This window comes from Dermacentor albipictus, chromosome 2 (genome assembly GCF_038994185.2).
Source record: "Dermacentor albipictus isolate Rhodes 1998 colony chromosome 2, USDA_Dalb.pri_finalv2, whole genome shotgun sequence".
Classification (NCBI taxonomy): Eukaryota; Metazoa; Arthropoda; class Arachnida; order Ixodida; family Ixodidae; genus Dermacentor; species Dermacentor albipictus.
The window spans coordinates 112,774,368-112,846,456 of NC_091822.1; the positions used below are offsets into that span (position 1 = coordinate 112,774,368).

General features: G+C 45.5%; 1 protein-coding gene across 2 annotated transcripts; it reads left to right on the plus strand.

Annotated features, from left to right (window-relative positions):
* Positions 1-5,371: 5,371 nt before the first annotated feature.
* Positions 5,372-22,684, plus strand: LOC135910943 (uncharacterized). Of its 2 annotated transcripts, none has more exons than XR_011511823.1 (8): positions 5,372-5,493; positions 6,217-6,306; positions 7,462-7,602; positions 10,767-10,916; positions 16,417-16,507; positions 17,972-18,457; positions 19,080-19,271; positions 22,244-22,382. XR_011511823.1 is itself a non-coding variant. In XM_065443012.1 (8 exons), the coding sequence occupies exons 2-8, from the start codon at positions 6,261-6,263 to the stop codon at positions 22,448-22,450; spliced, it is 1,308 nt and encodes a 435-aa protein (XP_065299084.1). In that variant the 5' UTR covers positions 5,372-5,493; positions 6,217-6,260; the 3' UTR covers positions 22,451-22,684. The 2 variants fall into 2 exon arrangements, 1 of the variants encoding a protein (XP_065299084.1); XM_065443012.1 differs by having other exon boundaries at positions 17,972-18,452; positions 22,244-22,684.
* The last annotated feature ends 49,405 nt before the right edge of the window (positions 22,685-72,089 follow it).

Below are 72,089 nucleotides of genomic sequence, written 5' to 3' on the forward strand. Positions count from 1 at the left end.
TAGTAGAGACACCTGGGAGACCCTGCTGCGCAGCTCGGACTCAGAGCTCCAGCTCCCGCTCGTCCTCTGGCTGAAGAGGCTGCTGAGACCCAAGACCTCCCAGCCTGCATCTGAGGTGGCGGCACTAGCCCCCTGACCTGCGCGTGGGGGCCGGCTTGATCACCTTATCCGTTGGAACATAAAGTTTATTCTATCTATCTACTATATACCCAGGAACCCCACAGGATGTTAACCGATTGATCAATGCATTGTGCTCCACAGTGTCGTATGCTTTAGCGATATCAATCATCACTGAGACAGCGTATTGCTCATGACGTCGAGCCAGTTGCATTCGGCTTTCTAAGTCGACGTAGGCATGCCAGATGGAGCAGTCGGCATGCCCACAGTCGGATCAATGGCATCAATGTTCCGGCAACATTGATGCCTTCGGGTAGCATATGTGGGTTTATTGACCAGTTGCCTTCACCGTAAAAAGATCACGTTGTCGTGACGCCTGCGGCAAAAAAGACGTTCCACGTCCGCCGCCAAGGTCTGTGAGTGGTGGCGCTGGCTAACACACCCAGGGTTCTACTAGGACACATAAATACCCAAGAAAGTGGATGGGAAAACGATGCCGCGGTAGCTCAATTGGTAGAGCATCGCACGCGAAATGCGAAGGTTGTGGGTTTGGTTCCCATCTGCGGCAAGTTGTTTTTTCATCCACTTTAATTTACATTAATTTATGTCCTTGGTGTCAGTGTTTGTTGGCTTCTTATGATATGACTATATATATATATATATATATATATATATATATATATATATAAACGAGTAGGAAGGGCCTTAACATAGGGGAAATTACTTTCGAAAGTACACCGTTCCGGAAGTACACAAAAAAAATTAGTAGTGCATTCGGTTGAATTCCATGAGAAATTTTTGAACAACCGCGCAAGCATCCCTGTTGCTGAATTCAAAAGTGGAGGCCCCAAATGAATCAATAACAGCTTCTCTTAAGTCCAGGCCCGGTGTTTTAAACCATAAACACAGGACGAAGAACAAGTTTGGCAAGTGAAACGCTTTGTTTTATTTTTTATTATTTTTTACTGATTTCTCACTGCAGACCTAGTTCAGGTCCAAGCAGGGTGGCTATACACAACAATAATACAATGCATTGTTCAATCAAGCAGGGTGTTAAGGCACAACAGCAGTACAATGAATCAATCAATTGAAACAGGCAACAACGAGTTATTCCAATCTGTTATAGGTCGGGGAAAAATATTTGATTACATCCGTCCGTACAAAATAATGTGTTAGTCAATTCGGATGAAGGTGTCAAGTAAGCCTAGACGTTGTACTAGACAGATAGGATGCAGGAATAATTTATAAGTCTCCATTAGAAAGCATGGAAAGAAATCGAATTCCTAAGTGTTGTCTTCACTGTTCAAGGACTTCGGTGTGACTATCACTCATTATTTGTGAGGGGAAATCATGTCGAGGAAGTTTTTGTTATATGAATTGCACGGATTTTTTCAGTACCCTTCCGAGGCATTTAATATTTTGTTCAGTGAATGGGTCCCAAACAACACATGCATATTGAAGTTTCGGCCTAATTAATGAATAAGAAGCAAGCAGTTCTACGTTAGGTGGGGAATTTTGAAGTTTATGTTGCAAAAAACTATAGTTTACGCAAGGCCAAAGAACAGATGTTATCAATGTGGAAAATCCATGATAAATTGTTCACTGTGGTATAAAGCCTGTAAACAGAGATAAGGTGCCTCAGAAAAGCTGGCCACCGTTTCGATGGGAGGAGCTATCTCCGTCAAAGGCGGCCTCGTCATCCTCAGTATGTTAGTTTTAAAAGGTTAGGGCAGTGACGTAACGTGCAGCTGTTGTCGGTGGCATCTGGTTATCAAGGGAGAGACTTCAGAGGTAATGAGCGCTGTCGTCCTACGTCTGTGCGCTTCGTTCCCAAAATGAGGGGACACGAGCGAGAGAGTGGGAAAGCGGGGAGAAAAAAAAAGAAAGAAAAGAAGAAAAAGAACGGCAGCGACACCAAGATGAAAAAAATAAAGAGAGAAAGAACAAGAGCAAGACTGAATAAAAAATAAAGGGGCATGGGAGGGCGTGCGGGAAGCGAGAGGCTAGGTAGCCTTCAGGGGTGTCGTCGGCGGCATGTTTCTGTGGCATTAGAAGAGCCGGTCAGGTGGTCAGTGCGCGAGTAACACAAAAGACAAAAAAAGCATGAGTTGAAATATGGACTTGAGTAGCATAGCAGCAATACATCGAGCAATTTTGAAGTAGTCAAGATGGCGACAAGGAGTCTGCGGTGCAATGTATGGGGTGACTGAAAGGCAGCGGCTTGGTCTTTCAATAGGCATTAGGCCCAGTCCCTCAACGTATGTGTCGTTACGGCGGCATCCAGAAATTGCGATACCGTGGGTTGAGGCGCCGAAAAAGACATATTGACGTCTGGGACTTCGGAATGTGTTGGTGAGGGTGCTTCAAAAAGATATATGAAAAAGAAAACATTGGTGGGGGGAAACCGAAACCGGAATAACAAATCGGAGGGTAACGTGCGCAAAAGCAGGCGGGAGCAAGTGTACATGGGAGGAGGGGGTCGTACAGCAGACTTAAACATAAAATCCTGAAAGAGAATATTAAATTGAGTAGCAGGCAGGAAAAAAAATTTCGAAATGGAAGAGTAGGTGAGGTTAAGAATTAAGGTTAGCTGGTGGTATAATGTGTTTTGCGTCTTGGTTGATGATATGAGAATTTCAGATTTAAGTTACCGCTTCTAAAGATTCTAAGTCGCCACGTGCCAAATTAATTCCCGTCGGGTGTAGGCAATTAAACTTGTGTTGAGGTATAATTCCGTATATTTCTTTTCACGAGAGGAATGGAAATTTGTTTGTAGTATATAGAGCCTTGTTTTAAATGTCAAATATATGACCATTTTCATTAAAGTGGCTGCCTACTGCTTCAGGTAAATTGTGTTTTGTGTCCGCGCTGTGACTGTTGAGTCTTGTACGAAGTTGTTGTCCAGTCTCACCTCTGTATTGTTTGCTACAAGCGGCACATTTCACACTAACAATAAATTGTTAGTAATTGTGACACCCAAATATTCATATTTTGTTTCTTCCTGCAAAGGCAACTAACCTAATGTGTAACTAAAGATTAGTGGAGCTTTCTGACAAGTGAAGCGAAGGAAGGGGGTTAACTTAGGGGCCCGATTTTAGTAGTCATATCATAAGAAGCCAAGAAACACTGAAACCAAGGAGAACATAGGGGAATTTCTGTCTTTTCATTGCTAAGCCGCATTCCCCACATTTTGCACCAATCAATAGAATCAGTTTGATCGTTTGTTGAAGCGATTTCTCTAAAAAGTACACAGTCATCCGCAAACAATGTAATTTGCACACTGGAATGGATTGAAGTAATAATATCATTTATGTAAAGTAAAAAGAGCAATGGTCCTAGGACACTACCTTGAGGAACTCCCGAGTTGACGGGAAGACAGCCACAATGTTCCTTTTTCATTTCCACGAACTGGCGGCCATTTGTTAGATAGTTTGTTATCCATGCGATCAATTTTATTGGGGCTCAAGTTGTCTAAATTTTAGTAATAATTTGTCATGTGTTACTGACTCGAAGGCTTCAAAAATCAAGGACTATAGCATCAATTTTACCATGTTTTTCAAGGCAGGAGACAGCTGAATGAATTACGGTAACGGTGACTAGCTGTGTAACTGTTGAATAGCGTTTCCTAATCCGTGTTGAAAATTAAACAGTATTGAATGTTTATCTAGAGCTTCGTTAATCTGATTGGCAACAATATGTTCAATTACTTTGCAACATCACGATGTCAGTGATATTGGACGGTAATTTTCTAACATTGAACAGTCGCGCTTTTTGAATAAGGGTACAACTCTGGCTACCTTCCAGTCATCCGGTAATTTTCCAGCAAGTAACGAAGCACGAAATATAATAAGAGGGAACCTTGCAATATTTTCAGCATAAGGTTTCAAAAAAATGTTCGGAACGTTGTCAGGACCATTGAAGATTTAGTTTTTATGGTTACTAGCATCGAATCTAAGCCAGTGTATGGAATAAAATTAGCTTCGGATGGGTGATACGTTTTGTCCTTGGATGAATTCATACACGAATTCGAAAATACACTATGGAAATAATAATTGAAATGACTCAAAATATCCCTCTAATCGGTAATGATTGATCCATCGATGCAGATCAGTGCTACTAGCGTCTTTTTTTCGCTTAAGTAATTCCAGAACTTTTCGGGCTGTTCAACAATAAAATTTGGTGGTAATGTGTTGAAGTAGCGTTCCTACGAGATGGCACAGCACGCGCAAGGTTGAAAGCATGGTCCAAGGAGACCAGATCGATGCAAGATCCATGGCTGCAGTAGTGTCACAGATGTGATGTAAAGCAATTTAAATGTACACCTAAGGTTCATACATTATGATAGCTGTCTGTACAAGCTCCAAAGAAAGTAACACGTGGCTTGGTTTGAAGCCCGCATTACTTTTTCTGTCTGCCATCTACCCCCTCTTGTTACATTTATATATCATGATCATATAAAGCCAACAGGCAATGAAGTCAAGGAAAGCATCGGGGAAATTAGCTTTACTTGAAATTGAAATGTAGAAAATTATAAACAAACCGAAATGAAAGTGGACGAAGAGATAACGTGTCGCTGGTGGGAGCCGAACCCCAACCTACGCTTTACGCGCTTATTGCACCACCACTTGTGCTACGGCGAGAGCTATGAAAGCGTCCACCAACTTTGGCATTTATTTTTGTTACTAGATCTTTCCCTAGGAGTGTTAGCCAACGCATATCAGAGCCAACGCGGGCGGATGTGGAACATCCTTGTTTTATCCGATGGCGTCAGATAACATGTGATCGTGGTAGAGCTGGCACGCAGCTAATAAACCCTAGCCTGCTACCTAATGGCATCAAGACTGCCAGATTTGAGACCCTCGCAATGAAAAAAAAAAACGAGAGAAGAAAGGGAAACGACGGGCTCCATGTCATTAACCATGACCATATAAAGCCAAAGGAGAATGAAGCCAAGGAAACCATTAAAAAAGCTGAGCCCGTTGGTTATATATATATATATATATATATATATATATATATATATATATATATATATATATATATATACATATATATATATATATATATATATATATATATATATATATATATATATATATATATATATATATATATATATATATATATATATAATATATATATATATATATATATATATATATATATATATATATATTTGTTTATTTATGAACGTGCGATTTTACTTCATCATAGCACAGCGACATTTTTCATCGGCATTACTGAGAAGTCCCCCGTGAAGCTAGTTGAGAAAGAAGAAGAAGAAGACTCGAGAAGTGGAGGCTGGTCCCCTTGTTTGCGTCCAGGAGGACGGTCTTGTGCAACTTGCAGCTTCAGCGCCGCGTACTGAAAAAAAAGGTAAGCAGTTGGAGATGCACAGTTACATACGCCTGTGTTAACGGGGGCATCACCTCCGGCTCCTTCAAGCAGATTGCGCATATGAACCCCTAGCAACCGCACGCATAGGCGATCTTATGTGGCAGCAGGTAACGTGCAAAAGGAGCACGATGCTTATAATTTCATCTGCGTTTTAATAGCGCCTCACTCGACCTCACGTTTGCAGCGAAATTATAGTGAACTATATTTCCAGCATTTCTGCTCAGCAAGCCATGACTGTCCTCTTAACAAATCGCACTAGAACAAACAAATTCATAACGAAGTCTTCATTTTGCTGAAGGAGCCATCGCCGGTTTATTTGCGAAACGAAAAAAAGGATGTTTAAATACCGTGAATGTGCACCTGAAATGTGCTCTTGTCCTAGTCTAGACCTCAATAAACCTTTTTTTTTATTTATAAATCATGCATGCGTGTTTTCTGGACTTGCAGCCACTGAACTTGTGGCCTAGCACTTCTTGCCTGTTTATTGATTATAGGTATTGCACAAAGAAGGCTTTCTTAACTACATAGGCAACAAACTACAATATACCTACTCTAACAATACTGGCACAAAACATTCTTCTATGGAGGCTGCATATGAACGTTCCATATCCGAATGAACGTGCCTTATCTGTGGAACATGTACCAAAAGAACAGCATAGAATGCCTCACTACATTTACATTATTACAATTTCTTTATCACAGAACCAGCAGCCATCACTCGCTTACCGCCCCTTACGCACTGAACTATGGGCGCCTTCTACATTGCAGCGGCGGGCACTACCGGGGCGAATTGTAAGTAGTGAAAAGTTGAGAAAATATAGCCCACGTTGAATACAATTTGCTCTTTATGCATGGGCACTGCAACGTTTCTAATGTGTGGGTATTTGAATGGAGAACGTTTGACCATTTGGGTGCTGTGACCTTTGGTTGATTCGATAACCCAGTTAAACATATACACTTACTCAGGAACTCTACAAAAACGTCGTAGAGCGCAATAAGACCACGCTCGTCTTGTTAATACGCCAAAGCGGCTTTGTGAAAAGGAATGTTAAAAAAAAAACTGCTGCTACATGTCCAGTTTCATAATTGTTTTGAAAACGTTAAATTCTGCTTAAAACAATGCAGTTTGCTTTACGATAAAAAGTAAATTGTTATGAACTAATCATTGGCGGAAACAACGCATGGAGTTTAAAAAGTGTTTGCTTTACGATCACAAGAATACCGACGTTGCACTTCCGATTGCAGTATAGATCTGCAAAGCATTTCGCTGTAACCTCATCATGAGCAGTCCAGCAAAGCATATGGCGCACTGTGCTTTTAAGCAAAACGTATAGTTGCACCTACTGTTATCACTGCGAGATCTGTGCCAGTGGAAGTCAAACACATTTGAAGACCCCAGCGAGAGAATAACAGAAGCTTGCATTCTCATTGCGACCGGACAGGATGGACAAAGGCTTCGAAATGAATTCCTTGCTCTGAAAAATACGCCCAAATAGGCAAGCGACAGGAGACTGAAGTCCTCGAAACATGGCGCATGCGCCGTAGACTTGTCGCAGACATGTAGCATAAAGCGTTTACAGAGTTAGTCCTTTTTTTTTTTCGAAAACGTCAGAGACTCAGTGGCAATATTTTACGCCTTCTTTTTATGCAATAAGGTTCATGTGTCCATCCGCATTTTTGATCTTATAACTTTCAATAGAGGTTTTTCTGGACTGCTAAAACAAATTGTCAAGAAATCAGTCGCTGCTTCTCTAAATGCAAGTTTCTTTTAAGAAAGTTCCAGGAAACAAATATGAAACATTGACACTTTAATTCCCTTCCATGCTTTCAGTAGCACTTTTTACCCACTAGGATAAAATGTTTAGCCGCTGTTACACTGTTTACCTACTGGATACACTGTTATAATGATTACCTACAGAAAATGCTCTTTTTTTCCCAACCATGTAGCGTTCGCGCACGCCGTTTGCAACACGACGGACGAGTGCGCGGCCATCGACCCAAACATGGCTTGCTCCAACAACCTGTGCATCTGCCCATCCGCATCCCCGGGGCCAATGACCGCGCATGGCAGTCTCTGCTACACCACAGGTGAAATTCGCATGCTCAAAAACGACGTTGCTGTCGACACAAGACAGGCTTTCAAGGATGACAGATCACCATATACCAAGTTACTGTCTAGTGAGGAGTGACGAATGCTTGAAGCAATCAAAAGAAGTACAGCTGGCGAAATTCGTGACTTGCTCTCATGCAGAGTGCTCTAAAGGCAACAGATATTAATTTGGCGCGGGTCAAGATTTCAAAGATGTATGGGAGGAGAAGGCTCATAATTGATCATGAATTTCATGATTCACCGGGCTAAATATTTAACGATCTTCTTAAAACTGTCGTATTTACCTGTTAGCAATTGGAAAAGTCTTACAGTATTGTCGACATTGTTTGCGCAGACCTGCTTTTGAAATTGGTAGTTGGTATTTTTCCCTTATAACACATAAAAGTGGGAAATATGAGGGTGTTATCCTTGCGTAATACGCTAAGCGTTACAGCGATAGGTGGCACGCTAGGCCGTCAGTGCATGCGTGTCGTATACCATGAGCTATGTTGGGGCGGCTACTGCAGGTCACCGTGACTGCCAACAAGTGAGAACGCCAAGACGGCCCAGATCACCCTCTTAGTTCATAATACGACCTTGCTTCTTACTCTTCGTCCTGAAAGAAGAAGCAGTCATTAATAATATCTAATGCGGAGGACGAAACATCCGTCATCTGTTGTCCTTATGACTATGATCAGCTGCTTCTTGTGGTACTACCTGGCTTACGCAGATAAAACCAACACGGAAAATTGGTTCGACCTTATAACTATCAGATGACGCCACCTAATTAGGGTTGAGCATAATTCCTACGTATTAGTATCTCGGACTGGTCTCTTCAGAGCGATTCAGACCCCTCTCGTGAGCAACGTTGTCCTCGACTGATCGAAAGACAGTCCCCACTTAGTGTTCGGCCGGCCCTTTTCGATTGCTCTCCTGCCGCGTCAAGCGCTATCAGGCGCTGCAAGCCCTGTCCTCGGAGCAGCCGTCGTGACTGAATGTGTTTTCCAACGTGTCGCCACAACACAGCGTCGCCGCTGATGGCGACGGTCCACTGTAACATTGGCCGCATTATGCTGGAGTCACAAAGAATGTTCGTCCCGCCACCGCGTCCGCCGTTGCTCATGGCAGCGTCGGGAGCTTTTGTTAAACGCAATATGACATTTTATGTTGTCACATGATTACCCGTCTGTCGCTTTGGCCTCGGAAAGCGACTCACACGTTCGGCTTGCGTGCTTGTGCTCTGCCTCTGAGATCGAGGAACGTCGGATGTGCTCGAATCTGATTCTGCGGATACAGGCGACCAGTCAAATCGTTAATTTGATACTACGCTGGCGGTATACGATGGCGGTATACCAAACTGTTGTCTCGCGTGATGTCTACCGTAGTACCACGGAGAGATGGCGCATTCGCTGAACTGACTTAACGTATCACGTATCACGGCAACGTATCGCCTATAACGCGAACTGAGAAAGTTCCAAGAAATAGTTTATGTAAAATAGTTCTATTATTAGTGGCGGCCCGATTGGAGAAATGCTATCGCGTTGCTCTCAAGCCTGCTGCCGGCGAACAAACGTAACTTTGTGCCTGATCAGGTGGCCTTATAATTGCGACAGGCCATTAGTTACGTTGGCTGCCGTGGCATACTTTTAGACTATGTCGCGGTATTGTCCAAATCCAAGCGGCGCTAGCTGGTTCGCCATGCCGATAGGCGAACTTTGACAACACTTCTATCACGCTTTATTACTGGACTCCAACGTGCGCCTTGTAACTTCGTGATGACGCTGAATGGCCGGACGAAGAACCCCGAAAGAATGGTTCTAGTCCATTCATCAGTAGATGAAAAGGGCGTAGCAGCCGCGGCGCGCAATGTAATTGCGGCATTGGTTTGTCTAGTTTTCTGCGGTAGTTATTAAAAGTAGGAATTAGGAGCGCCCATCTCATTTTATGTTGGTGTTGAGGATGTCTTTACCTTAGACATGCCTATAAAGATACGTATAATACAAACAGGATAGACAATCAATTCTAATAAAGTGATTAAGTAGAACAAATATAAAGTGTTTGCTAGGTAATCGAAATTAAAACAATGCATCAATTTCTTATGCATAGGGTGTACTGTTGATGTGATCTGTTACATTGTGGCGTGATTAACCGACTTTGAAAATCACGCCACACCACAAATCGACGCAACACCCGTCTTTGTCAGGTAACTGACGCAAATGCTTCTTTTTTTTTAAACAAGATATCTACGATTCACGTATGTGTCAACTGAAAGGCAATCAGGGACACGCAAGGTGCACGCAAAACTGCCGTGTGACTGGCCGTTCGAGGCACTTTGCGTGTATTCGCGTGCTTCGTTCACGCTCGGAAAAGTACATTTATGCAGCACGTATTGAGCAACAGAAAGCTGTATTGGGAGTTTTTCATATCCCTCTACAATTTCTCATTTACAATTTTCCTCTAACTATTTTCGAGAAGTAATCATATAATTAAAACTAATTACGTAATGAGGCGGAAGGAAAAAATAATTTAAGTATCTGCAAGCGACGGCAAACAATGTTACCTTGCTCCTGTCCAGCCACGTGGCATTTGCATATTTCTAGCTCTGGCTAAAGTTAGCTGGCACACGCTGTATACATAGATGCATGTAGGTTTCCTTGTCAAAATTTGTGTTTCATTAAGTGGGCTTTTTCAAAAACGTACATAGCTCTTCATGTACATGTCCCTCTGGTAGCGTTCTTGCAGATTAGAAAATATTGTCAGTCTTTTCTTTTTCTTTTGATGCGTTGATATTAGGAGTGTCAAAGTAGGAAAAAGCGTGTGCGACTGACGGCGGTCGGTTCCGTACCACCGTCAGATGTTGCGCTTCGCTCTTCGAAGGGTCAGGATGTGTGTCCAGTGATCCCCTGAGTAACGCTTTGCAATCTTCTTTCCATCGCGGATCCGGGACACCCAAGAGATGCCACGTAAGGCCAACGAAATCCTCACATTTACCGCCAAATCACCACTGAATGCTTTGTTCACATGATTGCTGCGCGAAGCCAATTAACATCGCTGACTTGCTATAACCACTAGAAAACTTATAGACTCATTTTGGGGACGAGCAGCATTATTTCATTGAAATTATTCTTCTCATTTATTCTCTGCCTTGCACGGTAACAAGCAGCCGCTTCATTGTTCGCCCATTCTCTGGGTGCGGTTTGCACGGCGGACACCAACTGCTCCTCGTCGGCTCTGTGTCTGGCCGGCCAGTGCAGCTGTCCGCCGGGATTTCAACCCTGGGATGACTACAACTGCACTGTCATCCAAACTGTCGGTATGTTACTCTCCAGACCGTGTTTATGAAGCAATCCTTTGTTGAGGATGGACAGTGCGTTATTTTGAAGCTGCGGTTAGTGTTTAGACTGTGAAGGGGAGGATTGTGGAGAGGTGTAATGCGAAGATGGAAATATGGAAAGGAGGCTTGATGGTGAGGAAGGGGTGTTGTGGGGAGAAGGGTAGTGCCGGCATCCACAGGCGCGTTGGGAGCGACGCTGTTTTCGGACGATCACTTTTAGGGATACTTCTCACTTTGGCGTCATGTCACGCCACTAACACCGGGCGTGACGGCGTCTACGACCAAGTGCGTTCCCGGCGTTGTGCTACAACAGCCTACAAGGCACTGTGCCAAGGATCCCGTCACTGGTATACCTGTGGCGGCAGTTTTGCTATACCTCGCATGAGTGAAAGTATTTCTAAATGTGATCGTTGCAGAAAGGACGCGTCGAGCATAACGTATTGTGTAACAAATACTACTCAAAAGTGTGCACACGTTCCAGCACCCGTTTCCATCTCGCCGTAAAGAGATGGTGCACAAATGCCTTCAGAATTGAAATAGACCGACACGTCGACCTGTGCAGAGAGACGCAGTACGTGAAGCCGGTATAGCCAGAAGACAAGACGCATACCTTTATTATTTTAAAAATAATATTCTGTGGTTTCTGCAGAATGTTTGTATTTCAAAAGGATAGGAATATTCCCTGTGAAGTTCAGCCCTGCAACTATTAAAGAGCAGTTTTATACGGAACTTCTTCTTTCTCAATTCCCTCTCGGTTTTCTTTTCGTAGCGTTTTTATTGGCTGCCAGGAAGACATGATAACGTTATGGTTGACATCGGCCACTGGTTGGGATGGGTGACAAAAAAAATTGAGAGCGATGGAAAATCATCCCTAAGTTCTGCCTTAGGTCAGCAATATCGCATGATCACGTAACTTGATTGAGACTTGTGAATACACTCATTCACTTAATCAACGTTTGGGGCATAACCTTTCTGGTGAAAGCGGTGGGTAGTGCTCGTAGTACAGTGAAATGCGAAGCCTATAGTGGTGCGTTGCAGAGAACTCTAAGTTTGTACGAAGATTGGGTGTGCTGAGGTTCTTACACAGAAGCAGGTTCTAAAAAAATATACTTCATTGGGGACGCTGCCGCCATGGTGAGACTTCAGTAAGCCAAATTACATAATTATCCTCAAGCAGGCCAGCCAGTATTTTACCAGATATAAAGAAAAAAACGCATTTATCGGAATTGTTGCTGTTAAATAACTATTGTAAGCAGCCATGTCGATTATGTAGCCCGTTTTCAATAGATGAAATTTTTGAATGCCCGTGATTGCGCTATACGCCAACGACTCTTTCTAAATAAACAGCTGAATTTACTCTCCAAAGCAAAACTGTGTTCACATCGGCTGGTTGGTTCATGGATTGTTCTCAGAAAAGCAGCACACAATCCAAAGAACATCTTTTGGAGATGGGAGTGGAACTACTTTTCAGCGCAATAAAAGAAAGGTCTAGGCACTCTGTACGCAAAAGTTAATCGTGAAAATGAAAACAATCAACCATCTGAAAAAGAAAATAAAGAAGCCCGAAAACAGACACGTCAAATGCAAGAGTTTGGTAATGTATGAAATTCCGTTGTCGTACGGCCGATGCTGTGTGGGACAGACGGTGAGATGCATTACTTAGTGCCTGTCAGACGCATTTGTATTCACCTTAGGCTTAACATGGAAGTCGCTATGCTGGTCATTCCAGAGATGGCAGTTGCTTACCGAATATATAACTATGCCATATCTTAAGAATTTGCGCTATCGCGGACAAAACGAAAGTGAAATCTGCGAAGCGATGAGTTTGCAAAGAGGAGTAAGGTGTGTGTGCGCGTGCCGTCGCTAAACATGCACGAGGAAGAGCTCGCCCATTGACATGTGTACTTGTTTATCTTGTTCCGGTCACCATTGTTTACCCGCTAACAAATCTTACAATGTTATCGCTCAGCCAAGACGCGCCTCCCTGTACAAGAACTTCCTTGAATCTCATGGCTGATTCGATTTGTTGCCTATGTTGTCGCCGAACTCTGCCTTATCATAATACATGCGTCACGCCAATAGTGTTGTGCATTCTAGAACGTGCGTGAGCGCCATCGATTACACTGGAAGGTACGATGACTTGTGTTAAATAGCCTAGGCACTTGACTTGCAGATCAGATTTTGACGATCGCCGAGTATGCTCAGTGCTATCGTCGTGCTTTGTGAGTGGCCATCCTGTCAGCTCTCACTGGCACAGAGCCGGCCCAAAGGGCTGCTACAGCGTCTCTGATTGGCTCAAAGTGGCACCACTACCCAATTCGGCATAATGGCGCGATTCTACAATGTTCACAAGAAGATTCGTGGTGGCAGTGCTTCGTTGCATACCGGACACATTCTGTTAGCGGCAAACAAAGCCCAAGCCGCTAAAACATTGTCAAGGTCGCCACCGAGCAATGAACAAGCCGCCGATTGCAAGGATTGCTGCCGGAGTACAGACCTCTACATGAGCAGAACAGGATCATGGCAAGACCGCAACCACAGTGACAACCCCGTGTCGCATATCATGCTGCAGCAACCGAGGGTGCCACCGACCTTCAGTGGATTACCGATTGAAGACTCAGAAAGATTGCTAGAAAGGATGGTGACGTACACTACTCGTTGGAAAACGCTGCGAAGACACTGTTCAAGAATAGGGAGTGAACTCTAACAACGTGGGTCATCTTTAAGACCAGCTTCTTGAAAACGATAACAAGCATTGCCTCAGGAGAAGGGGCCGAAACACAACAGAATCTCTAGTTCACCTTTTTAACGAAACGATCAGCTACTTCACACAGGAAGCGACCCCTTCTCTTTCGCCATGCCGACAAAGTCATGAGAGGAAAAGAAAGGTCAGTTGTTTATTAGCGTTGTTAAGCAGCTTTTCTCCGGAATAAAACGGATCCCGCAAGGACAGTAGAAGGGTTTTTTTCTGAGGCCACAAAAATTTAGAAGATACTGGAGATTTTGACCAAGCAATACAACCGCCGTATACGGACGTCAAATTAAGCCAAAGTTCAAGTATTATCCACTGACGATTAGCGCGAGGCCATCAGGACGATCACGTGAGAGGAGCTGGTAAAGTTGTACCCATGGCCGTAGCCACTAGTAGCGTCGGACATTGATATTGTATCAAAGGGCCCAATAACGTAAAACTATTCAAATATGTTTTTATTCCAATCTCCTGACGTCAAATTTGCGTAACCACCGACGCAAGCATTGGGCGGTCAACCGCAGGGTTGTCAGAACATACCAATCAAACGGTCTTCTCGTTTATAGGAGGTCACCTTCGTTTGCTTGAAAAACGAACAACATTGCCTACACTGAGCGGCTTGTCTTATCTAACTGGCTTAGAAGAGGCAAGGAGCACGCTCAAGTGGAGAGGGATTCGATGGGTCCGAGCCACTGCAATGAAAATTGATAACCGGATGATGAGGGTGGTGCCGGCGTGTGCGGTTGGTCCGCCTTCCCTTACTTAGCTTGCGATGGCTGGTCGAAAATCGCGGCGGTATGCAAAGGAAGCTTAAGAATAACGCTAAAAGGGATCCTCAGCGATGAAGAGTTGGCAGAATGAGGTCGTAAACGTACTTAAAGGGCTCGAAAACGTTACACGGCCACGCAAAAAAGTTTTATTACACGCAAATAAATTCATGCTTTCCGGCAGGTGCGAGTAGCCAGTGCCTGGGCGATCGGCGGCAGCCATCTTTTGTTCCTTTCGGAACAGGGAAGCCTGCGGCTATTCAGAAGAAAATTCAGTTTTGTTCGACATATTAATGCATTTGTAACGCATACATGTCACTTTGACGGGGTGAATTCTTGCGGTTTTGTGACGTGGTGTGAGAGGCAGGGGAAGTAGGTACAGCCCGAAAACATTTGACCAATAGCCGAGGACTAATGGCTGAAAGGTGTCGAATCAGAAATAACTATCTTTCTTTTGTTCGGTCAGATCACGCATAATCAGTGTGTACTTGCCATATCACATGGGGAGCTATCGCGGTTTCCGTGACGTCGCGTGACAGACAGCTGAAGTGGGGGTGGTCCAAAAAAGTTTTTGGCCAATTGTGGAGGGCTGATTGCAGAATTGGAATAGAAATGTTTGGGATAGTTTTACGTTATAGCGCCCAAGGTAGAACTTCAGAAGTTACATAGAGTCCCTTAATCACCGCAATCCCAGCCGGAAGAGATGAGGTACACCGCTGCAGCTGCGCATCACTTTCCATGCACCCTAATATTGTTGCTTGACACGTGTTAGATGCAACATTCTGGTCCGTTCTCGTTGCGCGTGCACGTCACTTTGCATAAAAGGAGCATGCAAGCAATAAGGCACTGTTGCTTATTTAAGCGCTTCATTGAGTTGGCTTTTGCCTTGCGTGTCGGGTCCATGAGCTGTCTTTAAAAATCTCTACAGCACACTTGCGACAGTCACCATGGCTACTGAGTTTACCGGAAAATCAACTGCAGTGCAGCGTGTCTGATTTCAAAATATTTGAGCTGGGCGCGAGTGCCTATATCGCAATCCTTGAAAGATCCAAAAGTGAATTCATGTAATTGTCTATCTCTGCGTATTTATCAGTTATGTTATGTCGGCTGTACGGCGGTGTCCGTAGACTGATTTCTTTGAATAATAATTTTCTTGAGTAAAATTTCTCGATGAAAGCTATCTTGCGACACAATAAACAAACCAATACGAAATGTGTGGCACATTAAGACTGTCATTTCTTAACAGTAGGCGCGCCTATAAGGGATGTTTATTATGCGGCATTATTTTAAGAGAGGTGCGTCACGATATTTACCACGTTCTAATGCAAGTTCGTAACCGCCAAGATCTTACCGTCTTGAGTTTAATGTTTCAGCCTGACAAGATATCGAAGCCGTATCAGCTGTGCGAGAATGTCAGTGTTGCCATTCCATCATATCTGGATATATTGGTTGTTGTCATGTTCCTTTGATTACGGTGTTCACCTGTGTGTATTCCGCGCACAATATTTTTGCGACGCCCAGTGCTGCTGAAAAACAGTCGACTGAAGAAAGCTATTTACATTTTCCACACTCTAAAGTATGGGGAAGCTTTAGGTCTCCTTGCTTGTAAACATAAACACCGAAACTTAACACCGAACCCGGCCAAATATAATATGAAAAATCCGTCTTTACCAGTCTTCGTTAAACGCAATATATCGTACTAGATGCCCTGGACCTGATCGATGACTGCTTCGCAAAGGTCTCGTAGCTTTGTTATCGGCTGACACAAATCTGCTGAAAATTGCTGAAATGCCGACGCTCAGCATATTTTTGGCATTTTACTCCTACATAACAACGAAGCGTATCATCGCTAGAAACGACTACCCGTTTCGTGAATAGGCTTTTCGTGAAAGAAAAAAGATTACTCATACAGGAAGACTTACATCCAGGCAGTAAGTGACCTTAACGATGTTCCTTGTTGCAGACCCTTCAAGCTCCTGGATGAGCATCCTGCTGCCACTTTCAGGCTTTGTCCTCATCATCCTGGCAGTTTGCGTCTGCGCCTCCACGCAATGGTTCGTCACTTCGCATACCCTGTTCATTGGTTTCGTGACTGACGAAGTGAACAAAGCTTGCCATTTGCGCTACAAGTCGAGTCACCGCACATTTACAGTTTCAAGAGGCGCTTGTCACAAAGATGGGGGCTCATTCACAGGATACTATGCTTAAAGGTGTATATGCGTGACGCGAACAATTGAAGAAATTGTCGTAGCCTCTGCACCGGATGACAGAAAATTGTCGTAGCAGTTGTCAATACAAACATAATGAGAATTTTGCGTGGTCACGCACACTGTATGGGCGGCCCAAGCGGCATATTTGGTAATGTAGTCATCATTTTGCATTGTGTTTCCATGTTATCACTAATGAGCTGCGAAATTGCAGAAGCATAAATGTAAATAGCAAAGTGTGTGACAAGTGTGAGCTCCTTTTATTTTCATACATCTGTGGTTGGTATTTTATTTATATTGTTTTTTACACTACCGCTCCTCTTTGTAGCGCCTCACGGCCACGAAAGTACCTGAATCAATAAACAAATAATAAATAAATATCGGTCAGAAACTACGCTATGCGCAACCTTCGTCAGGACTTTCGACGGAATTGCTTGTACAGTCATACGTCTCGTCGCCCCGCGTTGTGTAGGCCCCATAGAAAGCTGTTGTTCGTAAGCTGAGAGAGACAGTGCTCCTCGCTGTCGTCAGTTATGGAGGGCTATGATTACTGCAGAGTACTCGAAGAGGCGTCAGGTAACCGATATCGCAACAGCAGGAGTTGTTTCGAAACATTTGACAACTATTATTTCCTTTCCTCATGGACCTCGACACTGGGAAACCGAACACCGTAGCAAAAATTTTGGCGGAATTTGCGCGCACCGTGAGCCGCGGGGTAAACTTATTCGTGCATGTAACACAACAATTACCCTCCACAATAGACAACTATACTTTCTTCAGTTTCGCGCAAACTTTCGACTTCTTGTAGAGTTGCATGCGCTTGCTACTATGGCAATTTTATGGCAATTGCATTGCATTTAACTGTTTCACATATTTGCAAAAGCATAAACTCGGAATGAAAATAAATTGGATGAATGAATTACCTTCCTCAGGAAGCCGAACTCCTCTCGTGCAAGAAAAAGCATCGAAATACTGCTTGCACCCGCTTGTCGTCCTGTATTTACCAACAATTTCAATTTTAAGCGTCCCATCTCTTCAAGAGTGAAGTTGCTTGCAGGAAGATTCTCCTATTGAAACGAAACGTATGTGTCCCACAGACAACAATTCCACGCGAACATATGAGGGTCTGATGTGCGCATGTTTTGATATATATTTTTTGATTATCAGATGTAACATTCATGAAACACGTGGATTTTCTTTTTTGGAAAGGGTCATCCTCCACATACGTTGGTGTATCAAGGGCGACGTCGAAAGTCCCGGTAGGGCTCTGACGTACGGTGGTGAATCACTTTGCTACGTTCTTGACCCCAGGAGCTCAGGTCCGCGCTGGGCCAAGGGCTACATCGGCGACAAGGAGTCCGGACCGACGCTCATCGTATGGTCCCAGGCGAGCTTTGGCGACCAGACAGCCAGCGGTCCGCTCGAGCTTCATCCAGCGTCGCAGAACTCTGACTCGCTGGCGCAGCAGCAGCACATGGACAGCGAGCAGTTTAGCAGTGTTTTCTACAGCCCGCGTGACTCGTGGCTGGCGGCGGTCGCCGAGCGCTCCTCGGAACTGACCAACCAGCTGAACTCGGTGACAGAGCTGCGCGGGCTATGCAGCGCCCCGGAAGAGCCGTTCGTGCGACCCGTGCTGAGTGGCGACGAGATGTACACGAAGTACCCACACTTGCGGCTCCTACTGTCCTCGACGTCTTCGTCGTCGGCTCAAGTGGCTGCGGAACGGCCTCCAGCGTCGTCGATCCCGTTCCACACGGAGATAACGCCGAGCGCCAGTCACCAGAGCACCGAGGCAAGGTTGCGACTGGGCGACAGTTTGACAGGCCTTGAAAACACGTTCTTTAATGTTCGGAAAAGTGCATATGAAACAGTAAGGAAGACAGAAAGACAGGGATAATGTCGTCTTTTCTTCGGCCGGTGTTACTTGCGCTAATTTGAACACCTAAAATTATTCTTAACCAACTCTCACTATTCGCTACCACGCGATTTTCTTACTGCTCCCCAGAAATGGAAATTTAGGAGTTGTCTTTCGCAGCTGGATGCAGCTTGCAGCGTTGATGAATGTAGAAGCAATCACTATAGTGGCCCTTCTTGTAGCAGTGGCTACACTCAAAAGAAGGCTCCATTTCCGGATAGCCCCTAGGTTATCCCATCTCAGCTACACAAAGAAAAAGAAAAACACACAATGTCCAGTATTTCACACACTGTCAACTATATTTAAGTGGTTTTCTGCTAATTCATTGCGTAATTGTTCATTGCGCTTTTTGTTTATATGAGCCTAAATACGTCATTGCGGCAAGGTTTTATGGATAAATGCACTATTCTTTTAAGAACATTTAAAACTTTTAAAGACTTGAAAACTTAAGGACTTTGAAAAACTTTTAAAGACTTAATACCTCACCGCCTGTTATTTGCGCAGTCCGAGCTATCTTCGAGCAAGGGCGGGCTGCGTTCAGCTCTTCAGTCACCTACGAATCGCAAATGTGCGGCGAGATCTGAGTCGCCTTCGAAGCGCGTGGCCTTCCCGGAGGAGCCAGTCGCGCCTTCATCATCGGTAGTGCAACCGGAAAGCGAATCCGAGCAGCTCGGACAGCGTTCAGCAGGCTTGCAGGTGCGCATAGTTCCTGGAAAGTCTTTGTTGACCGGGGTTCTTTGACCCGAAGTACCGATTCAATGAGTAGTTACGGTACTTCGTTTGTGTGTGCGAATGTGTGTGCTTGTGTGTGGGATGTGTACGAATGTGTTTAAGTGGATCTGTTTTATTTCGAACGCATTAGAAGGCTTCTGCGGTACATCGCGCTTTCATACCTCCTTAGGTGGGCGTCCACCTAAATATACGCTTCTATGCCGAGCAAGTCGGGTCAGCCTCTCGCAGCATCATTCCTTTGAAAAGCTCGCAATCCATTACCGCGAGTACGAAACATGCGTCCCCAAAGTGTTCCGTGAAAGGCAACGTTGTTCCAGAAAATCGCTTTATGAAAGTTGACGGAGTTGCTGTAGTATGTTAAACCGCATAATCTACGGTAACTTCAAGCAGTTGTACACAAGTTGTCACTATTTGACCCCTCCGCGTGGCAATGCGTCAATTTTACTTTGCTGCATAATAAGACGAATATTATCTTGATTGGAACGGACATTGGCGCTGCTTCTCTCGTATCATTGATAAAAAGTTTTGCAACACTACATTTCGATGCCTTGTGCGAGTAGTACACCAATACAAATTTTCATGAGCCACCGAGGCCAAGACAGTAAAACTGCAGCCATACGATGTTGAGTTTTTACTCCGCATCAGCAAAGCCTTGACGTGCAACTTGGTGGAAAACTTACATCAGATCATCTCGTCAGAAGTAGAGCGTCAACTGAAGCTTCAATATTTATTCACTTGTCTACATGCCACGCTTCAATATTGTCTCCCCAAAGATAACTGCATTCACTTCTTTCATTCGCTATTCCAACTATCAAAAGTATTTTGTTTGATAAAACAAGCAAGAACAATTAGCCTTTCTTAGTTGATTTTCATTGGGGGAGGTAAGCATTGAATAGAAGGCTATCTCCTATTTAGCAGTATAATTGTTCCACGGCATTGCATCGCTTTGTTAAGATTTTTGGAGCGATGCTATCAAAGTCAAATATTCATGAAGGACATAATTTTTGCCTCAAGTTACACAAAAGGAGAAAACACAGACTACGGCACGGGCGGCACTTTCAACTGATTTCCAGGGATTTATTTTGGGTGCTGACCCACGAACATATAGGCATACACGTATGTGCAGGCTTTCCACAAACCTATGATATCCAGCGGTCAAAGAATCTCGTCTCTGACTCCTTCAATCGCTGGATATCATAGGTTGGTGGATAGCTTACGCATGCATGTATGTCTATATATTCCTGGGTAAGCACCCAACAAAAATCTGTTGGTAGTGCTGCCCGTGCTGTCATCTATGTTTTTTTTATTTGTGTGTAACTCGTAATTTGCGGCAAAAAAAATCCTTCAGAAAACATCAACTAGGCCAACAAACAGTTCTGTTGAATCGAATATTCAAGCTTGCACAAATCCCACCACGGAGGCTCCGTGGTAGTTACGTTCTGCTCCCGAGATTCCGGGTCTACAAACTGCCTCGCAATTCGAATTCGGACCAGGCAGACTTAAAAAAAATGTTCGTATATGCGTATTGAAAAAAAAAAGATGGGAAACCGAGGAACCCGATATTTATTAGCAAGTCAGAATAAGTCAACAGACAATGACACCAAGGAATGTCTAGGGGAACCTATTTGTATATTTAATTAATTTGATGACGAGGGAAATCGTATTCTGGCGTGAAGGGCGAAGCATTGATTACGATAGCACATTAGTGGACAGAAAGCTATACGAAGTAGGGATAGCAGTAATATCGGCCTATAAACTTATAAACATAGGCACACTAACTAAGTTAACAAGCATGCTGTCATGCGCACACGATACTGAACACATCTCACCTGTTCGCTGCAGCAACTCACTGTCACAACGTTCCAATGAGGAAGCACGGCAGCAGCAGCGAGCGAATTCACCTTAGTGCATGACCTTAGTTCTCGCATCAGCGCAAACTAAGCCGCGAAAACAGGGCATGCTGCGGAACATGCCTCACCCAGATCCTTGCGCAGTACGGAAGAAGGCACAGTTCCTCCCTGCTCTCCTCGCTTGGGTTCGCGAAATTTCCTCGAACACTTTCATTGGCACATGCAGCACACGACGCGCGACGACCATTTCATCGCCTTTGAACTTTATGCAGCACCTCACGGTGACACTGGCGGTAAAAATGCACCTCCAGTGCCCACGTAATTGCTATAATAATAAGCGCAAACGAAAGTGGTTGAAACATAAATAGAAACGGCCGCAGGTTCGATACGAACCCGTGTATATACGTGTTCGTATATTTGTAGGTTCAGCTTAAGCAACACACACGGAAACAGTGCAGGAAGAGATCACTGCGCGCCGGTGCGCCATGGTGTGGTCTCCGGAGTTGCTTCAGCATTTTGAGCTTGGCTTCATCGCAGTACAGTATGGAGTATTGCATACGTAAACTCTGGTTCACATTATTATTGGGGCATTGTCGTTAGGCGATGTACCAGCACTAGATGCAGCAGTGACATCTGAGCAGTGAAAATTTGCACCCCCAAGGGTGCTAGTTTGTTCCATGATTAACGCCCAACCTTTATGACAGCGAGCTCAACGTTTACTGGCGGTTTGAGAAGCAACACGGTTGAAAACACTGCGGCAATTATGACCGCGTTGTGCGCCTTGAAATATCTGAAAGAAATGTTTCACAGCGATGTCAATTAAGCTTCTTTCATCGATATTTCTGGGTCATCTGCCGTGAGCAGCTATATTCGTGTTTACTTTGCACAAGAAGCCATGAAAGAGAAAAACTAATTTACAGCAATCTAGCAAGTGGTCTAACGCATTATTAGTAAGGCCCCTAGCTCCTGCGCAAAGCGCTCTCGAGTTATCGAATGTAGTTATTGTCCACTGATTATCGCTGGGAGGTCCCTGTGTTTCCGCAAGAAGCGCGAACTAATGCTGAACTCTGTGTCTCTGCTTCCAAGGCTTTCCGAACCAGCCGCAGCACACCTTGGAGCACGTTCGGCAGCTCCTTGGACTCCCTGCTGTCGACGCCTGTGGTGGCGCGTGTTGTCACTTGCAGCAGTTGCACGGACAGCGCTGTGTCGCACGCCACTACACTGGACAAGAGCAAGGACCACCAGCCGATGTTGTCGACTAGCTCGAAAACGTCTGGGAAAGCACACGGCTAGATTGAGATGGCCGTTTTGAATGAGATGTGCCGTGGACTTAAAAACTAGTGTTCAGCTACAATTTCATCGTGAACTCGAATAGGTTGTACTGATATTTCCCTATCTTCTGCCTGCATGGGGAGCACCCACTGGATTCAACGCAGGAAACGGTTGTCTTGCCGCCTAAGTTTCCATTCTATAACGTGCAGATTATGTAATCCATACGCTACGTGCAGACACACTTTTGGTATTTGGTATTGCCGTGTACATTTATAAGGACATTAAGGAAAGAGAGACTTTGACAGCATGGGACGTAACATTTGATCACTCTGCGCTAAGGAAAATAATTTTGGATAGTCGTATATTGGAAGACGTTTTGTTATCGCAGATGCCATACTGTTGCATAGAGACCGGTCGAAATTCAAACCTCAGTGGTATCAGGAAATAACTAAGGGAGAGCGGAGGAGGTGCCCGTGATTTCATTCGTTTGTATTTCCTTCGGCTGTTTTGCGTTTTATTATGGTTATACTTAAGGGGCTGTTTACTCTACATGACATCTCAAGAGCGGCTCAGGCAGCACGTTTGCGCACAACGCATGTTGACCTTGCCTGCAGTGTGGACCAGGCAAAAGCCCGCCCCCATAATGTAGGAGATGGTCCCCAAGGATAGAGCCTACATGCGTGCCCTACATCAAAATATGCTTCGCGATATGAAAGAAGGCGTTAGTGTCACGCGTAAATTAGTATTCTCAAGTGCTCAAGGTTCTCAAGTGCTCACTTTATCCCGGCAACGATTGGCCATTCAATGCGCCAATTGCAAATTTATGGACGGTATGATGAAGGCGGCATGATGATGGCATGAAGAAGGCGTTAAGCGTTCCCATACGTGGGTCGGTACCGAAGCTAGTGCAATGCCGGGCCGACCTGTGCCGGAGGTGAAGGTCGCCATTAAGGGCCCCACATACACAGCTTCACTGGCGATGCTTCTTCACAGTGTGGAAGCGCACTGACCTTTTTTAGTCATCAGTAATCAATTGTGGTCATTACAAGCCGTCGTTAGACATTTTGGTCATATCGTAGTCATCAGTAGTCATTACAAGTCATTTCAGTCATTACTGGTCATTACTAAGCATTTTTAGTAATTTCTAAGGAGTTGTAGTCGTTACAATTCGCCTTCAGACATAGTTGTCATATTGTAGTCATTAGCAGTCATTACTAGTCATTTCAGTCATTATTAGTTATTACGGGTCATTACTAAGCATCTTTAGACAGTTATAATCAATTGTAGTCGTTACAAGTTGTCGTTAGACATATTGTTCATTTCATAGTCATTACTAATTATTACAAGTTATTTCAGTAATTATTGGTCATTGCTGCTCACTAGTAAGCCTATTTAGTCACATGTAATCAAGTGTGGTCATTACAAGCCTTCGTTTGACATACCGGTCATTTTTGTTTATTTATTTATTTATTTATTTGTTTATTTTGTGATACTGTCAATCCCATCAGGGATTTTTACAGGAGTGGGTTAGAAGGGCCTGTTTCATGGACCTATGTTAACAGCAATAAGTATGGTAAAAACATAACGCACAAAGAGCTTATTTCAATTACATATGATGTTTTGCAAAGAGACAAAAAATAAGAAGGATAAGCATATAGTTATACAATTGATAGCATCATACATCATTTCACATCACACATTTCCAAAAACATTTGGTAATTAATACAATGATAAAGACAATGTTGATAACATCACATAGTAGTGGTTGACAGTGCTGTTGCGCCAACGATTTCGTAGTAATTAGCAGTTGTTACAAGTCATTAGTAGTCATTTTAACGATTATTACTCATTACTAGACATTTCTAGTCATTTACGATCAATTCTCATTACAAGCAGTCGTTACACATATTGGTAATCGGAGCGATTAGTAGCCATTACAAGTAATCATTAGTCATTGCTACTTATAATTACCTATACCCATCTCTAATATAGTGTTATCATTCACTGTCACTACAATCATTTTTCATTCTTCAATCTGTTTTTAATCTGTCCTGTCTCCTATGGCGTGGTGACGCTTTGGCGGACACTACGGCAGTCAGGTCTGCTGACACAAACTTTACCTTGAGCCTACAAGGGCATTCGCCTTAACATAGCATCGTGCAGCATAGCGACGCGGCGTTGCTTAGTGTCTATGGTGTTGGGCTGCTAAGCACGAGGTCTCGGTATCGAATCCCGGCCACGGCGGCCGCATTTCGATGGGGGCGAAATGCGAAAACACCCGCGCGCTTAGATTTAGGTGCACGTTAAAGAACCCCAGGTAGTCAAAATTTCCGGAGTCCTCCACTACGGCGTGCCTCAATCAGTGGTTTTGGCACGTAAAACCCCATAATTTAATTTCAATAGCGACGCGGCAAGGGTGGATAGCGCCTAGCTGGGAGGGAAGAGCTAGGCGCACGCGAGCGAGGAACGCGGCCCGGACGCGTGCCCTCTCCTGTGGCGTGCCAGGTGGGTGGTCAGGAGAGGGAGGAGGGGCGTTCTTCTCCGGCGGCTGCTAGGGTACCTCGATTCATCCTCGGCCGCCGCTCCCTACGGAGTGAAGACAACCACGGCGTCTGCTACGGCGTTGGCCCAGGTTGGCCTCGCGAATCGCGGACGGCGTCGGAGGCGTTTTTGGCGGACGCCGTAGGGACGCGTTACCGGCACTCGTGCGCCTCGTGTGTGGTTTAGCACTATTTTACTGGTCCAGCTCCATTGGTCTCTGGTGTTTGCGATAGGAGAGCCACGCAATTTTTTTTGTAACATCCTTGCTCACATGTGCCCACTTCGTGCCAAATTAACGCTTGTTACTTGCTCTTCACTGCTACGGCAAGAATTAAGAGATGAAATTAACCCTCGCTTTGCCTCACTTCATGCTGATAACAGGGCATTATGTATGATTTGTTGTCGTCAATGAGATCAACTCTTTGTTTTGACGCTGTTAGGTTGATACAGACGATGCCGAGGTATAAAAGGGGCTTGAATTTAACTTGCAGATGGCGCCACAACGTTAGCGCTGATGCCCACATGCAAACTTCAAGTTGGCCCTCACAGAAATTTAGGTTAGCCCAAACACACATTTCAACTTTGCCCATCCCCAATTTTCAAATTGACCCATCCCCAAATTTAGGTTGACCCACGCCGAACGTTCAAGTGGGCCCACCTGCAAATTTCTGTTGGCCCAGTCAGAATTTAAGTTGAGCCACCCTCAAGTGTGAAGTTTGGCCCAAACCCTAACTTACGTTGACGTACTCCCAAATTTTAGTTCGACCAGCCCTAGATTTCAACTTGGTGCCACCCCAAAATTTCAGCTGGGCCACGCTCACACTTCAAATTAGCCCACCCCCAAATTTGGCACACTTAGAAATTTTAAGTTGGCCCATCTCCAAATTTCAATTGGGAAACCTCCAAATATCAAGGTGACCCAACCAGAAATTGCCCAACACAACTAAAGCTTCCCCAGGCGTTTTCTAAAGCGTGCTTTGTATCGGTATGGGTACTCTCTTTTTATTTTGTTGCTTTTGCTTTAAATTGTTCCTTATCGCTTAAAAGCTACCAATCTACATTTACATTATCGTAACGATTGAATCTCTTGACATAGAAAATCACGCATTTTTCTTAAGATACATGGCATTACACTTTTCACATGACATTGCTGGGGAGCCCACCAAAGATTGTTTACGCATTAAAATAACCGTGATCATCGCATTGGAAGGTGTTGTGCAGAAGCTCACGCGACACATGTCCTGCCTCTTCGAGGAGTGCACTGCGAGTGATGGTCGTCCGCAGGGCACCAATTGTGCTTACATACATACATACATACATACATACGTACATACATACATACATACATACATACATACATACATACATACATACATACATACATACATACATACGTACGTACATACGTACATACATACATACATACATACATACATACATACATACATACATACATACATACATACATACATACATACATACATACATACATACATACATACATACATACATACATACATACATACATACATGCATGCATACATACATACATACATACATACATACATACATACATACATACATACATACATACATACATACATACATACATACATACATACATACATACATACATACGTACGTACATACATACACACACTCATACATACATACATACATACATACATACATACATACATACATACATACATACATACATACATACATACATACATAGAAGAGTTAACTGTTGGCCTAGTTGGTCGTCCATATTTGAAGTAGTAACTTAGCGCGAATAAACCCATGGAAACAAGAAAGAGGGGCAAGGACAAGCGCTACTCACAACTGTTTAATGGATTTAATGTTTAACCGCCTTTGATGTGCACGTACCGTCTTCTCTTCTGCTTGGTAGGTGCATGTGGACAAGAGGATATATATATGTGCTATCCTTCCTTCCATTAAACAGTTGTGAGTAGCACTTGTCCTTGTCCGTCTTATTTCCGTGGTTTTATTCGCGCTAAGCTACTACTTCAAATACATACATACAATTTTTATCACGTAGGCATTCCTAAAGCTCAGTTAATAAAAAGGAACGTGGTTCGGACTGCTATCAACCACGTGGGTGGAGCTGCCGGGCTATCTGAGTAGACAAGAAAGCCGTGCTGGCACCCAGGCTCATCGGTCCCGACCACTTCAGATTTCGAAAATTGCAGCAGTTCATTGAAACGTTATTCACAAGGAAATTTACTTTGCTAAACATATAGATAGAAGTTGCATGCTATGGTAGGCGAGTTTCACATATATGTGATCTCAGCTTAGGGATTTTTTTATTCTTTGCTTAAGTATTGTTTGTTTAAACGGGAAATGCTGGTGCCATTTGTACGGATGACAACAATACCATCGGCCCAATACATTTGTGGGGTTGCATCGTGCATGTGCGAAATACATCATACATACTCATCACTCGCACATGCACTAATTTTTGGAAGGCCTTGCCATTCTTGGCGAGGCTTACTGTTTTCAAGCCGATATGGTGGGACGTATCATGCAGTGGGTCTTCATGTACAGCGAATTTACGGTAAATTTGAGGGTTTGCAGGAAGTGTTAAAAAAGAGCATGCCTACAAGATTTATCACGTTCATATCCGTCTTAATTTAGCTCACGCAACAATGTTACTACGATTACGTGCTCATTAAAGCGAATAGCTTTCTTGGGCTATTTTACACATTTTCAGGATCTCCGACTTTGACGAAAAAAACATTATAATGTCTTCTGTATTGTGTAATCCCTGCAGCGTATGTCGTAAGATATGTTCAAAACAACCCACATTATAGTCCACAAGGGAAATTTCACAGGATTGCTCAATTACACAACTTTATATACATAATTATAACTCCAGTAGTCAGACGATTGACCCCAGTGCAATACTTGAGGCCCATCAAACGAGGTCTTTGCAGCTGTTGCAAGAAATACAAATAGGAGCTAGCGATTGCAACGGCGTAATGAATGCCGGGTAATCTCAGCCAGAAAAGTGAAAATAATCGAAACGCGATCCGCTGCGGAGAGGCGTCAGCTGCGCTCGCTTGGTACCTCGCGGCTGCGGTGCCACGTCACCCAAAATATGTTCAAAATATGTTCGACTCAAAATATGTTCGACAGGTACATTGGGCGTTTGGCGCTACCTAATGCACCGCAGGTCATTTCATGCGGGTGCTTTTCTTCCAACAAACCGCGCGGAAGGCGGGCGGACTCAGCGACCTGACAGGAAACTCTATGTGAGTAAACGCCAAGCTACACCGAGCAGCGCGCGGCCCCAATCATCGTCACTGCCGGTATTTTTCAGAAGCCCCATTCAATAAATGTAAGCTTACACGGACTTCAACGGAGAACTGGTGCAAACAATCGCGGATGACCAGTCACTGTGTGTTGCCAACAATCGAGGAGAGTGCGCTGGGGGCTTTCACTTGGTGTGCGGGAGCTGGCCGCACGCGTACTGAGAAGTGCTGCTGTCCGAATGTTTGATGGCTCTGCTGCGGAGCTTAAATTTCCATGAGGAGGGGATATACAGCATTGACAGCGACCAGCACCACCTAACACTATGTTTCTCCTTGTGATCATCGTTCAGGCCAGTGCGAGCAAAAGGAGTACGTGCCTGGAAAGTCATCCGAGTCTCGGCGTTCGAATCAATAACGCAAGTATTTTAAAGCAGTAATCGACGGGAAGGAGCACTCACAAGCTCGAAGCCAACAGTAAGATGTGAAAGGCAGCAAGGCAAGAAGAGAACAAAGCAGTTTTATCGTAATGCTTTATTACCGTGGCACCCCGTCTGCACAATAAAGGCTGTGTACTTATATAGGTAAAACATTGATCTACATGCATCTGCGAATGCTCATTCATATTGATACCGCATGAAACAGGTCATGACTTACTGCGTATATATGCCGGCCAGTATGCTACGCCAGAACAAACATTCATCTGAAGAACTTTCATTGGCTGGTGGAATATAATTCGCAAACAATTCTTTCTTATCAATGTAACAGCACAGCGATAAAGCAACCTAAACGATGCCAGTGTTAAAACAAAAGGATACGTAGGAATTCAAAGAAAAAGATGTATCTTTCCACTTCAAGGCAGAGGATGTCACGTACGTGAAGCAGCAGGTTGACATCCATTGCTTACTTTGTCAATACCACTCGCTTGAACAATCACTTGGCGGAAACCACTGGAAAATATAGACCTATGGCTTTTTACTTGGTGGTTGAACTGTTGAAGTACCTGTGCACCCTTATGTTCTGCAAGGCGTATGTTTCGCACAAAACACCCTTCTAGAAGCCTAAAATAATGAAATGGTAAACTGGAGAGTTCTGCTTGCGACTGCACCGTTATCAAAACTAAGGCTATAAGAAGGGCATTTCGACATACAATGCGCTGTCGAAAGTGTTATTTTCCTTAATGCGTGGTGATTCCTTCATCATGCTTGTGATCCGCATGTTGTAGTGCCCCAAGTTTGCGTTGTGTTTTTTCCTGGTGATAACGTGTCTAGCAAGGTTACTCGCTTTCTACATGTGAGTGGTCGCTGAAGAAACGAACATTTCCTCGCAAGAGCAATGAAACCTCAACCTAAACCGATTACTCTAGCGCATGGAATCCACAAATTTTTTTTTTTATGGTGTGGGATAAGCTGCGTGCTTTTATTCTCACAGCGTGGGTGCTGCATTGTGCAGTGCGTTTTCAGTTGTTGTTTTTATTACGAGTAGTCTTTAATCGGAAGTTTCACTGGCGCATATCTCCAGACCGGCGCCATCTTCAAAATTTATTCTATACGGATATGTATTGCAAGCTCACCGGCAACAATTCGTAAATTCCAACATCCACTATTCAGCAAATAGTGAAGCTTCAGGAAAAATTGCTAAGTATGCACTCATGAGCTCACATTTCTCGTGCAAGTGATGTTCGCCTGCCCAAAGAATCCAGTTCAGTGATCATAATTAAGCTGTTTGCCACCGGCGATTTCTAGGAATAGCTTATATTGCAAACAAAGCACCCGCTTGTCAATTATCAGAGAAATGGCTCGTCGCGATGCACCGATGCCGTAAGCACTTGGCTTACGAAGTACACAAGCAGAATAAGAGTTAGTAAAAGTAATTGAACTAGCTATTATAGTTCTATCGATATGGTCCTAAACGAACATGAGAACGCTCAGCCTGTCGCCAAAGAAATGTTTCCTCTGGGCTCACGTAACGCTTGTTCGGCTACTGCCTCCGACTTCATTTACTAAGCTATCATGTCATACGCCTGGGACGTCATAGCATAGCGTCAATTTAGGCTAGTGGTAAACGTGAATTCACGAGAGGCGACAAGTTATCTTGTTAGCATTTATTTCTGCTGATATTCCGCTAATATGCTGACACGTACTGACCGAGCCCAACGCTGCTTAGCTCTGGTGGTCTTGGAAGTAGCGGTGCACTTAGTATGACAAGGACGGTCGCCACTAGTTCGATAGCACACCGAACTTTCATAGCCGTAATCCACCACTGTTCTTTTTTTTTCATGTCACCACCTCCGAGCTATTCTTGATGTTCTTGCTTCCGGGCGCCGCCATCTTCAATCCACCTCCTGAAAAGCAGCTTCTCGAGCACTCCGGTCGGCGCCTCGCATGCGATGAAGACCACGAATGACAGCAGGAAACACCAGACGAGTACGGCAAAGGAGAGCGTCAACTGCAAAGAATTTTGCGAGGTTTTGCGCCGCTTGTTATGTACACCTAACAGAGAATTGTTGTTTGCCTTACTCAGAAAAGTCTGCCCAAATATTTGGTACAAACATTGAGCACCGCCGTCTAAGATAATATTATAAGAGTACTGCATGGGCCGTACTTCTGTGCTCCGGTACAAAGCTCCTCCATCCTCGTGTCACCACCGCATTAGCTAAGTAGCACCAACCTTTCATGTGCGCCGCTGTTCCTTGATTCGTCGCTCGAACCAGTTCCGCTTCCACAATTTCCGCTTTCGGGGTTTCCGTGTCCGGTTGTTCCAATTCCGATGCTTCCAGTTCCTGAATTTTTGCTTGTTGAACGCTCGCACCTCACTCTTAACACGGTTGCACCATTTAGAGTGCATATTTGTCCCACAGAAATAATCATCGATCTGCCTTGCATGAGTTTCCTTTCTTAAAAAACAACGAACCAGTCCCCTACCGGAAAATGGGTTAAGCGAAGCTTGTAAGCGAACCCACAGGTAATGGCGCCGGATTGCTATTGCCTCCCGCTCCCTCTGTTTGGTATCTTCTTTTCTCGAGTGTCTCTAACGGTTGGATCAGCATGCCGAAGGCGTGCCCTTTCATAGGCGAGTTTTCGCCGCCACTCGTCGAAGGCTGCCGGTTCTTCGGGGAAACGCACAGCGCGTGGCCATCCCATTCGTTTTTCGTGACGTAAGGAAAATTAAGTGGGAGCAGCGCGCCCGAAATAATTTCCTGTTCTTTCCTTTCCCGGCGGAAACGAATCGGCTTTGATTGGTTGAGCGCGTGGCGTGGGCGCACACTTATGAAGCTGAAATCCTTGCTAATGACTCACGCTCCGGCGCCGGCGCAACGGTCAGCTCATAGAACCAACCTTTCCCACAGCTGCTCTGCTCTTGGAGCAACTGGAATTGCGTGTATGTGTGACCGCGACAACGACACAGAAACTTGTGAGCCTTAAAAACTCGGCGCTCGCTACTTTCTTGTCGAGAATGCTGTGTCACGTGAATAACACTCACGCCGTTCGTGACTTGAAAGTACCGGGCTCGCAGCGATAAAGAAAAGAAATGCGAGCAAGGCACGTGATGAATATTGTTGTGGAATAAGCCCCAAAGGCGTATACTATTTAAGTGCTCTATGGTTCATTACCGCCGCTTCAGGCTAAAACCAGAAACTGCGACTACGTAAGTTCCGCTTGACTCTGGAATCTGAGCGCATAAGCATAGGTGGGTGGTACTTAACCTGGTGGACGAAAACGTGTATGGAGCGGCTTTACCGGGGCCAAGCCAGGGCCAGTGGCTTTATGCCCTGGCCCGGCCTGGGCCTGGACTTGAATGATCTCGCGTGGTCGGAACTCGTTGAAAAAACGTTGTCGTACATGCCTTAAAATGTGATTGCTCAGGTGGTATATTGAATAACATTGTAGTACCACTAAAGTGACAAAAAACATTGCAATAACATTACAATGCTACGCGTGCGATTGTGGCCTTTTCCTAAGCGTGTTTTTCAGTGTGGAAGATGCCTACATGCATCTCTCTGTGGCACTAATAGAATGCGTGTTCCCAATTCTTATATACCGTGCCCTTATTTCCCAATGTGATAATCAAGACATCCTAAGAGGCAAAAACCTTTTACTTTAAATTGCATTCCGCAACCCTTGCCGTTAAGCGCGAATGGAGCAAAGAAGTTATCTTGTACCGCTAAAAACAAAATATTGTTTGTGCGCTAAAGGCTGTAACTATTAACCATTCTTGTGTAGATTTCATAGACGCGGTGTTCTTTGGTAACGTCTTTCAAAGCACACTTAGATGTTATACAGGCATTACGTCATATTTTATATGTTTTTTATCATTTAAAGACTCTGGCAATTCTCAGCAGCACCTCCCAGTGTTCACGGTCAGAACACTCATGTAAGGTTCGCAATCAAAGCTCCGCCTGAATAAGTATTAAAATATTGCAAAAAATGAGTGTAGGGTAATTAATTATTCAGTAGAGATAGAAGCAGTCATAGAGGCATTACGTAATCAAGGAGTACAGATCATTTAGGCAAGTATGCTGGAAAATATCTACAGAGACTACAAAGCTACCTTAATTCTCCGCAAGAAAAATAGGAAGATGCCTATAAAGAAAGGGGCCAGACAAGGAGACACAATCTACCCAATGCTATTCGCTGCGCGCTTGGAAGAAATATTCAAGCTATTCAACTGCGAGGCTTAGGAGTGAGGATCAACGGCGAATATCTCAGCAAGCTTCAGTTTGCCGATGACATTCAACAACACTGTGGGAGTTACAACAAATGATTAGGGACCATAACAGGGACAGTGTAAGATTGGGGTTGAATATTTATATGCAGAAGACAAAGATAATGCTAAATAACCACTCAAGGGAACAAGAGTTCAGGATCGCTAGTCAGCCACTAGAGCCTGGAAAGGAATACGTTCAGCTATGTCAGTCACTTACAGGGAACCCTGATCGTGAGAACGAAGCTCACAGAAGAATAAAAATGGGTTGGATCACACATGGCAGGCATTGTCAGCTGCTGACTAGAAGCTTACCATTATCATTGAAAAGGAAGGTATATAATTAGTGCCTTTTACCGGTGCTGATATATGGGGCAGAGACTTGGAGATTGACAAAGAAGCTTGAGAACAAGTGAAGGACCGCACAATGAGCAATTAAATGCAGAATGCTTGGCATAACATAAAAAGAAAGAAAGAGAGCGGTTTCGATCAGAGAGCAAACAGGTGTAGTTGATATTCTATATAACATGGAGAGAAAATAATGGCGCTGGGCAGGTCATCTAATGGGGAGGTTAGATAACCGTTGGACCATTATGGTTACACAACGGGTACCAAGAGAAGGGAAGCGCAGTAGAGGACGGCAGAAGACGAGGTGGTGCGATGAAATTAAGAAAATCGCAGGTGCTCGTTGTAATCGGTTGGCGCAGGACAGGGGTAATTGGAGATCGCAGGGAGATGCCTTCATCCTGCAGTGTACATAAAATCGGCTGTTGATGATGATGAATTACAAAAGTACTTTTGACAACAGCCTCCCGAATCTTTCCATCTCTTCTCGGCTTATCTATTTCCGCCTTTTACAACCGTATAAATTGCATTTTAAACATGGGATATAATTATTATCCAACAGTGTGCACCTTTCCACCATCCCTCACTGCTGCCCTACAGGGCATGGTGAATACCTATATGTGCTATGGTCACGAACGCATTGCGGTTTAAAAACTCGAAAATATACCCGGCCCTCCGCACTAAAAAGGTTTCGATTATGCCACAGCTTCATCCGCGAAATGTCTCACAATTCGCTTAAAAACATTTTTCATTATATTTTTGTGAGTAATTGTTGTGCTTATACCCACATTTTTACTTTGTATTAATACATGACGTTCACCATTATCGTATTCTCTTTATTTTGTGCCAGTATTGCATTGTGCGACATTTTTATGATTGTGTCCTTTTGTAAAAGATATTTCGCTTGTGTCTGCACTAATTCTTTAGTGCGTACCCCAGTAGCGATGTAAACAGTGGGAAAAGTCAGCACCGTGAAGTCCCTACATGTATAATGGCTTTTACACCACCTCCCCTCAGGTATCTATGTTCAATATATCTGCGACTTAGACTCAGACTCACTCGCAATAAGATAGTTATGTGGATAACGGTAAAATAGCACAATAGCAAAAACAGTAAATATCAAACTTCGTAAAGAGCAGCTTCTAGTATCAATTTGTTTTATTTTGGAGGAAATAAATTTGTTTTCGTAGAAACAAAAGAAGTATAGCTTCCTCATCACATACCATCAAGAGATGGGTCCGGCACTGGCGGAAAACGCTTTTACAGGCCCGTCCAGCAATTCGGGACGAGCCTGGGCTTTCAGGTGAGCCTGGGCCTGTGCAGTGGCTTAGGCAGTACATAACAAGCTGTAGAGCTAGACCGCCGGAAATCTCTCAGTGACCGATCTCGGTTGAAACAGATTTGTTCTACCTACTTCATTAATACTGCCGGCATTCATCAGGCACAAGCAGGAAGAGCTGTACACAATGAAATAACGCAGTGTATGCGTGAAAATAAAAGGTTAACTTGTGCTTTCACTTTCTACTAAACACAGACAGAATCACGCCCATTGCGTTCAAGATCAAAATTTAGCTCACCCCCACTGTGAAAGTCAGTGCCACAAATATTCACGCTGGGTTGAACACGGGGAAGCAAAAGTAGAAAGAGAGAATGAAAACGAAAGTTAAGTAACTTGCCAAGATGAGCAGAATGCCGCAACTCTCAGGTTGGAAAAAACCAAGAATGCCCAATTTCTGACTAGTGTCCAGTACCTTCAGTATATTTGCTCCGAAATTTGGCGGAAATTATCATAGTTTTGGCCACCATTAAATGGGGTGAATATATATATATATATATATATGTCCAACTGAAGCATCAAAGACTTTTTTCTATATTTTTCTTTTTGGATAACGTTTCGTGTTCAGATTACCTACGCAGACAGTCTCGAACACTACCGGGAAACTCGCCACCCGAGCTGGCGCTATCATGGCGACGTTCGCCCTGTAAATCCCAGTTGCATTTCTTCCCCAGAATAGCTGTTTCGTTTTCGTGGTTCACCACAGCTCTGCTTAGACCAACTCTCCTGGTGGATGAAATCTATACGAGGTTTAAACTGATGATTTCACTAGTATTTGGCCTCCGGGAAGTAAGCGATTGGACAGCAAGCCACATCTCAGCATCCGGTGTCATGCAATCCTTCATCACGCTGCCGCGATCCGTCATGCCTCCTCGCTCATGATTCCATCTTCGTCGTGACGTTATCTTGTCAGTCATCATCATTTATTTGCCATCACACCGCTGTTGACTTGCCTCTGTCCTGCCGTCGATTAAGAAATATGGAGGACAATGTGTGGCCCCATCCTCAAATACACCTAGCGACTTCAGCAGCACACTTCGAAAGCATTGTTAGTGCGTCCATTTTAGTTCTGCGAAGCTTACATAAGCCATTTGCTTCCATTCGCAATCATCTTAGGTGGTTTCTGCAACTAGTTACTTAATCGTCGGAGCTCCGGGCGCATGTAATGCTTCAAATAAGGTCTACTTCAAATAATTATATGGCAATACACAACGACTTGCCCCGTTTAGGAGGTATCACGTGCCTGAGACGAAAAATACGGGCGGAGCCCGAAGGCACTGCAATCTAACCGAGCATCTCAAAGCTCTAGCTGTCACCAGGAAAGGATGCTAAAAACTGACCCACGATGGTCGCGCAAAGCGTTTCAAGGGGTGACTATGACACGAGGTAAGTGTGCGTCCGATTGTCGCCTAATGGTGAGAGCCTTGTGCTGCTGTGCTGAACAACAGGTTCAAATGCACCTTCGGTTATGCATTTGTTTAAAACATAGCAGACCGACTTCGTACACATTGGAGGCAGCTAACATTAAACTGCAGGTTTCTTGAGCGCACACGCACGACTCACAATGTTGATAAAATCGCCAACTTGTATGAGATACGAAGAGTAACGTCACTTCGTAAATGAGGGTCTGCAAGGTCAGCCGTGGCGCACACGTACAATTACTGAAACGTCACAATTCTCACTTTCTGAGTATGCTTATTGATACTTCGAGAGACAGGGGTACTAAGTCGGGGCATGATTTTTGCGTTTGATTATCAGATGGATTCAGTCATATGTCCCGCGTAGTTAAATCATCGTACGGGGTTCCTTTCCTAGATCGATTCTTTAAAACGTTGCTCTTGTTTATTCGTTGCAATATTGCAAAGCAGAATCTCCTCTCATACAGCCAGATTCATTGCCGAAGCGTTTAGCGAACCAGATATCTAATAAAAATAAGGCAGATTACCTCTCATGCAAAAGATTCCGCAGCTAGAAAAGACATACCGGGGCGCTATAATATAAAACTATTCCAAACGTTTCTATTCCAATTCTGCTATCAGCCCTCCACGATTGGTCAAAAACTTTTTCGACCACGCCCACTTCACCTGTCTGTCACGCGACGTCACGAAAACCACGATACCTCCCCTTCTGATATGATGTGTACACACTGATTATGCATGATTTGACAGAAAAAAGCAAAACAGTTATTACTGATTCGACCCTTTTTCGCCATTAGCCCTCGACTATTGGTAAACAGCTTTCGGGCTGCACCCACTTCACCTGCCTGTCACGCGACGTCACAAAACCGCACAAACTCACCGCGTGAAAGTGACGTGTACGCGATAAAGATGGATTAATATGCCGAACGGCAACCATGCAGTCGCCGCTAAACCCTTTTTGCTTCTTCATGCAGTTCATCGTGCTCCTTGGAGTATGGCTGTATCCCTCGACCTGCGCATGTGCGGTTTCACCAGTGCTCATCTATAATGACTCACCGACACCATTGCCAGTCCTGCTATCTGACGCAAGTCAAGATCTTTGGTGCCAGCAAGTAATCCAGGGCGCCATCTTCATACCTTTGCACACGGATTCACAGCCGCCAGGAGCGACATCTCCCTTCTGGCTCTACTTAAGCAGCTGCCTTCGTCCGGCCACTTTCAGTGGGCACGGGATAGCGGCAACCATGCAGTCGCCGCTAAACCCTTTTTGCTTCTTCATGCAGTTCATCGTGCTCCTTGGAGTATGGCTGTATCCCTCGACCTGCGCATGTGCGGTTTCACCAGTGCTCATCTATAATGACTCACCGACACCATTGCCAGTCCTGCTATCTGACGCAAGTCAAGATCTTTGGTGCCAGCAAGTAATCGAGGGCGCCATCTTCATACCTTTGCACACGGATTCACAGCCGCCAGGAGCGACATCTCCCTTCTGGCTCTACTTAAGCAGCTGCCTTCGTCCGGCCACTTTCAGTGGGCACGGGATAGCGGCAACCATGCAGTCGCCGCTAAACCCTTTTTGCTTCTTCATGCAGGTCTGTGAAGCTCCGTCTCTTTACTCTAAACGTACAAGTAACGTCTGTCTGCTGCTTTTCCCGTGCCCAAGTGTATTTTTTGCCTCACTGTGTGAATGTGCGTTTGTTGCTAGGCTACTCATCCTATCTGGCGATGTTGAACTTAATCCGGGACCCGCAACTGACGCGCAGTACAAAGAACTTCTTGCAGCCATTTCTGCCCTTTCAGCAAAAATAGATTCACGACACACAGAGGTAATGAGTGGTCTCGCCGAATTAAAGGAAAAGCAAGCTCAATTAACTAATCAAGTTTCCGATTTAACCACTAGATTAACGACAGTTGAATCGCTTGTTGAATCACTTGAGCTTAACCCGTCGTCAGCTGACATACCTGCAGTTGTAGCTCAGGCCGTTAAAACTGAAAATGCCTCCCTCCTGACACGTCTCGATGATCTGGAAGATCGCTCCCGCCGGGATAACTTAATATTTTATGGTATTTCTGACTCTCCCTCAGAAACATGGGCACAGTCTGAAAAATTGGTGTGTGAATTTTTGTCTCATCATCTTAAGTTTGAGGTCCCCGAGAATATGGTTTGTAGAGCCCACCGACTTGGCTCGTATACTGCTAATAAAACTCGCCCGATTATAATGAAATTTTCTTGCTCAAAACTAAAGGATAAAATTCTGGCACTAAAATCTAATTTCAAATCCACCGGGGTATCTGTGGGCGAAGATTTCTGCCGAGCAACGCGCCAGTCTAGGAAAAAGCTGCTTGATTTTGCTAAGGCATCAGGACAGACATACTCAATACGGCTAAATAAGTTATTTTTGAACAAGAAGTGCTACGTTTACTGTTCTACCACTGACAATGTATGCGAAGTCAGCATGCCACGTGCAGCACGCTCTTCTGATCGGTCGCGTCAAGCTATCGAAGGAAATGGTTCGACATAGCTAGCACATGCGCAATCTAATAACACCATATCTGTTTTTGTCACTAACGTGCGAAGTCTACTAAATAAACGTGCTGCGGTGTCCTCGCTGATTGATTCATGCGCTGCTGACATAGTATGTCTCACTGAAACATGGCTCTCGGCTCGGATAAAAAATAGCGAAATTTTTGATTGTGAAAAACTGTATTCATGTTATCGCTGCGATCGTGGTGTGCGATCAGGTGGAGGTGTCTTGATTGCGGTTACTGAAACGCTCACATCGAGCTCAGTTTCCATAGAAACGCCACTTGAACTTGTTAGCGTGCGCGTTGTACTCGACAACAGAGATGTTATTTTTTGCACATGCTATCGCCCTCCTACTGCTTCGACGTCATTTTGCGATGACCTTCACGACGCATTGAACAAATTAATTGTCAGATATCCTAACGCTCCCCTTTTTCTTCTTGGTGACTACAACTTTCCCGATATCATTTGGCGTAACGACACGGCAACGTCCCAGTCTTCTCAGAGTACCCAGTTTATAAACACTTGTTTGGATTTCCACTTCACCCAGCTTGTACTGAAACCAACGCGCGTGTCTGCCTCCTCATCTAACATACTAGATCTGATTCTCACTACGAACCCTGACACAGTTTCCCCAATTCTTTACATAAAAGGCGTAAGTGATCACCTTGCACTCACTTTTCATATCAATACACGGGCTCCTGTAAAGAAAACTACGAAGGTGATCCGCGATTACAGCAAAGCCGACTTGGCTTCCATTACCACTGAAATGGAAAATTTCGCAGCTTCTTACATCGCTAATTGCGATCAGCGCTGTGTTCAAGAAAACTGGTGCATTTTCAAAAATAAATTGTTGTCATTAATCGAACGTTTCGTACCGCAAAGAACAGTCTCTTGCAAGCCACGGTCCCCTTGGTTCAACCCCTTTCTGAAGCGACTACGTAACAAAAAAAAGCGGTTGTTTCGTCGCGCAAAAGCTTCATGCAGTGACGTTGCTTGGTCCGCTTACTACCTCACTGAAAGTGACTACAACACAGCCGCCGCTAGTGCGAAACAGCATTTTTATTCTGTTACCCTTCCGTCCATCTTGCAAACTAATCCTCGTAAATTCTGGACCATAGTTAACGGTACTCCAAGCAAAATAATCCAATTAACATACCCAAACGATCAACCTGTTGCTCCTGAAGAATGCTGTAATGTATTTAATGATGTGTTCTCTTCACATGTTACCACGATGCCTAGTGGATTACCGGTTTTATCCAATTCTGGTTTTTCGCCCATGGATCCAATCTCTATTGACTGGGTTGGTGTTAGCTGCCTAATAAACAATCAAAAAACGTCCTCCTCTGCTGGCCCAGACTGCCTGAACTCAAAAATTTTGAAGTGTACTGATGTATTTTCTGCTGTTATCTTGTCACACATTTTCACTCAGTCATTACAGCAGTCTGTTCTTCCAAACGACTGGTGCGTGGGAAAGGTGATTCCAGTTCATAAATCAGGTAACACACACTTACCCAGCAATTACAGGCCTATCTCACTAACTAGCATTTCATGTAAAATTCTTGAGCATATAATATATTCACATTTGGCTGAGTTTTTAGAATCAAACTCCTTTTTCAACCCCTGTCAACATGGTTTCCGTAAGTTCTTTTCCTGTGAAACACAACTCTTAACATTTACTAATGATCTCTTTGCAATTTCTGATCTAGGTACCGACATTGACTGCGTATTTCTTGATTTTGCGAAGGCCTTTGACTCTGTGACCCATGATTTACTTCTGCTTAAGCTGTCTCAACTTAACTTGGACGCAAATGTACTCGAGTGGATAAAAAACTTTCTTTCTAACAGGACGCAGTTTGTAAACGCTAATAACTGTAATTCTCGGTTTTCTAACGTACCAGCAGGTGTTCCTCAAGGGTCAGTCCTGGGTCCACTTCTCTTTCTAATCTATATTAACGATCTTCCGAACTGCGTTCTTTCCTCTTCCATAAAGCTTTTCGCGGATGACTGTGTTCTCTACCGTAAAATTACTAATCCTTCAGATTCCCAAGAGCTGCAGGACGACCTTAACCGCGTAATTGAGTGGTGTTCTAATTGGTGCATGCAACTAAATTCAAATAAATGCAAGGCCATGCGTATATCTCGTAACACTGCCACGCACACCTACTTTATTAATGGTGCACCTGTGACGTCAGTTAGCTCTTACAAGTATCTCGGCCTTCACATATCAAATAACCTTTCTTGGCACTCGCATATTGACTATGTTACTAAAAACGCTAATAGCATGCTTGGTTACTTACGCCGTAATTTTAGCTCTGCCTCTGCACCACAAGCTAAGCAAAGGAAAACCTACCAATCGCAAACGCCGGCACCACCCTCTTCACCGGTTATCGATTTTCAGTGCACAGGCTCTGCCCCAGTGAATCCCTCTCCACTTGACCGTTCTCCTCGCCTCTTGTCAGCCAATTAGATACGACAAGCCACTCAGTGCAGGCAATGTTATTCGTTTTTCAAGCAAACAAAAGTGACCTCTTGTGAACGAGGAGAGCGTTTGATTGGTCTGTTCAGACATCCCTGCGGGTGACCGCCCGATGCTTGCGTCGGTGGTTACGCCAATTTGACGTCAGGAGAGTGGAATAGACACATTTTGAATTTTTTTATGGGGTTTTACGTGCCAAAACCACTTTCTGATTATGAGGCACGCCGTAGTGGTGGACTCCGGAAATTTCGACCACCTGGGGTTCTTTAACGTGCACCTAAATCTAAGTACACGGGTGTTTTCGCATTTCGCCCCGATCGAAATGCGGCCGCCGGAGCCGGGATTCGATCCCGTGACCTCGTGCTCAGCAGCCTAACACCATAGCCACTGAGCATCCACGGCGGGTAACATTTTGGAATAGTTTTACGTTATAGGGCCCCTGTGCAGCGCTGAATGCAAAGTCGAAGAAGGTGAGCACGACCTCGGGGCTGCGGGTGACGACGTTAGTGTCTTTCCTGCTCTAAGATTCTTTAGTATTAACCTGTAAATAGATTTCCCTCTTTTCTTACTTGTGCAAATCTTTGGTGCACGTGTAGAGTACATCTGAGACAAGATGAAGTTTCGAAGTGTACGTAGCCTTGCCGCTACCACCACGCCGACTGACGAAGAGGCTCCAACAATGGCGGCCACGACGGGGACCACAATGCCTACTGTCATATATCCTGAGGCCCCTCGATCCTGGCCCATTTACACGTACCGATGATCTTGAAGTCGAAGACCGGCTACTCATTTACGAGCGCGTCATCGTAAACAACAGGAGGGATCAGACCCTTGTGTTGGCCAATGTGATCTAGTTTGAAGTCTGGTTTCAAACGCATAGAGGTCTGGTCGCGTGAGGGTATGGTTTCAGACGCATCGCGGCGTTGCTCCCACGCGTGTGCTCCTAATAATTGTCGGCCAACGGTTGCCCTCATCCAGGGAATGGTTAGTGAAGTTACCTTGGTATTCACTACGTATCTCCGTCAACCGATCCGACGCCTTTACTATTTTATATGCTCCGTGGAACCAGTGCTCTTCACGGATATTTCATAACCCAGTAAACTGGCGAGCAACACATGACAGGTGCCACACTTTCGTCTACGTTACTAAAAATTCTACGTGAATTCCTCGCCTGAATCTCTAACCATGCAACTCCGCTTTACCACCAAAAATAGCCAACTTGCCAGGGCTACCACCCATCGGCCTTCACTACTGAAACGATGTAGTCTCGCAGCGACTCTTCCCCGACTCCACCACCTCCTTACCACAATTCCCAAGCATGGTCTTTCTTTATCTTTCGCCTTAGCACGGTGACAACTTACGTCAATTTGTCGCCTCTCTATGCAGCATTTTTGACCTGAATGGTCATCCTTTAGGCAAGACCGCCATTGCGAAACAAATATTTGGTAATGGCTACAACCATCCTATCGGCCAACCAACCGTCCTTTCTGCTATACCTCGATTATTACATAACGAGGGCCTCGGATCAGGCAACGGATCCCTTCAGGGAGCCCGTATGGGTTTATCGACGAGTAGGCTTCACTCAAAAAGATCTCGCACTCGTGATGCCTGCGGCAGAAATGATGTTCCACATCTGCAAGCAAGGTTTGTGAGTGGTGGTTCAATTGGGAGAGCATCGCCCACGTAATGCAAAGACGTGGGATCATTCCCCACGTGCGGCAAGCTTCTTTTTCATCCAGTTTCAATTCCATTAATTTATAATTTCTTTATTTCAATCAGTCACTACAAGTAATTTCCCCGATGTTGTCCTTGGTGTCTTTGTTTGTTGGCTTTTTATCGCAAAAGCAACGTGTGGCACCGGAAGAGTAATGTAACTCTTACACTTCATCGAAACTTTTTGACAGACTAGGCTGACAAGCGCAATCTGCATTACAGCTTGAAATTTCGCACTTTCCGCGTGATCAGCAGGGTTAAAAACAGCGGCTTCTTCATCAGTAGGTTTTTCTAATTCCTTTCCAGCAGTACCAGGTCGGGCTGCCATGACAAAAGTTCATAGAAAAAGTACAAATGTTTTACGATAGTCCGTTTATAGAGACCCTGTGTGCTCATGGCGATATATCTCTTGTCGACTAAAATTTCCCGTCGGCCATCCACTAGTTGCTTGGTGTGTCTGGCATGTGCAATAAAGTAAACCAATGAAGAAAACCTTTACAGCTAAAACGTGGTTCTTCAATTACATAGCATCACTTATATCCATTTCAGTATTGTTCCTGACAGACAGAGCATTTTTAAAGGAGCCACAGCCGAACAGGAAGTCGTATTTCTTGAAAAACGCTTGCAATAATCGCTCACATTGTGAGGAACTACATATATGAAGAGTTTGTTCATTTTTGAAGTAAAACTGAGATGAAAGCTTCACTACGATCGATGTAGCGCAGCATTGTTCTATAATGAAGCAGATTATTAAAAGAAAAATGAGACATCCACATAATCGTGGATGTCACAGTTTCCTTTTTATTAATTACTTCCCTCAACCTTGCTGGTTTCCGCAGAACTATTACATAATGAATCAGAATACGAAATTTACAAAGCGCAACCTACCTGAGTGAATGCCGACCAGTAGACTCGTTCTCTGGATGAATGCAGCATGAGGTCGAGAAACAGCCAGTGGATGAGGTACACGCCATACGAAAGCCTGCTCAATGGGACAAATGCTTTCCAGGACAAGAACTTGTTCAGAGTTCCTAAAGAGAAGCAGGGTTTGTTTCAGTTTTGGACATGTGTGCAAAATGCGAACCAAGAAATGTAGCTGGCTTTGAAAACAGATGACATCTACGCAGCACTTGCCACCACCATCCCGTTTCCGGCTGGCGCTAGTTTCTTCTAATAAATAACAAATAGACTTTAGGGCAACCTTACCTCCTCGGCCCGTAGCACACATTAGCATGGTCCAGGCGAGAAAGAAAGACCACAGTATCCTGTCGAAGAATGCCAGAAACAGATCCATGCCTTCCAACGTGGGACTGTGGCTCGAGTACCAGATAAACTTTACATAAACGCAGAAGAGCCCACAACAAACCGATGCACACCAGCCAGCCAGCTGAAGAGTCTGAAATGCATTAAATGGGTTGGCAAACTCAGGCGCAGTTAATAGCCGCGCAATAAGCAGCACGCAAATCGTTGTAGGACGAAAGACCGACAAGCCATCGACGCGCTTCGAGCTGGTCGTCCTTACCGCCGGCAACTTGTGAACGCACTAACCTCCTGCGCGATATTAACGCGACAGCGTGTAGGACCCCACGTCGCCCTTCCGTGTCGAGAGTGGACCATCTTTGAGCTAAAAAATTGTTCCGAACCACGCATACCCAACCACGCAAGCCCCCTGTGTAGCGCAAAGACGTTACTGAACTAATTGTATTTCTACAAATAAAATGCCTAGAAAAATCGTTAAGTATGACTTACGTACAACCAACGGAAACGATGGGGTCGGATTGTAATTTATATACACGAGGAAACATAATTTTGTTACACATAAACTCAAGCATACACCCCTTTTCCGGCGTTTTTCCCATTCATATAGAGCGGAGCGCCCATCTTGGTTCCTTGTAACAACACATCCAGATGGCGCCCTTCTCCGCGCATTCGCGAAAGACCACAGTATCCTGCAAAATAACCTCGTGATCGTGAATACAGGGCTTAAGTGTGAAGGACAGAACGCGTGGAAAGTGGGAAACCGGCAATCGACCATTGATTACTGTCTGATGACAGAAGGAATTCTTGATAAGTTGAGAGAAATGGTCATCGATGAGGAAGGGTTTAACAGCATAGGGAGTGACCATAAACGCATCATATTGAAAATGGGATATGTAGTTGGGAAAGAGAGCAAGGAGAGCAAAATGGCCAGTCCAAATTTGAACGCTGAACAAATAGCAAATACAGTCACAAGAGTTGAGGAAGAAATTGGCAAATGGCCAAGTAAAGAGTGGGAATATGGTGAGCTTATAAGTGTAATAAAGACAGAAATACGGAAAGAGAACCAACATGTTCATTGGAAAGGAAAAAAGAAACCGAAAAGCTGGTGGAACAAGGAGATACGAGAAGCGATCACCGAACGACAGAAAGCATCTCGAGAGCACAGGCATGCAAAGAAGGCGCAGTTGCGACAGGATGAAGTAACTAGTAAATGGGAAATATACCGGGAGAAAAAGTATATGGTTCAAATACTGGTGCAAGCAAAATTAAAAGGTGAAAGTGAACGTTGGTTGTCAGAAATACGTGAGAAACAGAAGGCCGCACCTAGAATATTTTGGAACCACATAAAATTATTAGTCAGGAACTCAACAACAATACAACAACATATCCTAGACGAAGATGAAAACAGACTCGAAGGAGAAGCGGCAATAAATTGCATCCGTATAGCAACGGCCGAATCTTTCCAAGGCAATGACGAGGTTATACTTGTTGAAAAAAAGAGCATGAAAGAGACCCAAGGGGAAAAACAGCTGGTGCTAACAAATTTAAACTGGAAGAAAGCGGAAGAGAAAATTCCTAAGCGTACAGCCACAGGGCTAGACGAGGTTCCCATTAGGCTGATAAATGAACTAGGACCAAAAAGTAAGGAAGCTCTGGTGAAAGCAGCGGAAAGAACTTTAAAAGATAGACGAATACCAGACAGCTGGCGACAAAGTAGACTGAATTTGATTTATAAAGGAAAGGGGGAGAAAGACAGAATTCACTCGTATAGACCGTTGACCATTACATCGGTAATATACAGGCTAGCAATGCAGGCAATCAAATTAAAGCTTCAAGCATGGACAGAGAATAATGGCATTTTGGGAGAGCTTCAGAATGGTTTCAGAATAGGTAGGCGTTTGGATGACAACTTGTTTGTTCTTACTCAGTTTATTGAAATATCAAAAGCAGAAAGCATACCATTGTATGTGGCCTTTTTAGACATTACAGGAGCCTACGACAACGTGGACCGCAACATTTTGTGGGATATCCTGGAAGGGGAAGGTTTAGGTAACGATTGTATACAGCTTTTGAGAGAGATTTACCTAGAAAATACTGTTTGCGTTGAATGGGAAGGGATGAGGAGCGAGGAGAAAGTTCATATCAACAAGGGACTGAGGCAGGGGTGCCCTTTATCCCCGCTGTTGTTTATGATGTACAGGCGCCCAAATCTTTAACTGGCGTGCCCGAGCGGCGACTTTTCGGTGTGTCAGCGCCGTGTGACGGGGTGAGGCTGGAAACAGTCTGAAGCTAAGCGCATGCGGACAAAGCCCGCTCAGCTGGGACAATCGTCTGCTAGGCTGTTTCCATCCTCGCCCCGTCATACGGCGCTGACGCCCGGAAAAGTCCCCGCTCGCGCACGCCAGTTAAAGATTTGGGCGCCTGTACATGGTAAGGATGGAGAGGGCGCTAGAAGGAGGTAATATCGGGTTTAATCTCTCATACAAACAGGCGGGTACAGTAATAGAGCAGCAGCTCCCAGGTTTATTTTATGCGGATGACATTGTGTTGCTAGCTAACAAGCAAAGTGATTTGCAACGTCTGGCTAATATCTGTGGACAGGAAGGCAACGATTTAGGTCTGAATTTAGTGTTAGAAAATCAGGTGTTATGGTATTCAATGAAAACAGTGAACAGACAGTGGAGACACAGGGCCAAGAAATACCTTGGGTAACAGAATATAAATACATTGGTATATGGATAAACGAAGGCAATGGATATATGGAAACACAGGAAAAAACCATAACAGTAATGGGGAAGAGAAATGCAGCCATAATGAAGCACAGAGCGCTATGGGGATACAATAGGTACGAGGTCCTCCGAGGTATGTGGAAAGGTGTAATGGTTCCAGGACTTACTTTTGGAAATGCGGTTGTTTGCTATAAATCAGGGGTACAATCAGGACTCGACGGGAACCAAAGGTCAGTGGGTCACCTCGCATTGGGCGCTCACGGGAAGACTACAAATGAAGCTGTGCAGGGTGATATGGGCTGGCCTAGTTTTGAAGTGAGGGAAGCTTGCAGTAACATTGAGTATGAAGAACGGCTGAGGAATATGGAAGAAAGTAAATGGGCTGGGAGAGTGTTCAGGTATCTGTACAGGAAAAACATTGATTCACAGTGGAGGAAAAGAACTAGGAAGCTTACCAGCAAGTATGCGGCCTGTAGCGTGGACAACACCACAACAAAGGTCAAAGGGAAAGTCAGAAAAGCTGAATTAATCTCATGGGTGGCGGCAATGGAAAAGAAACCTGCCATGAGTAACTACTTAAGAGGAAAAAACGAAATCAGGAAAGAAACCATTTATGATAACTCAAAGGGAAGCTCATTACTTTTCGAAGCGAAATCAGGATGCCTTCGAACACGCACCTATAAAGCGAGATATAAGAAGGAAGAAGAAGCATGTGCTTGCTGTGGTAAAGCTAGGGAAACTACGGAGCATGTTTTATTAGAATGTGAAGACGTCTGCCCAGCGATCGAGTTAGGCACCACTGGCCTCCTTGAAGCCCTTGGGTTCAGAGGGAGCAGTGGTAAAGCAAACATGTCCGCAATAGACATTAGTAAGAGGCGACTGGAGGATTGGTGGAAGAAAAGTAGGGAAACGACAAAAGACGGAGACGTACAAAAGCACAGTTCGCAATAGGGGATCAGAAAATTTGGGCGTGGTAGTTCATAGTGTTTTTTTTTCTTTTATCATTGTTTAACCTAGGTAGAATATTAGGCAGTATAGTAGCAAGAGCTTGGTGGCGCAACCCACCGCCCCGTTCCAAAGGGGACGCTCATAACATCCATCCATCCGTCCATCCATCCATCGCGGCCGGTACAACAGGCCGTGCTTGTACCAAAAAGCTTGCCTTCCTGCACAGCATTCGCCGACAGCGTTTCCCGGTAAACATTAGGGTTACATAAGCTGCAGTTGCCGGGAAGTGGTAGAAGCAGTCACGGCTCATTGAATGCTATCATGTTCGACTCCTAAAGGCGAAGCTTAGGCGTACTCCAATTTTTTTTTTTTTGCCAGTCAGCATGAAAGGGGTGGTTGTAGTTGCTGTTTCCTATCAGGAATTGCCTGCACTTATATTTGCGTAGCTTGGTCTTTGTGGCTTTAAACGGCTTCGTGAACTCATCATTTTTGTCAAAGTAATGTATTATAAACATTTGAAAAAACACCACTAAAACGGACACGCGGCAAGATTCGAACACATAATCTCTAGTACAGAATAAGCTTGGTATAGGAACTATTACGCCACAGATGCTTTATTTTCTTCTTTATTGACGGTTTTTTCGTCGAAAGGAAACACACGGCGCATGCACACAGAGAGAAAGCAAAACATGGTATTGGTTTTAAAGCACGCCAACAATTTTTAGCTGGCATTTTGAAGTTAAAAGTGCGTCAGTGGCACCAAATCATCCAACATATCAATCCATACTAAAAGTTCGTTTTTGTTCCTGTAGATGTCTCTTACGTACGTGGCATTTTCCATAAAATACTCTCTGGCAGGTCGCCCATGCATATCTGCATTACGAACAGCCCTCTATTTTTGTTTCACATAGGCTGCGAAGGCACACCAATATAGCAATCTTATAGCACAAGTCTCCTGTTTCATCCGTCGGCAAGAAGTGAATTTCATATACGGTGACCAGCGATTCTTTGTTCAGTGTTCGCTTGAGGAAGTCATATAAGAGTACTATATCGCAACAACTCTGGAGCATGGTGGATAGTTTGTCGTTTGTTACAAACTGTGCAGTGACCCACCGTGGTGCCTTAGCGGCTAAGGCATTGCGCCGCTAAGCACGAGATCACGGGATTGAATCCCGGCCACGGCGGCCGCATTTCGAAGGGGCCGAAATGCGAAAACGTCCTTGTACCGCGCACTGGGTGCACGTAAATAATAGCCACATTGTTCGAGTTGCACGCTGAGCCTCCACCAAGTGGTGCCATATAATCAGATGGTAGTTTTGGCATGTAACACCGCAAAATTATTTTTAATTAAGCCACTCGTAAGGGAACAATCGGGCCATTTTGCTTTAGCCATGGCTAGACAGGAAGCCTGGTTCTGTGAAGATTAAGGAAGCAACACTTTGCTGATGTTCTCTCGGGCATCTTATTTGTTATTTTAGAACGTCTCTTTCGGGCCTCATAGCATGCAACGTATGATACAGTGGTTCCGGCTACATAACACCTCAAAGGTTTTTCTAGCACTTCTTGCGCGTAACTCCACTCAAATATTCTAAATAAAATTGTACGTATAAAATATCGAAAGAAGCAACAACGTCATGAAGAAGACCGTGCACACTAGGTCGAGTTAGGGCATTTGCAGAAACAGCACAATGCGGTAACATATCGCACAGTCTTTTTTTAATGAGTGTTCTCAAGAAATCTTTGACCTGGTCTCTCACAAAAAGAAAAGAAATCTAATTACTACCTGTATAAGGAATAAGTTGCACAAACATAATCCACCCCTTTTGACTCAACGAATCATATTGATTCTACGACTTCTCCGTTAACAAGTCGAACCCTACACATACTCTGTGAAAAATTCTGCATGTCGTTTGCGCATTGACTTGCGACATGCACAGTACACTTGAAGAAGGTAAAACAACTTTGCAACAAGGCATTATATGTTGTTGCACGAGCAAACGTGGATGGGTCGCGTCCTGCCAACTTTCGCGATTGCTTGGGCACGCGCTGAGTTTCCGAGTGCTCGTGTGTGTGTGTGTGCGTGCATGTGTGTGTGTTTGTGTGTGTGTGTGTGCGCGCGCGTGCGCGTGTGTGTGTGTGTGTGCGTGCGTGCGCGTGCGCGTGTGTTTGTGTGTGTGTGCGTGTGCGTGTGCGTGTGTGTGTGTGCGTGCGTGCGTGCGTGCGTGCGTGCGTGTGTGTGTGTGTGTGTGCGCGTGCGTGCGTGCGTGTGTGTGTGTGTGCGTGCGTGTGTGTGTGTGTGTGTGTGTGTGTGTGTGTGTGTGTGTGTGTGTGTGTGTGTGTGTGTGTGTGTGTGTGTGTGTGTGTGTGTGTGTGTGTGGACAGCGCGCTAGCGGGATGTCTAAGTGCGGGCGTAACAGTGCACTGACTATTTTTAAAGGTTTCTGGCTATGTTTGCCAGCTTCCTTGCCAGAAACCTAGGCAATTCTTCCACCTTATTGCACTACCGGTCTCTGTACAAAATTATTCTGCGGATTGAACGACTCGTCAGATGCACTTATAGTAGGTGCAGAATATCTTCAACGTTGTCAGCACGAGAACGAATCTTTACTTTGATTGAAAAATACCTGTACCCGCGCATATTTCCATTTCTGAAGCCAGGTAAACAAAATGGCCTTAGATACAACGCAAAAAATCAAGAAATTGGACATCCCTGAAGCGGGTAGGTATATTTTAGAGTCAATTGAAGAATCGGTCGCTGTGTCGCACGATATGGCGCCCCTACACGAGTTGAACGTGAACCTCAGGGCAAATATCATGGTTCGTCCATTTCCGCGGAATGTGCACCCCGTGCACAATGTAGGGAGGCGGGTCGCGAGAGCTAGGGCTTTGTTGCGAGAGGCAAAGGATCAGGAGGAGGAGACTGCCTTTGTTGACGCCGCGTGGATTAATGGTAAAAATGCTTATTCGGTGGTGGTAGTAGATGGCAAAGGGAGGGTTAGAAATGCTGCTTCCATTTATACCAAAGATCCGGGGGTTGCTGAACAGGTGGCTATTGCTCTAGCACTACTTGATTCAGGAAGAGTTTTGGTGTTTAGCGACTCGCGATCTGCGATTACAGCCTTCTCGAGAGGACTTGTTGCGGAACCGGCTAACAGACTGCTGCAGGGTAGGGATATCACTTCGCATACCGTTACTTGGTTCCCGGCGCACATGGGCACAGTGGAGGGCGCCCCGCGTAACCTCAACGAGGTGGCGCACAGGGAGGCACGAGGATTAGTGCGCCGTGTACTCCCTGAAGGGGCTGGATCTCCCGCTCCTGAGTACAGGGACCAACTGTTAACCTACAACGAAATCACCAAGCACTATTACTTAGGGCGCAGGGCATTCCCGCTGCCACATCCTAAATTAAATAGGCCTCAGGCGGTTACATTAAGGCTTCTGCAGACACGAACGTACCCTAACCCGGTCATCATGAATAAAATTATTCCGGACTGTGGGGTTTCAGTCTATTGTAGTAAGTGTGGGGGTTTGCTCGATTTAGAGCACATGCTTTGGCGCTGCTTGGCGTTGGCCGGTGATGGTTTTCGAGGTGAACAGTGGTGGCATCGAATGCTACACAGTGAAGTGCTGGTGGAGGAACTCAGGGCTGTCCAGAGGGCCCGTGTGACGGCAGAGGGGCTCGGCCTCTCTGTACCGACGTGGGAGCGGCCCGCATCAGTCCCAGACTGATCCCTCAGGACCTAAATAAAGTTATTCATACCATACCATACCACCCCTGAAGCGCAGATCGATGATCGGACTTTGATGTTATCACTAAAACGTTTGTGAATAATGAAGTTTGCTGAGTATTAGGAATGCACCACTTTACCCCTCCAAGTAAAGCCTCCACAAAAGTCACGTGGTAAAGAATCGAAAATACGATTTCGTGTCTTACCCTATAGAAAGGCTCCTCTAAATCCAGCTGAAGCATAGCGAAACACCCGTCATCAGCATCGCAAGAATCGAGGATTCTTCGTGCCACACTTATGCACAATAATATAGTGCGCCCTTTTATACCGCGAGCTTGGCGACGGCTAACTGTTTGCGATTTTTCAGTTATGACTTTGATGTAAATGTTGTAGTCAACATTTGTAAGAAGATTTGACTGACAGAAGTTTAAGAGGGTTATCAAATTTCGCAATTAAAATACTGCGACTTCTGCGGAAATATGTGGGAATCGTTTTTGTTCGTAATATTCGATTGGGACAAAATGTAATAGCGCTACCACTTCTCTCTTAAATGGTTTGTAAAAGGCGGCACCAATTCCATCAGGTCCCGCGGATTTTCGCATGCTGCGTTCCTGTATAGCCACCTCTATTTAGGAAATAGTGATGAGAGCTTCAAGTCTTTCCTTCTGTGCATCGTCCAAAAAGGCATCGATGGAAAAATTTGTCTCAAAATAATTTTCTACTTGCATATTTGTCCTGTCAAGGTTCGATTGGATTCGACAAATGCTTTCTCAATTGTCATTTGGTCCTGCGTAACTTCGTCTTGTCATCTAATTAATTTTATTTCGCTTCGTGCAGCGTAACCTTTTTTGTCACTTAGAGCACATTCCGTAGGCGGTTCTCCCAATAATATTCGCTCAGCAGGTGCGTAAATCACGCTGCTGTGATGCTTATCTATTCTATATCCAGCTTCGCTTCCGCACTCCATATTTCGTCGGTGAAGTTCTCGGGCTGGTAACGCTCAATTTGAAGAAGGAAGTCTGGTTTCGACTGTAGGTTGTATTATTTCACTTTTCGCACTTACGTTACTCACTTTTTGTATAGGGTTTATTTAATTTCATTCTTAAAATATAGCCACATTGCATGCGCTTGCGTGGTCTCCGGCGTGTAGTTTTTCTATGTTGTTCGCTGCGTTTGCACTAAATAGTTCATCCGTAAGTAGTCTGTCGTTGAGCTTCTACATGTTCAAATTAAACTTTGTCTGTTTTTTTTCCCTTTTTGTCGATAGTCAAGGTGACTAAGCTGCGGTCTCTAAAATATAGGTGTGTTAGGCCATAATCATTTCACTGTCTTCGGAGATGTCTTTCGGGAACTGTATGGCAACAAATAAAATAGCGAGTGGCAGTTGAGCGGTCAACGGGACGCCAGAGGATTTTCCTCAGTTCTTTTCAGCTAATCAGGTGCATGTTTCACAGTGACTTAAAAATGTTCGCACTTGAAGCATGTTATGCAGATTTTTTTGTCGACATGTACACAGGGGTGTCTCATATGTTCAGCCTACTTTAAAACACGCTTTTCCTCGGCATAGTTTTGCTCGGCGCTTTTGGTCGGCATAGCTCAGCATAGAACCGGAATTTAGCCTGCTCTCTCATACCGAGGCGACATCAGATACACAGGCGGCTTTAGGTAAAGCGGCGACATTTGCTTCAGAGGCGACAATAGGACATACGTTCACGCGTCCCAGCCGGGTGCGTGCATCAGATGCTTGGGGCACATAGTCTCGACGTTTTTCACACGGTTACTGTTATTGAGACTGTCAGAACCCCACAGTTAGTGCGGACTCGTCGTCACGTCAACGTAATCTTTCTTTCATCATCCTCGACATGACAACCACGTCGTTTCGGTCGGGGTTGTCATTTTGCTGTCGGAAACGCTTACGCTTGAGGGACATTGCAAAGAATTGGACAAGTTTCGCGCAAAGTTGCGCGCGTTAAAGGGAGACCGGGGAGCCCCAGGTGTCGCAGTAAATAAGCCATAAGCCAGGACTCGTTCCTATGGTCATACATTTAGTTTGCCTGCTCACCTTCGAGGTTTAAGATAATATATTATCATATTCATTACCGAACAAAATTGTGTATCTTTGAAAAATTTGACCGTCACCGACCAAAGAATACCAGAAAAGCGGGCGAAAGAGCGAAAGAAAGCTATTCGCTTTATGCTTGCATGATACATTTGCACCGCTCTCGTCAGGAGGAAAATACGGGCACAGAGCGCCATTGGTAACATGTCCGTATTTGTTGCAGCTTCGATGCTCAACAATGGCGAACCCTAAATTCATAAACGTACCTTAGAAATCTTGCGTTCCGCGAAGTCGGCTACGATGAGAGACGTCATACAGCCGCTAAAGTAGCATACAGCGTGATAAAAAGGTAGGACGTAGTATGCGTTGATCGTGCTCATCATTCGCCTGTAAGAAACATCAAAAAGTAAATGACACGCATATTGGCGGGAGGAGAGTTGCAAGTCTGAAATTAAAAATTTCAGCGAACATATTCTGCCGAAATTCCCAATGTGGCAAAAGTTTAGCGAAAGGAAGGGCATTCCTGAACTGCAATGCAGGACGGCCCAGTTTGGCAAAGTTCTGGATCTCCGTGATCTCTGGCGGTGTCCTCTAATGAATAAACTAATGGTATCAAGATCTTAAATTCAACCGTCGGCATGTCTCCAGCGTCATTGGCTTATCAAGATTCGCTCTTAGGTTACCATCAGTACATTGTTACCTCATGGGTTGCTGAAAAATGGGTCACTTGGCCAACCGTTGACGTCTTCCTTCTGTTATTCATTGTTCCATCCGTTGCATTACCTGACCAATAAATTGTGTCTAAGTAAATTGCAGAAAAAAAATCTTATCTTTTACCATTTCGCAAAAAAAGTAAAGGGTTTGCGTGAGAATACACCAAGGTTACACTGTTCGCACTAGACAGATAACGTCCGAAGAGCGACACACGGGAATTTTGCGCCTTGGAAAAACGTGGCAAGCAGCTTGGGGCGAGTTTGTATATACAGGGTGTTTCCGCGAACACTCAAATTTTTTTCAACGTTGCCTGTGGCAGATAACATACTTCTAGTTCATCAGCTGGTCTACTCGAAGAGGCGGACATTACTTGCACAAAAAACTGAAATGCAGAATCAACCAGTTAACAAAAATTCAATAAATAAATCAGTTTTTAACTAGTTGCTTGTGGCCCATATTCCAATTTGTAAATTCTAGCCGTGGCGTTCGTGAGACGCATCCACTCACGACAAATTATCAGGGTGACACCTGTTTAGAGATAATAATTCCCAAACTTTGCAAAGAAATGCACTGGCGTTCCAGATACCTTGGGCTTCAATGCATGAAACGACGATGTGTTAAGATCCTAACTCAATCTGGGGCGCGCAACGGCGGAAAGCGGAGAGGTTTCGCACAAGGCTAAGGGGGGAGCGGTAGAAGGGGGGGGGGTGATTCTACTGAGGGTGGCCCAGGCGGCCGGGCCGCTGTAGCTTGAAAGTCATCTCCGACGGGTACGGAATCCACGCTGTGGTGTGTTTTCCGCGGCGTTAACGTAGTTCGCGTTGATGTGAGTGTGGGCATCGAGGCCGGTTCGCTTGTTGCTGCTGCCGCGTTTCCTCGTTGCAGAGTTTTGACAGCGAGCATCCGCGGTCATCCATTGAGATGTGTTCATGTAGGTTTGTGAGACCATGCTTGTTAATTTAGTTGGTATCCTTACTTCGTTTAGCTGTCCACCATTTTCCTGCGAATCTGTGACGTTTTGGTAAAGTATGCTTTAAAGTTTTGATTAGCATAGTAGCTATAGGAGAAACAACATTACAGAGAAAATAGCGTTTGACTTCCAATTTGTTTTTCAAGAAGTGTCGCTATATATATAGTCACACAGAAGCACAACAGCCATGCGCGGAATGCAATCATATAAAACCCTACAGAAATATTAAACTTTGTGATGAATCGAAGTATCCGAGTATTTAATCTCCTCGCCAGTGACTGACAGGGTACTGTCGCAAACATTTCTTGCACAGTAAACGTCTTGCGCTTCCACTATCTCGCGCGTCACACGATCTCTGTGTTCTGCAACGATACTACACTCTGAGAACGTTGGGCTGCATCCAGACATGCTGCAATGGGCAGACTGTCACCCTGTTTTGCACGGGTTACATAGTACATGCGTTCTTTCAGCCTTCACCTTACGCTTCCGTCTAAGTCTCTGCGATGTAATATTGACCACTCTCTAGGCCTATTTCGGTGTTTGATAGGCCGCGCTCACTCGAGCCGGTATACTGGACGGACATTTCGCATAGGCTACCTAAATTATCCGGGTCAGAAAGACCAGTTTTTACGTTTAAATGCTGCGTCACCTTTTTTTACAGTGTGCGCCATTATTTGCATGTATATAATAATTGTATCTTTTGGCGATCCCAGGTTTGTACATTTGGACTTATCTTCAAGACAGACAAAAAGTATGGCAGAATCACTCTCGCGATGACTTACCTGGAATTTAAAATGGCGTGAAAGATGCAACACTTGCAAAAGAATGACACAGGCACGGTACCGCGTCTCTATCCTTTTACTGTTGCTCCGTCTTTCGCACTGCTTTAAATTCTAAGTATGTCGTATCGACTCGCCCAAGCATCTACTTTAGCACAATGAATGCCCATGGTAATAACATTAGTATTCAGCTAAAGTCGCGACACAGCATGTTCCTCAAACGACGTTTCTTTGAAATCTGTAATGGTGGTGCACATACTTATTTGTTGCTTTGGACATATAGGATATACACTGGCTCCGTAGTAGTCGACGTCATCACGACCATGAAGGCGACGACAGTGGTTGGATGATGGCTGTGTAGCAAATTGGCGTGGCGACGACAGTGTGACAAGAGTCCGATCACGAAGCTAGAGGGAGGACAATGGACTGACCACGACAATATCAGGAAGACAGTACCACAGAGAATACACGACGGCGATGCAATTACAGTGATGGCGTGACGACGATGCCGTGACGAGAAATGGATGGCATAGCGCCAAGGGCGACGATCGAACGATCACAACGGTATCCATATCATATGGTCACAACGAATGCATGACGACTCTATGACGATTATTGCACGACGACAATGGCATGACGAGACTCCGGTGACATAGCTGGATAGGCAAAGATATAACAAATAGGATGGCATCACGACCACCATCACACACTTTGAGGGTTAGGCCACTTTGTCCTCTAGAAACATCTCAAGAAGACGGGAGAAGAGTAAAAAATGTTGAAGGCTGCTGCCGAGGCAAGTGCATTAGTAGCTAGAGTACGTATGCCTTCATTTACAGCAGTCAAAATGTCCTCCTTAGGTTGCGAGGAAGCCCCGAGAACATCGTAGACATATTTGCCAGTCTATCGAATTCATCTGGGTAACTCATCTCCTGCAGCTTCGTATGCTAGTGCCTGCGAGGCAGCAACCACCCAAGGTCCCGATTCTAACCCGGAAAACTTGAACCAGCAGGTCACTAACGTGCTTTCTGTGGGACATAAATTTGTGGTTTAGCCGAAGCGTTCTTCGCCAGAGCTGCTTGCTACAGTCAGGCAGGTCTCCTGGCGTGCTTCGAAGCAAGAATACAAGCGCTGCATATCACACGGTGTGGACGTCTTGAAGTGATGTAAGCCAACTGCTTCAGAACTCCCGTTAAAGCGTGTTGCTTCATATCTAACATAAGATTAATTGTGCGTCCTCTCAGCAGACAAGTGACACTGTTTTGAAGCAGTGTCAATTCAATTGTTACAAGACCCTTTACAATTGTTACAAGAATTGTTACAAGCGCCGTGGCACCATTCATACATCAGGCGACTACCTAATAATAAGAAACTTTTGTTCCGTCTTGCCAAACTTTCGCCTTCTATTGAGCGATGGTCGACATACAAGATGGCTTCCGATACTTACGTGAAAATCCTGAAAACTGCAAGCAACCACTTTTTGTCTTCTACTTTACCACCTATCTTGAAAACAAATGTTAAAGAGTTCTGGCGCATTATACACCCTGCAGACGACCCTTTAATTACATTGCGAGATAACTCCGGCGACATAAGCCCTAATAATCTTTGGGCTGCGGCATTGAATAGAACATTCTTTGAAAGTTTTTCCTCGAGCACGACAGTTGATCTTCCAGATATGCCGCACCACGGATTTTCCAAGATGTCACCAATAACTATTGATGCTCCTGGCACTGCTAAATTAATGGAGTCTTTAAAACACGATTCAACTCCGGGGTGTGATGAAATTAGTTCTAAATTCCTAAAAAGTACTTGCGCTTATAGTTCAATTATACTAACAAAACTGTTTCTGTAGTCGCTCAATTCATCAAGCCTCCCTAACGTCTGGAAAATCTCGAAAGTTGTCCCACTCACAAATCCCGGTAATAAGCACTTGCCTCAGAATTATCGTCCTGTGTCACTCACTAGCACATGCTGCAAATTACTAGAACGTATAATTTTTTAAAACATCGCTACCTTTCTTGATGATACCTCATTTTTTTCTTCTACGCAACATGACTGCCGTCAAATATATTCCTGCGAAACGCAGTTACTGTCGTTCAGCAATAAATTGCATTGCATTTTTGACAAGTCATCGTGCGCCGATTGCATTTTTTTAGACTTTTTGAAAGCTTTTGATAAAGTGTGCCATAAATTGTCTCTTTATAAATTAAGTCATCTTAATCTTGATCCACATGTCTTTAGCTGGATTCAATCTTTCCTTCTGAACCGTTGACAGTTTGTTTTCACCAATGACAGAATCTCACCGCTTACTAACGTGTCAACTGGTGTACTACAAGGATCCATGCTCGGGCTACTTCTATTTCTAATTTTTATTAATGACCTTCCGTCCACCCTATCTTCTGCCATCCACTTTCTTGCAGACGACTGTGTAAATTCCAGAGAAATACGTAACCTCTACGACATTAATACTCTCCACACCGATCCTAATTTGGTCTCTACCTGGTGCGAAACGTGAAAAATGGAACTAAATATTAACAAATGGAACTTCATGCATGTTTCTTGCTGCTCGTACACTTCCCCTTCTTATTGCCTTACGGCATACCTCTTGATTCCTTCGCATCATACATATATTTAGGCGCACATACATCACGAAACTTAACATGGAATGCTCATACTGAATACCTTACGAATAAAGCTAATCGCATGTTAGGGTACTTACGTCGCAACTTCTCTGCTGCTCCATCGTCCTTGAAACTCCTCCTTACAAATAATTAATACGACCTAAACTTGAATACGCGTCATCTATATGGGACCCTTGGCATGAAAATTTTGTATCTTCTCTCGAACTTATACAAAATAAGTCCGTTCGCTTGATCTTTTCAAAATACAACCGTACTGCAAGTATCACAGCCATGAAAACTATCCTTTCTCTCCCACCTTTAAAAACCTACCTTCCCCAGACATCTGTCAAATAGAACCGCCTCCCTCCCGATATTGGAGCCAATCAAGATAATCAACGATTTCGTGGTGCACTAACAACCTTTGTTTAATTTGGAGAATGTTGAAATTATCTTCTAACAAAATTCACACTATTGTATTAATTGTCTTTGTAACCTATATTACCCACTCCCCTCTGTAGTGCCTTTGGCCCTCAGGGTATAGTAAATAAATAAATAGGTAAATAAGGCACCATGCATGTTTTATGCCTTTCTTCACTGTTACCACACGGTTTCTCTGAAAAAAAAGCGAAGCCAAGGACGTTTGTTGTAGGCTAAACCTGGAAGCTTTTGAAAAGGTCATGTCCAAATCAAAGAATTATTTTCTTGAATTTCCTTTCAATGCGATTCCAACTCAATTTCTTGAATTCAATTTTCTTCAATGCCTACGTGTGATTAACGCCTGCTTCACCTCTACCTCGGGTCGGGACGGTATTGCACTGTCTTCGGGGTCGGCCCACGTATGGGGAGTGCTTAACGCCTGCTTCACCTCCGCCGTGAGTCGGCCCGACACTGCACTATCTCCGGCACCAGGCCACGAATGGGGAGTGCTGAATGCCTGCTTCACCTCCTCCGCAGGACAGCCCGGCATTGCACTATCTCCGAGATCGGCCCACGTACGGTCAGTTTTTTTTTTTCGCTTACAACGACACGAAAATTTCCATGGACGGTGTAGGTATACAGCTTCGCTGTAATAAGATATCGAAATTACACAGTCCGTCTAACTTTGGTTAACTCAGTAGCTTGGAGCATATCTTCAAGCAGCTCACAATGACACCGTTTGAAAAGCAACCCTTCGGCCACAGACATGGGTCATCCGGTCGTTTGCAGGCAGCCTCGTCAACAACCGCGAGGAAAAAAGACTAGGAGTCGTGCGTTGCTTGGAAAGACCGGAAGGAGACAAACACCGTCAGATTTGTGGTAATGCGTTAGGTGTGCAGGGGTGGTTAGAGAGGCGAGCTTGGAGACACACACACACACAAACACTCGTTGGGATGTTGGGGACTTTCACAATACTTCATTCCAATTCACTAGAAACAGCGATTAAAGGGGGGCTTCAATTTTTTTTTCGTCTCAGTGGACTTCCGGCAAGCGCACCCCACTGGGAGAGCATTCAGGGTAGGCGAGTTGATTGAAACATGTACAGATCCTTATGAAGAAGGGGGATTGGCAGATAGGGTCACCTTGACAGCAGTAGGGGGAAATAATTTACGTTTATGAGGCGACGTGCTAGCTCGGCGCGTAGCGATTGAACTTCCGCTCGATGTGAGACCACAACGTCCATTTGGCGAGAAAGCCTTCCAGCCTTGTCACGACTGAAAAACATGTTTCCCTCGCGTTCTGAGGCCACTTCATCGCTCAGGAATGATATGCCTTCGAGCGCTTCTAGAAGGGTGTCAAACGGACGCGTGAATTGTGAGCTAAGGTCGCTGGAGCATGGATGACAGGTGCAAGATGGGGAGCCAAGTGCGAAGCGAGAAAGTGGTGGGGCAACTTTCCCAACACTTTTTATTCAAGCATTGTGTTACAAAGAGAGCTGCGGGTATGCCCAAGCCCCTCGTCCTTGCATCGCAACACCCGTAAGCAGCGACGAGTGCAAAATTAGTGCAAGAATAGCCAATACTTTAGGTACTATTTGAATTATCTCAAACTGATTTTCAGCAATGAATCATGTACGTCTTTTTTAACAAATATTTGTGGCAAAGTACTCACGACAAATGCGGGAAGGGAAAAATAGCGAATGGGGACAGATGCAGTCTGGCCACGGTCCATGTTGCGATGGCACACCCTAGGAGAGAAAACATGGCTAAAGCGGCCAGAGCCGCATGCTTCCGTCTGGAAAAAAAGACGACGTATAGCCGGTTTCATGACGCACAAGGTGCGTGGAATGTCTATCGCCACTACTCAAGCAGCATGCGTACGGATTACGTCAGCATTCAGCCAAATATCTTTGTACGTGGCTGCTCTTAGTCCGTCGATGATTTGTACTGAGCAATGCGCATGGACACATTTTTGTTTGAATTTCACGTTATGCTTCTGAATAAATTTAGAGAGTGAAGCTCGCCGTACGTAAGAAGGCGCAGTCATTGAGTGCGATGCTCGTTCTCTTTTTTGCATGAATGTTCTAAGTCGAATTCGCGTTATCTTCTTTTTTCTTCTTCTTCTTTAAAGATAAAGAAATAGCGATGCTTATTCGTTGCATTAAACACCTAGATTGACCCACTCGACTGTGAGCTATGCTAGTAAAAGGTGGTCCGCAATTATTTCGGCATCCTGTAATTTCGTAACCTGAAATAAATCTACGCAAACGAGTGTTGCTTGCATTTCGCCTCCATCGAGTGTGGCCCCGCCGAGGCTGCGAATCGCTCCCGCGACCACGTGCTCACACGCAGAACAGCATAACAATACCGCTGTCCGCCATGGTTCCTCAGGGGCACTGACATAGCTATTTTGAGGGCGAGGTCACCGGTTCGTTGGGGCCGCAACGGCCGCTACAGACATAAGAGTCAATTGGCAGAACGCTCGCGCACCATATAATAGGGCACGTTAAAGAACCTGAGATGCTAAAATTTATTTCAGGGACGACCCCCCCCCCCCTCTCTCTACGCTCCGTCTCTATATCTCTATATAGCATATCCCGGTTCGGGCAGGTAAAACACCAGAGGTCAAGTTAACTCAGCCCCCACGTCGAGTAAGCTGTCAAAACTGCGGGCCGCCAGAGTGATGTCAAAACATTTCGCTTTAGACACTCTTATAAAAAGCCTAAAAAACCACACGCCACGGGTGTTGCAATTGTACTTGCTGGTTAAGACTCAGGCATTCTGTTTATCGCGTCAAGAGCACAAAGTAAGTTTGCCAGAAAAGGTGGTAAGGACAAACGAGTACTCTTGCCCATGAACTTGCATTCTTTTAACTTAGCACGAATCCTTTGAGCAGTACTTGAATAGCGCCTAAAAACCAGAAAAGAGAACATAGATGGAGGAGTAAAAACCTGGCAGCTTCCGGGGAATTCACTGCGTTGTGATGCGATGTTCACGACTGGATTTTTCTGCAAGTTATGTACGATAAAACGGACTTTCCGGTGACACCAAAATCACGAAAGCTAATCTGCCAGCCAGGCACCACTGTTCCAACAAATTTAATCGTTCGCTTAAAAAAGTCGGTGCGCATTCCTGTGGCTATCGTATGTACTATCACTAAAATTTAATTATGTATTTTATCTTCATAAAGAAAGAATGGTATCAAAATCAAAGAATCCACCTGGATGTTGCACATCAGTTTTATTGTTAGTTGAAAAAACGGCCAAAAGATACATTTAGCTAGAACTATAAGCAGACACTGCAACCTTCAAACGAAATAGGAGAACAGAAAACGATTTTCCATGTGCTGGCTCACCCTTTGAATGTCAGCAATGTCACAAGCGAGACCAGGAAGAGTTGGAAATCCGCCGATAAGAACCATGTATAGGTTAACTTGTCCTAAAACATACAAAGATACGCAATATCCCTCTTTACAAAAAAAAGTATATTTAGGTTGATGAATGAACGAAATGATTCAACCTAAATCAAACACTTTCAGCAATGCCATCTACACATTATGCGTATGTAATTATTCTTTTTCAGAGTCGCGAGACAAAAAAAGCTCCTGCAGAAACTCTTTCAAAATGAATGTTAACGTTAATGCGATCATCATGGAAGCAATCGCGATAAACGGCACATACACCACCAAAATGCGTCATGTGCGAGGCAGCTAGGCACCCCCCTCAAGCTTCCCTCACGACAGACTGCGCTATGTGCGAAGGTCGTGCGTGACCCTTTTCTGAATACGCATTCGGACAAGATTGAGTATGTGACGCAAGTTGAATACCACCCTGCAACGGAGAACTTTTAAAGGATTTATTTTTACGGAAAATCGGCACCTAGCCAGTTTACATCGCCGGTGACCCGATTTGGCGTCATATACTGTCAGTGAAGACCGGCACATAGAGTAAAATACCCAGCGACTTAAGCAGACCAGACGATTGGTGGCTGGCCCGATTCCCTCAGCATAGCAGCCCGATTACCCATTAGGCCATGGACTCCTCAGCCCGAAGCTGGCGTGAAAGGGGCTCGTAACAGCGTCTTTCTTGATACTTGAGAAACGGCTTTCCACGCGAGTTTCATCACGCTCTTTTAGTCTGTCGAATTCTTTGCTTCTTTGTTCTCTTTCGTTTTTAATATGCAGTGATATCGCACCACACCACTCCGCTTCTGCACCTGCATGAAGCTGCTGCTGCTTCCGGCACTCTGCGATGGCCCCTATGATGGCCCTATGAGCGCCAGTGTCCCTTTTGATATTCCAGATAAGTTATATTCAAGAGCGCCTTCAACTGACCGCTCGACAGTGACAGTGACAGTGACAAGAACTTTATTGGAGTGTCCTGAGTAACTTGATTAGGGGGCAACCGAAGGCTCCCCGATCAAGTTGGTGGCTCCACCCACGACGGGACAGGGAGATGGTGACTCTCCGCGACGTCGCGGGCCCTCTGGACGGCCTGTAGTTGGCTTGTGAAATCCGAGCTCTTCAGCAAGGCGTCCCACTTGGACTCGTTATGAAAGTCGGAGCCCGCGTTGTACGGGCACAGCCAGAGCATGTGGTCGAAGGAGCAGCACGCGTGACCGCATTTGGAGCACGATTGCGGAAAGTTCGGGTCTATCCAACTAAGCGCTCTCGGGGTGAGGTACGACCTCGTCTGTAAAAGCCTGAAAGTAACAGCCTGAGCCCTGTTCAGTTTCGGACTGGGGGGAGGGAATTTTCTCCTGCTGTGTCTGTAATGTGACGTAATTTCGTGAAAGGTTGTAAGTTTATCTTTGAAGGGGCAATCCTGCGGGAGAGCCGGACTGCTAGCTCTGGCGCGGTTCGTGAATTCACGCGCCAGGCAGTTGGCCCGCTCGTTAGGGTTGCAACCCGCTCGGTTAGTTGCATCGTCCATGTGTGCCGGGAACCATGCTATGTTGATATGGCCTGCAGTTTCTTCTCGCGTATTAATACGAAAGCATCTGTTAACGATGTTGGCTGCGTGTTTACGAACTAGAGCGGACGAGAAAGCCCTGACCGCCGTGCGCGAGTCAGAGAAAATGGACGCCGGGCCTTTTGCGGCTTGAAGAGCCAAGGCTATCGCGGTTTCCTCCGCCTTGTTCGCGTGTTTGGCGTAGATTGATGCGGCACTGATAAGCGTTCCGCGCGCGTCAACGACCGTGATTGCAAACTTGTCTTCGCTGCCATATTTGGTGGCGTCAACGAAGAATGCATCTGCCCCGTAAGGATCTATTCGTCGAAGGATGGCTCTAGCCCGCGCTCTTCTGCGACCTTCGTTATATATTGGGTGGATGTTCCTCGGCACGGGCTCGACCTTTATACCTTCACGGGCTAATTTAGACAGGGGGTGTCGGTTGAGCGGTGCCTGTATAGGGAGTTGACCAGCTTCATCAAAAATTTTGATACCCGGCTTAGTTGACGAAAGCCTGGAGATCTGTGCAATAAACTGTGCTTCAATGAATTCGTCTGTGGTATTGTGAATTCCGAGTTCAAGTAGTTTTAATGTGCTAGCGGATTGTGGAATACCGAGTATTCTTTTGACGCCGGACCTGATGAGTGTGTCGAGTTTGTTCTTTTCAATTTTGCTCCACTTGAGGTACGGTGCCGTGTAAGTAATGTGGCTGAAAAAGAAAGATTGGAAGACCCTGAGTAGGTCGTCCTCCTTGAGTCCCCCCCTTTTGCTTGCGATTCTAGTTATAAGTCTTAGTATGTTTTTCGCCTGCGCGCTCAGCTTGTTTAGAGATTCTGCATTACAGCCTTTGGCGTTGATTAGAAGTCCTAAAATTTTGATGGAGTTCACCCTCGGAATGGGGTGCCCTTCTCGTGTTGTAATTTCGACTGGCAGCGTTTCCAGAGGCTCGAGGTTCCTAACGCCCTGCCTCGACTGTCTGTAGAGGAGGAGTTCGGATTTGGTCGGTGACAGCTTGAGACCCGTGCATGTAAGGAATTCTTCCGTTTCATCTAAGGCCGCCTGGAGAGATTGCTCTAGATCGGCCAAAGATCCCCCCGGGGACCAGATTGTGATATCGTCTGCATAGATTACGTGGCCTATTTTTGGAAGTGCGGCCAGCCTTTCAGAGAGTTTATGCATGGCGATATTAAATAGTAGCGGGGATAGGACCGAGCCCTGAAGGGTTCCGCAGTTGCCCAGTTCGTACGGACCGCCCGAGATCGTGCCCAGTCGAAGGAACGCTTTCCTTTCCGATAGGAACGAGAGAGTGAAATTAAAGAATTTCCGCCCTAGGTTGCGATGGGAAATTTCGTTCAAGATGTGTTCGTGAGCCACCTTGTCAAAGGCCTTAGCGAGGTCGAGTGCAATGATACCTCGTACGTCCCGCGCCTCGTTATCGAATATAGATCTTTTCAGGAGGAGCATTGCGTCCTGTGTGGAGAGTCCCTTTCTAAAACCTATTAGATTATGCCTAAACAGTTCGTCGTTTTCGACGTGTTCGACGATTCGATTGTGTACTGCATGTTCTGCCACTTTGCAAATGCACGATGTTAGAGAGATGGGACGCAGGTTATTTATGTGCGGAGGTTTCCCCGGTTTGGGGATGAGCACTACTTTGGCGGTGCGCCATTCCGACGGGACCTGCCCCGAGCTCCACACCTCGTTTATCTCTGCCGTTAGGATTTCGATGGCCTTGTCGTCCAGGTTCCGGAGGAGCTTGTTGGTGACCCCGTCTGGCCCTGGGGCCGATCTTCCATTTAGGTTGAAGAGTACGTCTCTGATTTCTGGAACCGTAAAAGGTTCGTCTAATTCTGGCCTGTCTAGCCCCGTGTAAGCCGCTCTCGCGCTTATGCCTTGCGAATCTCCTTCCTTGACGGGTAGGTAAGTTCGCGCCAGGTCATTGACAATTACATCGTTTGTGAGGCCCGAGGTGACCTGCTTATGTATGAGCCTATCGACGGCGAGATTTAGCGTATTCCGGGACTGTTTATTGTTTAGGAGGCTTTTAAGCAGATTCCACTTACTACCTCTTCTCATGCGACCGTCCGTTTCGTTGCACGTTTCGTCCCACTGTTGCAGGGCCAGTTGCTTGGAATAGCACTCTATTTCCTTGTTTAGTGACGTTAGTTTTGCTCGTAGTGGGCGATTTAATTTCTGTATTTTCCACCTCCCTCCGAGAGCGTGTTTAGCCTCCAGGAGATGCGCTAACCGAGAGTCCATTTTGGGGACTTCAAGCTTTGTGCTGATTTCTTTGGTCGCGCTTTTGACGGCCTGTTTAAGATTGGTAATTAGTTCTTTGAAGGATTCACTAGAGGGGGCGGATTCGGCTCGAATTTTTCGGAAAAGATCCCAATCGACCTATTCGTATTTGACCGGAGGTTTGGGTTTGAGCTGCACCGCGATTTCGAGAACGTAGTGGTCACTACCCAAGTCCTCCTGAAGATTATCCCACGTGCCCTCGATATTTCGGAAGAATGTGAGGTCAGGCGTTGTGTCTCGACTGACGGAATTACCCCTTCTAGTGGGAAACCTAGGATCTGTAACAAGCGTGAGGTTGAAATCGGTTGCACATCCGGCTAAGTTTGTGCCCTTCTTGCTGTTAAAGCCGTATCCCCATTCCGTGTTCGGAGCGTTGAAGTCCCCCGCAATTAAGAGGGGCGCGTTTCTGGCTGCCCTGATTGCGGAATTGAATAGTGCATTAAAGTCTCTGTTCCTATCTGCAGGCGAACTGTAGACGTTAAGAATAAAGACATTCGCGTTGCTCGATCTACTGGGCACGAGCTAGATCAATTGTGCTTCTAGTCCGCTACGATGTTTTGGAACGGTGTGCTCCACAAAAGAGACACTCTTTTTAACTAAGGCGGCGATGCCTCTCCCCGCTTCGCCTTTGTACGCTACTGCGCGATACCTCGACAGAGTAATTTCCTTCTCCGAGAGCGTTTCCTGCAGTAATATCACTTGTGGCTTGTCACCGATCTGACGATCTGACCTAACGGAGCCTTGCGCCTCTGGAAGCTAGCGCAGTTCCACTGCCAAATTTTAACGGTATTGTTATTTGTGTTAGCCATCTTGTTTACTGTGAAATTTTAGAGACCTGTGGCGCCCCCGTCGGGATTTGATCCTGTCGGGAGCGGTTCAGTACGTGTTGTTTGTCTACTTTTGGACTGAGCCTTAGGTCTTTCTAATAGCGTTACTCTCAACTCTATGGCGGAGAGCATTTCCATAATCCTACTCAGGGTCTTTTCCAGTTTACCCTCGTTTTTGACGGGGGAAGCCGAGGCGGTGGACGGGGTCTCGTTGGCCTCGGTTATGTCACCTTCTTCTTCCTCCTCTGTGTCACTAAAAGGTTCCGGGTTGAGCGCCTTGCGTTTCGACTGCCCGGCTAACGGGCCTGGTTTACTGTTGCTAATCTCATGCCGGTTTATGAGTTTTCCTTTCATGTTGTTAAAGGATTCCTTAAGCTCTGCGAGCTCGCGTCTAAGTTCCCTATTTTCCGCTTCGAGCGCTTGGATACGGGGATCGATCCTATGCTCTGGCTGTGCCTCACCTGTCGTTTCTTTGCTTGATGTGTTCGTCTTTCCAGACGTCTGTGTCGCTCTCTTGACCTTGTCGGCCCACGTGGCCCGCTTGACGGACTGGGAGCGAGACCGGGATCTCGATCTGGAGGAGCCTTCTCCTTGCCTCGGTTTGGATTCTCTCCTTCTCGAGCGTGAGCGCCCTCCGGATAGAGGTCGGGTACCCAGGTTGGAACCGCTCCGCGCAGCTGGTGCAGCCAACGAGATGTCGCCAATTGCGTCGGTGACGTCAGATTCTTCGTCCAGTTGTGCCTTCCTTGCTCTTTCTCGGCGTCTTCGGCGTCGGCGTCGTACGATGTATGGAATTTGATAGCGCTTTTTGCACGTTCGGTCTCCGGTGACGTGGGGCCCGCCGCACGCTTCGCACTTGGGGGTGCATTGATGTTCTTCTTCGTCGTCCACTTTTGCTTTTCCGCAACCGCGGCATTTGCCTCTCTCTTCCTCGCTGCTGATGCAAACGTCGGCACGGTGCACGCTTAGAAACTTGATTGTTAACGAAAGAAATCCCACGGCACTAGAAGCCAGAAGAATCAAGAACTCGCATGTAGTCGTGATTCTATTCAGAGGCATGCGTGTGCCCAACCACGTGATCTGCGGCACGGCCTTGTTGCCATGTTCTTTATACCGACGCCAAGTCGACGTTTGCCATGCTTGCGGCCACGTAGGCCTTCATCGTGACAGGGGTCGATGTGCCTTATTACGCCTTTGCACGTATCTTCAGGGGCGGCGACGTACGCCGAGACTTCGTAGGCGCCGTACTTAGTATGTATTTTATTTAGTCTCGCATAGGCCCTTGCATTAGCTGCGTGCGGAGTAGAGATGATTAAAATATTCTGCACCTTGTTTGGGCACACGGTGTCTTCCTTCGTTTGATGCTCAGGCAGGGCCGCCGCCATGGCCAGGGCTTGAGCGAGCAGCACCACGTCGGCTTTTGATACGTCGAGGCCTCCCTTGGGCGCACGATAATCTTGATCTGTTCCTTCGGGAGCTTCGAAAGTCGCGAAACTGCCGTTACTTGCGACAACCGACTTTTAGCCGGTCCCTTGGCAGTGCGGCAGCCAGACGGCTTGTTCACGGCACCACGTTGGCCATCTCGTAATGGCGGCCTGTTCGTCTCCTGCTTTTTACGGTTGTTGAGGGCGGTGATCCACCCAGCACCGTTGAGATCTTCCTGGGTTACGTCCATGCCTTCCACAGTTACGACTTCGGGCATGGCGTCGCTTTCAATGAACGCACGTGTCGTCACTTCAGTCGCGCACAGAGACGGCAAAACGCAAGCGTGGGGCTGCCTCTACAGGCAGGCCTGCCTGCACCGCCACGCCGAGAGCAGGCTGTGCCCGTTAGGGCTAGCTCCCTCGTCGGCGTGATCGTAGAGTGAAAGCCTCAGAATGTGACGAAAAGTCCACCCACCGATAAAACTCTGGCATCGGCGGATTCCTTGAAACTTGGTGGTTCCGGTGAGGTATATATATATCCAGGGTTCTTCTTGGAAAGACGCCCAAAAACAGCTAAGAACGCGGGAGCCGACGTGGGTAAGTCCGCACTGCTCGGCACCTCTTCTTCTTCATACCGACCGCTCGACACGCATAAATATTTTGCATGAGAAAGTGGGCTCTGCAAACTACAGCGGTGCGGCACGCTTGCCTTCTCTCGGTTGAGCACTGCCTGCCCAGAAATGTGCAGAATTACATGGGCAGCTGCTGGCCATTCCTGTTTACGAGGCTGTTGAGGCACTGAACAGTGAGCTTGTGCATACGAATGCCTGGGAGGCATTATTTTACAATTCGTAGTTCCCTACATAATACGGCGACGCTACCGTGGAGCCTGGCGACCTTTTATTTGATACCGCGAAGCCACTGCTTAGCAGGTTCCGTGGGGCCGCCTGACCCAGGTTGGGGGGCATATGTTGATCTCCGCGTTACGCGTAGGAAAGCCAGTTACTCATTTAGAGCGACAGTTTATAATTTTTACAATCGTGTCATCCTATACTGAAATTAGACTGGAATGATAGATAGATAGATAGATAGATAGATAGATAGATAGATAGATAGATAGATAGATAGATAGATAGATAGATAGATAGATAGATAGATAGATAGATAGATAGATAGATAGATAGATAGATAGATAGATAGATAGATAGATAGATGGATGGATGGATGGATGGATGGATGGATGGATGGATGGATGGATGGATGGATGGATGGATGGATAGATAGATAGATAGATAGATAGATAGATAGATAGATAGATAGATAGATAGATAGATAGATAGATAGATAGATAGATAGATAGATAGATAGATAGATAGATAGATAGATAGATAGATAGATAGATAGATAGATAGATAGATAGATAGATAGATAGATAGATAGATAGATAGATAGATAGATAGATAGATAGATAGATAGATAGATAGATAGATAGATAGATAGATAGATAGATAGATAGATAGATAGATAGATAGATAGATGCTGTCTTTCTGTATTGAATGGTGACCTCTGTCAACTTAGCATGAAAGAAAATGTATTGATGTAGTTGCAAATGTTTTTAGAGCGCAGCTCTTTGGCGTCCATTCCTGGGTTTCGCGTCGTCGTCGGCGTTGTCGTCGGCCTCGTAACCAGCTCCGCCCCCCTTTCATCCCCCCAGCGCTAGCATCGACCGACTGATACCGCTGGATGCCGCTGACGCCGCTAGAGAGTCAAGATAACGTGACTGCATAGAACACCGTCGCCGCCATGCAGAAAGAGGAGGAAAGGGTCCCCCCCCCCTTTTCTTGTGTGGCGGATAGGGTGCTCTTCAGTTGCCGACGCGCCGGTTATTTCACGTAGGCCCCGGCACGTCGACGAATACGTGACCACCTTCCCACGGCTAGACCTGGTTGTTAGCGCTGCGGAAGCGAGGGTATCATATTGTTTGTGTCGGCATCGGCGGCGTTGTCCCTGAAACCAACTCCGCAGCTGGGGTTGACTCACTATCGGCGTCAGCGGCATCAGTCAGTCGCTGCTATCTCTTCCCTCCTCCCTTTATCGTGTTGTCCGCTTGCTGCGCGCGCTTCTGCCCCCATCGTTTGCCGCTGGGTGTACACGCCGCCCCCCTCCCCCCTCTTCCTGCGAGTCTCCGGTTGTCAAAGCGCCGGCTCGAACTTAATTCCTTTCTTCGCTCCTCCTCCAATGCAACCCCTGTGCGGTGGCAATCAGAGAGCCAGATCGGTGGTGGCGGATCTGTATATGTGCACCGCCCGAGCCGAAATTGCCGCTGCCGTTCGCCCTGTGCGGTGGCAATGAGAGCCAGATCGGTGGCGGCGGATCTGTATATGTGCACCGCCCGAGCCGAAATTGCCGCTGCCGTTCACCACTGCGAAATTATCTGCCAGTTCTTTCTGAGCCATGAGCGAGACGACCGATGGAAGTCCTCCGTCTGCTGCTGCTGCTGCTGCTGCTGCTGCTAAACGAGCTGCCAGAGCAGAGGCCCACCGCCGTCGCCATCAGAATCCAGAGGTGCGTGCCGCCGAAGCAGAAGCTTACCGTCACCGCCGTCGAGATGATCCAGGAGTACGCGTCGTCGAAGCAGAGGCTAAGCGCCGCCGCCGAGAAGACCCTGCCGTTCGCGCCGCCGAAGCGGAGGCTCATCGCCGCCGTCGAGAGCAACCAGCAGTAAGCGAGGCTGAAGCAGAAGCTCATCGCCGCCGCCGAGAAGACCCTGCAGTTCGCGCCGCCGAAGCGGAGGCTCATCGCCGCCGTCGAGAGCAACCAGCAGTAAGCGAGGCTGAAGCAGAAGCTCATCGCCATCGCAGAGAAGACTCTACCGTTCGCGCGGCCGAGGCCGAGGCCAAACGCAAACAAAGGCTCGCAAACAGTCAGGGTGCAACAAATGCTTTCCGGCGACAGTTTACAGACAATCCGTTTGGAAGTTTGTGTTCAGTCTTTGTTAAAGGAATACGTGTGAAAAATAAAAAAAAAATTCTCTGATAGCGCATACATGTGTTGCTCGATTTCTTTGCCTCAATCTATCGAAAAGGTGAAACAGCTTATTTGCTGCGCTCAAATTTCGCATTAGGAATTAACGTAATCGTCGGCAATTTTTTTTTTACCACTGTTTCTCGAAAACAATGGGCCTGTAAAATATACGTATCTGCGGAAAGGCCTCTGAAACAGTTCTTGTCGAACCTAAGACTACCGCCGAGGCATGAAGAGGATCCTCTCTAAGCAGGCGTCTTAACAAAAATTTTGTGTCAACGCAGCGCTCAAGCTCGACTCTACTAAAACTCAACTCAGGCCAAGCCCACGCTCAACTCAAGCCGCGACATGCCCTCTCAACTTTGCGCCGTACGACCGAGTGCTATGTCGCGCCTCCTTTGTCATAACGGCATGCGGTTACTCATGTGCTGCTTACTTCCGGTTGATTTCAACCAAGTGTGTCCCCGCGATTCGATTTTTGCACATATTTATTTATTTTTGTAAAGCCTGGACGGCAGTGGCCTGCGCCGCATGGAGCGAATTCTCGCTGCGAATTTGGCGCGGCGGAAGAACATGCTGTGCCAC

Coding starts and splice junctions, on each gene's coding strand:
- LOC135910943 (XM_065443012.1), top strand. CDS start 6,261: ATGGGCGCCTTCTACATTGCAGCGGCGGGCACTACCGGGGCGAATT. Junction 7,603..10,766: donor CAGTCTCTGCTACACCACAG/GTGAAATTCGCA, acceptor GGTAACAAGCAG/CCGCTTCATTGTTCGCCCAT. Junction 10,917..16,416: donor CACTGTCATCCAAACTGTCG/GTATGTTACTCT, acceptor TCCTTGTTGCAG/ACCCTTCAAGCTCCTGGATG.